General features: G+C 35.4%; 1 protein-coding gene across 3 annotated transcripts; it reads left to right on the forward strand.

Annotated features, from left to right (window-relative positions):
- The first annotated feature begins 232 nt into the window (after positions 1 to 232).
- LOC132555304 (6-phosphofructo-2-kinase/fructose-2,6-bisphosphatase-like) lies at positions 233 to 57,569 on the forward strand. Of its 3 annotated transcripts, XR_009554420.1 has the most exons (15): positions 18,904 to 19,499; positions 24,104 to 24,229; positions 27,353 to 27,449; positions 31,198 to 31,264; positions 31,637 to 31,771; positions 32,262 to 32,445; positions 33,084 to 33,157; positions 33,425 to 33,496; positions 33,705 to 33,851; positions 34,874 to 34,978; positions 35,892 to 35,933; positions 36,400 to 36,487; positions 44,374 to 44,467; positions 48,737 to 48,864; positions 53,564 to 57,569. XR_009554420.1 is itself a non-coding variant. In XM_060219661.1 (14 exons), the coding sequence occupies exons 2-14, from the start codon at positions 24,145 to 24,147 to the stop codon at positions 53,621 to 53,623; spliced, it is 1,284 nt and encodes a 427-aa protein (XP_060075644.1). In that variant the 5' UTR covers positions 233 to 268; positions 24,104 to 24,144; the 3' UTR covers positions 53,624 to 57,569. The 3 variants fall into 3 exon arrangements, 2 of the variants coding, with proteins under 2 accessions (XP_060075644.1, XP_060075643.1); XM_060219661.1 differs by lacking the exons at positions 18,904 to 19,499; positions 44,374 to 44,467 and adding an exon at positions 233 to 268; XM_060219660.1 differs by lacking the exon at positions 44,374 to 44,467 and having other exon boundaries at positions 18,921 to 19,499.
- Positions 57,570 to 72,089: the final 14,520 nt, after the last annotated feature.

Below are 72,089 nucleotides of genomic sequence, written 5' to 3' on the forward strand. Positions count from 1 at the left end.
GTAACGTAATCTGAATTATATGTTACAAATACGTCCGTTAAAAGTAGTCTATGAATTGATACTTTCACAGATCTGTATAGAATAATTTATTCGAACACTATGAAAAAGAAAAAAAATGCATCGTTCATTTTAAATGACCACAAACTCACGTTGATAAACGGCTTCAATCCTAATTCTTAAACCGGAAATGCCTACTACGTCACAGATCTATGTGCACATCCTAATGTCATCATGTCGAAAAAGCCGAGTGTTTCACATCCAAATAAAGGTAAGACTCTCTGTTTATATGTGATTTTAAAAAATGAATGTTGTTCAGGTATACCGATTTATGATGAATGATCCAATAAGATATCTGTAGTATCTAAAGGTCTTTCGTTTTATGTTAACGAAACACGTGGTTTTATGTCTCATGGTCAGTGGCGTACTCTGATGAATTCTATTTTCGTTTTGACCCTGTTACGCAAGTGTTACCAGTATCAGCAAAATGTTTACTGGATATATTATGATATGTGTAAATGTTGACCGTTCTCATGGTTGTATTTTAAAGTTTTTATTTCGATGGACACGTCATTAACATGCAATCAACAGGTACTGGATCACCGACAGATATGACTATATAGGCAGATTTGGTTCTATAGGGAAAACTGACTATACGTACATATTATAGGACAAATGTTAACATACGGGTGTTGTCACATTTCTGCCATGCAAATCGAAAACTGCTTGATGAATCATGTAAGTCAGTGAATGTTGATATTTTCTTGATGGCATATTTGTTCAATTTCAGGCATTTTTTAAAATTCCATTGTTACATATTTTCAATATATTCATGTACTCTTGGGATTTAGTAAAAAAAAATCTACAGTGAATCCATTTAATATGGTATCATTCACTCCTTGTGTTGTCTACAGATAAGCATCCCTTTGATGCAGATTCAGGTCCACAGCATGATGTTTCTGTGTATTGTGTGCTGGAAGCAATGTAGACAAATCTGCCTATATAGCCAGATTTGGTGGTACTAGAGTACCTGATCATTATACTGTAATCCTTTAATGAAATTATCTGCCTCAGCCAGTTGTAAATAACTCCATTGATCCCTTGATATCAATGAAATCCCTGATGTTAGATAAGCAACACACAAATTTAGAGAAGTTGTATTATATTGCTTTGCTATAACACTGCTGGTTTTATTTTGTGTTTTTATGACTTATACACAGTCAATTCTATTTGTATGCCAAAGGAAAATCTAAACATGACAAAAGAAGTAATTATGAAGTGTTCCAGTTTTATGATATATTCTGTATCATCATGCACGTATATGTACCCTAATCCAGACAGCTCCTCCTGGTATTTGCAATTTTATCTTTTCATTAGCTCATTTCATTTTCTTTTCAACTTTACCCAGTATAGCAAGTGCAAGATGTGTGGTTTGATCACAATAAAAATTGAATGAAGCGTTGCTTTCCAAAAACCAGAGATCAGATAGACCATATCCTATGCTTTTATGGTCAAGTACTTGTTCAAGAGGTTATATCTTGTTTGTTATAGGCTAGCATATGGAAGACCTCCAGCAAGGTGTTTGTTGAGGTGACCACCAGTTACTCCAATGAGACCCTGTCTAAAAATAACCCAGTTTATGTCCACTGTAGATTTTGTTGTCAGTTCATATGTAGAGCTATTAATCTAATATATTAAATGAATTATCACTATGAAATGACTCTTTACTGGATATGTAATGATCTGAAACCTGAGTTGACCAAACAAGAAATTACTTATTAAAACATGATATACATAACTGGAACAGATCAGTGTGGCTGTCTCCGAGTTGACGCAGTTGACAAAGCATGCTTTTCTCATTCTGTTGGTAGGTCCATAGTATTTACTGAAGATCTGAGTTTGATTACTGTGTTGATACTTGGGAAGAATATGTTTATCATCAGAGATAGGGGAAGTGAGGTGCCCTTGAAGTAACAGACAAACCTTGTTTTACTGTGTAGATAGGAAAAGAATTGTTGATCTGGGTTAACAATATTGATACCTATTATGATGATAAGAGATTTTGTTGAGGTGTATCACATGAACTTTTAACCTGCGTGACCTTGTATCTGGATGTTTTGATACTACAACAAGTATCACCCACGAAAAATGAAAAATTGTGATTATAATTATTTACCATAAAATGTTATGAGTTAGTTTCATTGAAATGCACTTTCTTAATACACATTTTTACATGTCAAGCATCCTTCCAGATATTGTAAAATAAAGCATTCATAGCTGTAGAATTTCAATTGAATAAGAATTGCCAATGAATAAAAGGAAAAACTAATTACACATACCTCCTTGCAATGACTTTCTGTCTAGAGAGTATAGTTCAAACATGCAGATCTTCTGCAGTGTATTGGAATATAACAGTTTTAAAATTAGTATTTTATATGACTGACTTCTACTTTGAGTTATATTAACTACAGTAAGAATGTAGGGATCAGTAGATGAACAAAGAAGGCTATGAATGTGTTTGAACAGTTTGTGCTACATGTACTATAAAAAAATAAAAACTAAGAAATGTCTTATTGAAGACAAAATAAGACCAAGCAATAAAAAGGAAAACTGTGAAATAGGTGTACAAACAGACACAAATGACCACCATTTTCTCAGCATGTTTTTATTTTGAAAATTGTCTTTCCCATTCTAATGACAGTACAGGTATGATCTGTGCACTTCTGGGTCATAACTAATCAACTGTCTCTGTGATTTAGTGACGATTACGAGAAAACAAGCATGGTTGGATTTCAGGTGAGCAAGATAGAAATTGTATCTTTGGAATTTTGGTATTTTAGGAAAAATTCTAATGTTTCACAGAACTCTACTGAAAAAATATTATAGTATGGACACATTTCAATACAATACATTGGTTGTAATTCATCAACATAGCAAAGCTATCAACATAAAAATCTAAAGGGGCCCAAAACTATGGCTCCAAGGAATGCATGAAATAAACAGATTTCAGGAAGTCGGGCCATTGTTTGATGATAAGTGTAGCTCTGAAATTTGCATAAAAGTTTACTATGTTAATATTCCCCCCCCCCCCTCTCAATGCAAATGCAAACACAAGCTACTATGAATTTCAGACAGGAAAAACACTGACATTTTAAACCTTTAAATCAACAAACATATTCATTATATGACATAAATGCAAATATAGAAACACAAGGGACGATGGAATACTTTTGACATGTGCTCTGTCCATGCCACAAACCCACAGCTGCAGAATGAAATAGTTACGAAATTGTACCTGTAGCTGCTTAATAACTAGGCCACAACATTCAAATGTATTAAGCCAAAAAGTTGTGTGTTGGTACTGCATGAAACCTTCAGATATCTTATAATGTGATGTACAGTATCCAGAAAATCTACAATTGAATCATCAAAATTTTATGGAGGTAATTTTTGGAAGGGTGACATTTTGTTGTAGCCCAAAAACAGGTAACTTTAAGCTGTAAGTTCAATTTAATTGCCATATCATTCTGAAAGTAATATATGGCACCACTTGGGAGTTTGTTGGTGATGCAATAACAACAAAATATTTCAAGGAACAGATGATGAAATGTTTTTAGCTCACCAGGCCAGCTTCGATGACGGTTGACAAAAGTTTGCAAAAAGAAATGACCTTGACTTATATTTAAGGTCACAGTGGTCGAATGTAAAAAAACCTTTAAAACAACTTCTTATCGCGAACTAAAAGGCCTAGAGGCATGGTATGTTCCAGGGATGAGCCTGATCAAGTTTGCGAAAATATATGACCTTGACATTTATTCAAGGTCATGGGTCAAATTTGTTAAAACATTGTAACAACTGCTTCTCATGAACTAAAATACCTTTAAGCATAGTATTTGGCTGTTATATTCCTTGGATGAATGTTGACAAAATTTTGCAAAAGGAAATGACCTTGACCTATTTTCAAGGTCACCGGGGTCAGATTTGTTAAAACCTTTAAACAACATCTTCTCATGAACTAAAAGTCCAAGAGGTCATGTCTTTCATGTCTCCTTGCATTAAAATAATGTTTATGTTAAATTTAGGAGTGAAAGCAAACATGCATTTACAAAGGTAATAAGAAATGACATGATTGACCATATATTTTTGTGCAAGCCTATTTGCCATGCTTAAGTATTGATAACAGAATGGTTGGTAAACTTCATCTAGAGACCTGCAAGGTGTAAATATTTTTTGAAGCAAGACATGAAGTGAAATGAATGACACCTTATTCATCTTTAATACATTTACTTCAGTTTTGGCCAGACATTCGATACTATGTGTTTCTTATAAAAAATTCAAAATGTTCACTAATAACAGAGTAGGTCCCAGATGATAGGACAAAAAAAAATTCCACGAAAAGTTTGAATACAAGCATATTAGTGAATATTTCTCCTTAATATTTAATGGGAGTAATCTGTTTATTATTAATGATATTGCAGAGATTGCATGAAATAGAACCTGTCACCTGCTACTTGTATACATACACACGTATATATGAATATTTATTATCTGACTAATGGTATATTGATGGCTTTACCAGGCTTAAGTCTTGTATATATACATGCACAATTAATATGATACAACATGTGTGTCAATGTATAGATAAGTATTCTACTCATCTCCATGAAAAACATATGTACTTTGGAAAGATCTTAGGATAGAGATTGGAAATGTTCAGTCCTCGTTTTCTTGCATTTACGTCTTGTTTATTGGATGTTTCTGAGCCAGTTGTAAGCCAGACAAAATAAAATCAAGCTGAAGATAAAATCGTTCAGATTGCTTTTGTTTATAACTTTACATAAACATATGCATCAAGGAAATATCAATTTAAAGATGGTTTTTCAGAACAGTCAAGCTACATATATGTACACATTGTTGCCATTAAAACCTCTGTGGTAGATTTAGAACATTTAATCTTTCACACTGTTCAGTAACGATAGGAAAAGCACTGTTGAAATATTGAAATAACCTTTAACAGTAGTTGGTCATGTCACCTTTTGAGCTACATTTGTAAGTATGTGTACAGTGATAATCCTGACAATCCTGACGCAGAAAATATTTAGGTCAAGTTCAATGGACACTCACTGTTTTGGATAAGCTCCAATTCTGCCATGCTGTTAGAGGCTATTTACATTGATATAGTATAAGTTTCCTGAAGTACATGTACAGGTGTACTTTGATTTAAAAGTGACTTTGGTATATAGGACATGTTGTTATTTATATAATCATTGAAGCATTGTCATTATTATGAAGGTTTATCAAGTCCTATTATATACCCAAAGGATGATATTTATCAATGTTTTATTGTTTTTATTTATCGTGAATACCCAGCACTTGACGGGGATAATTATAAATCTGTTTGAATTCACAAGAGTGGCCATGTTGCATATCCCTGTCACAATGATGTGTTTTATTTGAAACACTGCCTTAATTATATGTAAAATGATGTAATTAAAATTCATGGTTATTATAAGTAGGTAGTTGTTGACAAAATTTGTATTTTGAACATGTTATTAAAAATGTTGTGAGTAATGTTTTATCTCATACAGAACTGAATGCATGTAAATATTTGATAACAGACTGTTGCAGTCATTGGTAGATATTAACCATTCATACTTTACACATGAATAATAATGAATATTGTTATATGCATGTTTTACTATGTTTTTCAAATGAATATATTTTAAATTTACATATATGTGTATTGTGTTGCTCGTGTCACCTGGTGCATGTGCCTTGAATGGATATGATATTGGAGACCATGTGACGGCTGTATGGCAAAAGCCTGCCAGTTTCTTTGTAAGGACACCTTGAATAATTAGCCTTATAAGTCTGGTACCAATACCTATATATATATACACATGACAGTTGTATAACAGTCTTTATAACCAGTACTGTTGTAGCATTTTGCTTGTTTCTTGGACTAAATGGCTTGAGTACCTGTCCATCAGCAGGATATCTGATTTGAAGAAGTTTGGTCAAGGTAAACTTGTCATCTGGAACACCTGCATATCATAAACAGCTGCTGAAAATCTGTGTGTGCAGGCATACCTGGTCGATTCAAGGCCATGTAATTAATCTACGTTAGATAAAAGACAGAGATAGAGGATGATAATGGGAATTGCACATGGCTTTTCAGATGTCAACAAATTCATTGGTAGCTGCCATAACACTTAAATCAGTTGTGACCTGTTCCCAGGTGTTTGTAATTCTGGAATGACATTTTTGGATGATACTATTTGCGTCAGTGATTTTGTAATTTTCATTCAACAATAACTTGTGATTACACCAGAAATCATGTGGACTGGATTTGATATGAATGGAAACTGAACTGAAATAATTTCCTTATGACAATTATAAACAATTCACATTTTTATAAATTCAACTGACTCGGAATTATAATGTATACAACACATCCATGTTCATTGATGGTTGATTAAACAGGATTTTGCAGATTTGACTGCAGTGACTTTCATTGGCATTGGTTTGACTTTGGAATAATTTAGATACATGGACACATGACAAGCATACTATATTTAGATAGAATAAATAGCCTGACAGTCATTGACATCTTGTCTGTAACACAGTGCACTGTCAGTCTGCAGACAGCCGTTATACCTATAGTAAACCACCAAAGTAAGCTTGTTAAACGTCTAACTTGCTTCTGTTGCTGAAGCTTTTAAAGATTTTCTGCGAGACTGACTTTTTCCTGGTGATTTTATGTCTATGTCATTTGTATAAGCGTCCAGACAGAAATTGATTTGACAGCTTGGAAAATTTCCTTGAATCTTGTTTAACTGACATGAGCAGCATAATGATGCATAAACATCTCAACAGTTCAGAACGTTACAGGGTGTGATGAAATTGATACATGTAAATGCAAAACAATCCTTTTTTAATATTATTCTATTAAGCTTTACATCATCTTAATGACAACTGTTAAATGTAGGGAAAGTGAAAGTAAAACACGTGAATGAAGCAGTGTGGATTTTAAGTGGTATAAAGACTCTCAAGATCACTCAAAATATCAACAGTTTTAGATGATCAGTGATCATTATAAACTTGGAGTAAATGTAAACAAAATAACTTGAATTAATATGTAAATAAAGTGAAAGCATTCTTACCTTGGAGCTTGAAGAGGATATAGTATGACTGTAAATGGTGGAGTACATACTGACTGACCAGTGCTGTGTACATTACAGCAGCCACACATGTGCTGCATTATAAGAGGTGCTGACCATTGCTTAATTAACATTTTGATGGCTGCAGAACTGACCCATAAATACTGACCCTAATCTACACCAAGTGTATATATGTGTTGGTGTGTCTAAAGTAAGGATGCCTACCGGTGCTTTCTTCAATGCATTTGCAGCAGGTAAACAATTATATTATACCTTTCCATATCTATCTCAGTTTACATCCTTTTAATCAAGGGGAGATGATTGATGTGTTTAAATTGTTTATCAGTCAAATTGTTAAAAGAACCTAGGTAAAAGTTTTCTCAAACTTGGGTGGTAGGATGGCACAGTTTGTCAAATGTTGGTGGTAGGGTGCCATAGTTTGTCATACTTTGTTGGAAGGGTTGGTTGGCAGTATTTGTTTGGCTTGGATAGGATTATATGTGTCATTCTGGGTACTGACCAGGATCATATGACACTGACATGGGAATGTATGTGTCATTCTGGGTACTGACCAGGATCATATGACACTGACATGGGAATGTATGTGTCATTCTGGCAACTGACCAGGATCATATGACACTAACAAGGAAATGTATGTGTCATTCTGGCAACTGACCAGGATCATATGACACTGACATGGGAATGTATGTGTCATTCTGGCAACTGACCAGGATCATATGACACTGACATGGGAATGTATGTGTCATTCTGGCAACTGACCAGGATCATATGACACTGACATGGGAATGTATGTGTCATTCTGGCCACTGACCAGGATCATATGACACTGACAAGGGAATGTATGTGTCATTCTGGCAACTGACCAGGATCATATGACACTGACATGGGAATGTATGTGTCATTCTGGCAACTGACCAGGATCATATGACACTGACATGGGAATGTATGTGTCATTCTGGCCACTGACCAGGATCATATGACACTGACAAGGGAATGTATGTGTCATTCTGGCAACTGACCAGGATCATATGACACTGACAAGGGAATGTATGTGTCATTCTGGCAACTGACCAGGATCATATGACACTGACAAGGGAATGTATGTGTCATTCTGGCAACTGACCAGGATCATATGACACTGGCATGGGAATGTATGTCATTTTGGCCACTGACCAGGATCCTAAACAATTCCATTGGAGTGTATGTGTCATTCTGGCAACTGACCAGGATCATATGACACTAACAAGGAAATGTATGTGTCATTCTGGCCACTGACCAGGATGAAATGACACTGACAAGGAAATGTATGTGTCATTCTGGCCACTGACCAGGATCCTAAAACACTGACAAGGGAATGTATGCGTCATTCTGGGTACTGACCAGGATGAAATGACACTAACAAGGAAATGTATGTGTCATTCTGGCCACTGACCAAAATCAAATGACTCTGACAAGGAAATGTATGTGTCATTCTGGCCACTGACCAGGATCCTAAAACACTGACAAGGGAATGTATGCGTCATTCTGGGTACTGACCAGGATCATATGACACTAACAAGGAAATGTATGTGTCATTCTGGCCACTGACCAGGATGAAATGACACTGACATGGAAATGTATGTGTCATTCTGGGTACTGACCAGGATCATATGACACTGACAAGGAAAAGTATGTGTTATTCTGGCTACTGATCAGGATCAGATGACATTGACATGTGAATGTATGTGTCATTCTGGTTACTGACCAGGATGAAATGACACTGACAAGATCATGTATGTGTCATTCTGGCCATTGACCAGGATCAAATGACACTGAAAAAGACATATATGTGTCATTCTGGTTACTGACCAGGATCATATGACACTGACAAGTTAATGTATGTGTCATTCTGGCCACTGACCAGGATCCTAAACACTGACAAGGGAATGTATGCGTCATTCTGGGTACTGACCAGGATCATATGACACTGACATGGGAATGTTTGTCATTCTGGTTATTTACCAAGATCATAAGACACTGACATGGGAGTGAAGATGTCATTCTGGTCAGTCTGACAACACTCCTAATGATAAGTACATCAGCTGGAAGCAGCTGTATATTTTTTGAAGACTCCAATAGAATTTCTTTCATTCTTGCTTTATGTTTTAAAAACAGAAATTTAATCTTTGACACCTGTTTGCACTAGTGAAGATCTGGAGAAGTCGGGCGATCTTGTAAAAGGTTGTAAAGATCTAGAGAAGTCGGGGCAATCTTGTAAAAAGGTTGTAAAGATCTGGAGAAGTTGGTGCGATCTTGTAAAAAGGTTGTAAAGATCTGGAGAAGTCGGGACGATCTTGTAAAAAGGTTGTAAAGATCTGGAGAAGTTGGTGCGATCTTGTAAAAAGGTTGTAAAGATCTGGAGAAGTTGGGGCGATCTTGTAAAAAGGTTGTAAAGATCTGGAGAAGTCGGGACGATCTTGTAAAAGGTTTTAAAGATCTGGAGAAGTCAGGGCGATCTTGTAAAAGGTTTTAAAGATCTGGAGAAGTCGGGGCGATCTTGTAAAAGGTTGTAAAGATCTGGAGAAGTCAGGGCGATCTTGTAAAAGGTTTTAAAGATCTGGAGAAGTCGGGGCGATCTTGTAAAAGGTTTTAAAGATTTGGAGAAGTCAGGGCGATCTTGTAAAAGGTTTTAAAGATCTGGAGAAGTCGGGGCGATCTTGTAAAAGGTTTTAAAGATTTGGAGAAGTCGGGGTGATCTTGTAAAAGGTTTTAAAGATATGGAGAAGTCGGGGCGATCTTGTAAAAGGTTGTATAGATCTGGAGAAGTCAGGGCGATCTTGTAAAAGGTTTTAAAGATATGGAGAAGTTGGGGCGATCTTGTAAAAGGTTTTAAAGATCAGGAGAAGTCAGGGCGATCTTGTAAAAGGTTTTAAAGATATGGAGAAGTTGGGGCGATCTTGTAAAAGGTTTTAAAGATCAGGAGAAGTCAGGGCGATCTTGTAAAAAGGCTGTAAAGATCTGAAGATGTCAGGGTGATCTTGTAAAAGGTTGAAAATATCATTGAGAATATTGGTGAGAACTATATTATGTGTATAAGATATTTATCCCTCATGTCCTTCTAAGCTAGATACAAGGTAAGACAACAGGAAATTCTTATTTGAAAGGTATCAGAGTCTCATGTTGACCTTATAGGTTCCACATATAACACTGGCTGTGGCTCTTCACATATGTCACAACCATGAAGGTAAAAGACTTTTCTATGGTTTATTGATAAAAATTCCATTAACAATTAATACATTTACATATACCTGGTACATATGCCTTTTGAAATCTTTATATTTAAAGCAGTCTATTTTCTCATTATTGTTTGAAGCATATGTCATAAATGCTTGTCTCCTTAAATTACATATATTATGTACACCTGAAATTATATACCTGCTATCTTATGTAAGTTACAGATCTTTGTAAATGTATGCAATGTCTGTTTTGCTCCATGAAGAAATAAAGCTTAGTCATGTGTAATGTCGCAAGTGTAAACAAGAATGACAACATTAAAACCCTAAAGGTAAAGTTATCAATTTTTGTCCAGAAGTCACAAATAGGAATTGAATTACCGTTCGCTTTCAATATCTAACTCACTGTATATGTCATTTGTCACTTACGATAAAAATCTATACAATGAACATTCACCGGAAGATACTTGTGTAAGAAAAGTCTGTACATGTGGAGTTGTGAGAAAGATCTGTTGTCATCTGTTGCCAATATTGTCATGGAAAGTCAGTTTGTAGGATTCTACAGTCGTCTACCAGGTGAGATATTTCTTGTTCTATATTAGGATATACATACTGTAGAAACCCTTCAGCGCCAAAATCTTGTTATTTATCAAGAGTAATATTGAGTTCAGTGGTTTGTCAATCGAAATAAGGAGTGTACAGTAGCCTAGATTAAGGAATGGAAATACCTGTTGATAAAAAGAGGAATTCTGGAGCTTCAGATATATTTGTTATTTCTTCATACGATAAAAGCAGGGTAATATGTTAAAAAATAAAGATAAATTGATTGATAAAACTTCACACAAACTTGAGTGTATACACATTTCAACAATGCATGTCATTTTCATATTGATTTTATTTACTGTGGAAAATGTTGGATGAAAGGTGGGAAGAGAAAGGATGACTAGTATGATATTGACTGTGATGTATTAGAATAAAAGAATCAATTCATATTAAACAGGTTCAAAATTCCATCAGGATAAAGCTATCTATGATTACAGTAATTCTAGGGTTCAAGGGAGACTACTCTAGAACCTGTAGAGGAAGTTTTAGAATGCTGCTATGTAGTCTGATGGTACTCGTATAAAACACAGTTTGTTAAACAAGCATTTTCTAGAAGGAAACAAATTATTTAAATCAGATTAAAATATTACTATGATATTCAAATATTAAGATGGGAGTATTGTAGTGTATATAAAAGCAAGTCTTTGGTGTCAAAAAATATTTGTTTCATCTGGGACAACCATTTTTGAAAATTGAAAGCAAGGTGAAACACCATGATGTGGTAGATTTCACATTAAATGATGTTGCATCCCGACCGATAAAGGAGAAGATAGTTCTGTTTTGAATGATGGGAGAAAATACAGCTGTTTATGTAGAGTTCCTGATATAACAGGAGACCAGAATTGTTTCATTTGGGAATATATTTCCTTCTCAAGTATATTTTATTGTCAGATTCATGAAAAATTACTTTCTATTTAAATAAAGGATTGTCATGAATATATGTTACTTTCATGTTAAAAACCATCAAATAAGTAAAGAAGTTTTATTCACAAAGGTAATTAGTGGACGTTACATGACACCAATTTATTTTTTTGGGGACTAATAGATGAAGATGCATTTTTTCTACATTAAAACTGAATAAATTATATCTATAAAGATTTTCAGAGTGGTGTTTAAAGAATGTCATCTTTTGACAATGATTTTACTCACCAGTTGCAATTATGGTGTCCTGTGTTGCATCCAGTTAAGAATCCAAGTCCATGTTACATTCCAGACATATTTAAAAAAAAAAATAGATACACCTGTCATACACCAGAAAATTTTAATGTTAAAAGTAATGTCATGTATCATTGCTGTACATAGAGTGTTGTCTCTGCACATTTCATCGTCAAAGTAGTAAATCTATCGCAGAATGGAGAGACGTAACAAAGACACTAAATTGTGTTTGGTGTCCTGTGCGTCCAAGGAACAACTAGTGATATAATACACCACCTGCTTCTTATCCATCATTTGTTACATGTAAAAAGGTCTTACTTGTATATTTTGGGTTTTCTTGTGTTATATGAGGTTAAGAAGCAAACATTTGAGAATAATTTATCAGGATGTAACAATGGCTGTTTAACCGCATCAAAAAATTTAGCCAACCTTGGGTAAAATTGGTCATATTAAAGCATCAAAAAATAAAGCCAACCTTGGGTAAAATTGGTCATATTACAGCATCAAAAAATATAACCAACCTTGGGTAAAATTGGTCATATTACAGCACAATGTTTCATCGATGGTCAATCTTCAACTGTCATTGTGCGATAAAATAATAAAATATTCAATGATTTGTAATATTAGATTTGTTCCTAATAAATTCTGTCATTTCGAACAACATTTCCAATAGTTGGCCTACATATTCATCTAATGTCACGGACATAACATTGGACTAGCTCCTCTGCCAATTCAGTATATAGATCTTGGGACTGCAAACTCAAGTTAAACAGCTGGAAACCAATCTGTGATGCATGCCTTTAACATGATATCATAAAACATATATACCAGCGTAATAAGAGATAAATTGCTGTTGTTTCAGTGTCCAAGATATAACATTATGACACTATTTACACAAACGCTAAATGATTTAATTTCTTAAAACATGTTCAGGGGTATTTCCCTACTTTCGCTATTATCAGGATACCAACCACTTCCCCAAGGATATACACAACCACAAGGCAGAAATAATACACAAGTTAACATCATTCTCAGTATATCTCCGTAACATTTAGGACACGAAATGTTACATCCAAGTGCTAATGTTTTCAAAATGTTGTAAATATAAATTAATGTACATTTCTGAAAAGTATATACATTTCATTGATCTTTTCAATCTTCATCTATTCACCTTGTCTCATAATATTGAACAGAACTGATATGTTAGCTTTTATTTTTGCTTGTGAAAACACCTCCTCTTGACTATGGACACCAAAGAATGGTGAAGTGTCCATGCCAAATGAAGTTAGAAACTATGATTTGAATAATTCATAATATTACACAATGTTTTGGTAGTTATATCCTTGTTTGAGGAACTTTCAATTAATATAATTGATGTTTCATTCAGCAAACAAGATTTTGGTAAATATTCAAAAGGAGTGGACGTAACAAATATTTTATGACACCAAAGACTTCAAGCTCTTAGATGAGTATTAAAGATGAGAAAAATCATTTGAATATTTACATACACTCAGTATAGTAGATCTATAGTCATTTTAAAATTGAACCTGTTGAATCTGTGTGATTTATTCAAAATTATAATTTGCTTGTGAAAATAAATTCTATATATCACACTTTATAAATACCTCTATATAAACCTTAGAAGGCATTATTAAAGGGCTTGAGAGATCCCTTTCTGGGGCAGGTTTTCTCCAGATCTGATGGTTGAGTCCTAGTGGAAGACACTCAACCAAAATCGATGGGAAGACACTGTACCCAAATCACTCTACAGAGCATGCTGTAGGCCTACTACATAATGTTCAGAGAGAATCACCAGCTGAGGCAAAGGGGATCTTGCCTCAAACAGGCTGTTCACAGGGCAATAACCCCAAACAAACAGGTTGTTCACAGAACAATAACCCCAAACGAACAGGTTGTTCACAGGACAATAACCCTGGACAAACAGGTTGTTTATAGGCAATAACCCTAGACAAACAGGTTGTTTTCAGGGCAATAACCCTAGACAAACAAGCTATTTACAGGACAATAACCCTAGACATACTGACTGTTTTCAGGACAATAACCCAAGACAAACAAGCTATTTACAGGACAATAACCCTAGACATACTGACTGTTTTCAGGACAATAACCCTAGACAAACAAGCTATTTACAGGACAATAACCCTAGACAAACAAGCTATTTACAGGACAATAACCCTAGACATACTGACTGTTTTCAGGACAATAACCCTAGACAAACAAGCTATTTACAGGACAATAACCCTAGACATACTGACTGTTTTCAGGACAATAACCCTAGACAAACAAGCTATTTACAGGACAATAACCCTAGACAAACAAGCTATTTACAGGACAATAACCCTAGACAAACAAGCTATTTACAGGACAATAACCCTAGACATACTGACTGTTTTCAGGACAATAACCCTAGACAAACAAGCTATTTACAGGACAATAACCCTAGACATACTGACTGTTTTCAGGACAATAACCCTAGACAAACAAGCTATTTACAGGACAATAACCCTAGACAAACAAGCTATTTACAGGACAATAACCCTAGACATACTGACTGTTTTCAGGACAATAACCCAAGACAAACAAGCTATTTACAGGACAATAACCCTAGACATACTGACTGTTTTCAGGACAATAACCCTAGACAAACAAGCTATTTACAGGACAATAACCCTAGACAAACAAGCTATTTACAGGACAATAACCCTAGACATACTGACTGTTTTCAGGACAATAACCCTAGACAAACAAGCTATTTACAGGACAATAACCCTAGACATACTGACTGTTTTCAGGACAATAACCCTAGACAAACAAGCTATTTACAGGACAATAACCCTAGACAAACAAGCTATTTACAGGACAATAACCCTAGACAAACAAGCTATTTACAGGACAATAACCCTAGACATACTGACTGTTTTCAGGACAATAACCCTAGACAAACAAGCTATTTACAGGACAATAACCCTAGACATACTGACTGTTTTCAGGACAATAACCCTAGACAAACAAGCTATTTACAGGACAATAACCCTAGACAAACAAGCTATTTACAGGACAATAACCCTAGACATACTGACTGTTTTCAGGACAATAACCCAAGACAAACAAGCTATTTACAGGACAATAACCCTAGACATACTGACTGTTTTCAGGACAATAACCCTAGACAAACAAGCTATTTACAGGACAATAACCCTAGACAAACAAGCTATTTACAGGACAATAACCCTAGACATACTGACTGTTTTCAGGACAATAACCCTAGACAAACAAGCTATTTACAGGACAATAACCCTAGACATACTGACTGTTTTCAGGACAATAACCCTAGACAAACAAGCTATTTACAGGACAATAACCCTAGACAAACAAGCTATTTACAGGACAATAACCCTAGACAAACAAGCTATTTACAGGACAATAACCCTAGACATACTGACTGTTTTCAGGACAATAACCCTAGACAAACAAGCTATTTACAGGACAATAACCCTAGACATACTGACTGTTTTCAGGACAATAACCCTAGACAAACAAGCTATTTACAGGACAATAACCCTAGACAAACAAGCTATTTACAGGACAATAACCCTAGACATACTGACTGTTTTCAGGACAATAACCCTAGACAAACAAGCTGTTCACAGGGCAATAACCCTAGACATACTGACTGTTTACAGGGCAATAACCCTAGACATACTGACTGTTTACAGGGCAATAACCCTAGACATACTGACTGTTTACAGGGCAATAACCCTAGACAAACAGGTTGTTTTCAGGACAATAACCCTAGACAAACAGGTTGTTTTCAGGACAATAACCCTAGACAAACAGGCTATTTACAGGACAATAACCCTAGACAAACAAGCTATTTACAGGACAATAACCCTAGACAAACAAGCTGTTCACAGGGCAATAACCCTAGACATACTGACTGTTTACAGGGCAATAACCCTAGACATACTGACTGTTTACAGGGCAATAACCCTAGACAAACAGGTTGTTTTCAGGACAATAACCCTAGACAAACAGGTTGTTTTCATGACAATAACCCTAGACAAACAGGTTATTTACAGGACAATAACCCTAGACAAACAAGCTATTTACAGGACAATAACCCTAGACAAACAAGCTGTTCACAGGGCAATAACCCTAGACATACTGACTGTTTACAGGGCAATAACCCTAGACATACTGACTGTTTACAGGGCAATAACCCTAGACAAACAGGTTGTTTTCAGGACAATAACCCTAGACAAACAGGTTGTTTTCAGGACAATAACTCTAGACAAACTGACTATTTACAGGGCAATAACCCTAGACATACTGACTGTTTTCAGGACAATAACCCTAGACAAACAAGCTATTTACAGGACAATAATCCTAGACAAACAAGCTATTTACAGGACAATAACCCTAGACAAACAAGCTGTTTACAGGGCAATAACCCTAGACATACTGACTGTTTACAGGGCAATAATCCTAGACATACTGACTGTTTACAGGGCAATAACCCTAGACATACTGACTGTTTTCAGGACAATAACCCTAGACAAACAAGCTATTTACAGGACAATAATCCTAGACAAACAAGCTATTTACAGGACAATAACCCTAGACAAACAAGCTGTTTACAGGGCAATAACCCTAGACATACTGACTGTTTACAGGGCAATAATCCTAGACATACTGACTGTTTACAGGGCAATAACCCTAGACAAACAGGTTGTTTTCAGGACAATAACCCTAGACAAACAGGCTATTTACAGGGCAATAACCCTAGACAAACAGGTTGTTTTCAGGACAATAACCCTAGACAAACAGGTTGTTTTCAGGGCAATAACCCTAGACAAACAGGTTGTTTTCAGGACAATAACCCTAGACAAACAGGTTGTTTTCAGGACAATAACCCTAGACAAACAAGCTATTTACAGGACAATAACCCTAGACAAACAGGTTGTTTTCAGGGCAATAACCCTAGACAAACAGGTTGTTTTCAGGACAATAACCCTAGACAAACAGGTTGTTTTCAGGACAATAACCCTAGACAAACAAGCTATTTACAGGACAATAACCCTAGACAAACAGGTTGTTTTCAGGACAATAACCCTAGACAAACAAGCTATTTACAGGACAATAACCCTAGACATACTGACTGTTTACAGGGCAATAACCCTAGACAAACAGGTTGTTTTCAGGACAATAACCCTAGACAAACAAGCTATTTACAGGACAATAACCCTAGACATACTGACTGTTTTCAGGACAATAACCCAAGACAAACAAGCTATTTACAGGACAATAACCCTAGACATACTGACTGTTTACAGGGCAATAACCCTAGACAAACTGACTATTTACAGGACAATAACTCTAGACAAACTGACTGTTTACAGGGCAATAATCCTAGACAAACTGACTATTTACAGGGCAATAACCCTAGACATACTGACTGTTTTCAGGGCAATAACCCAAGACAAACAAGCTATTTACAGGACAATAACCCTAGACAAACAGGCTGTTTACAGGGCAATAACCCTAGACATACTGACTGTTTACAGGGCAATAACCCTAGACAAACTGACTATTTACAGGGCAATAACTCTAGATAAACAAGCTGTTCACAGGGCAATAATCCTAGACAAACAGGCTGTTTACAGGGCAATAACTCCAGCCAAACAGGCTGTTTACAGGGCAATTACTCCAGCCAAACAGGCTGTTCACAGGGCAATAACCCTAGACAAACAGGCTGTTTACAGGGCAATAACTCCAGCCAAACAGGCTGTTCACAGGGCAATAACCCTAGACAAACAGGCTGTTTACAGGGCAATAACCCTAGACAAACTGACTATTTACAAGGCAATAACTCTAGATAAACAAGCTGTTCACAGGGCAATAACCCTAGACAAACAGGCTGTTTACAGGGCAATAACTCCAGCCAAACAGGCTGTTTACAGGGCAATAACCCTAGACAAACAGGCTGTTCACAGGGCAATAACCCTAGACAAACAGGCTGTTTACAGGGCAATAACCCTACTCAAACAGGCTGTTTACAGGGCAATAACTCCAGCCAAACAGGCTGTTTACAGGGCAATTACTCCAGCCAAACAGGCTGTTTACAGGGCAATTACTCCAGCCAAACAGGCTGTTCACAGGGCAATAACCCTAGACATACTGACTGTTTACAGGGCAATAACTCCAGCCAAACAGGCTGTTTACAGGGCAATAACTCCAGCCAAACAGGCTGTTCTCAGGGCAATAACTCCAGCCAAATTGTCAAAATTGTTACATTTGTTCTAGATTAAGTCTACATTGATAATGTGTGTTTTTGTACCTATAGAAGGTTGATATAATATGGCTGCTATAAACAGACAGTGATAGTCCAAGGAATTTATCTGGCTACAGAGGTACACATATTGTTACATGTATAATAGTCTGTATACTGGGTTCATGTAAGAACACATCTGATTGCAGACACTCAAGGTGTGCATGAGAAGGTCAAGGTTACTCAGAAATTGACCTTGTAAACAGTTGTAATGTTATGGATAGTGATGGAACTAGATTTTGCCAAGTTAGTGTACATTTCTTCCTTTCTTTACTGGTTACCCATTCTCTCCTAGGAAGTAAGATTGATCTGGGCAATCATTTCCTAGTTGAAGTGTCAGGTGCTCACCGTCTGTACTCCCGTTTATAACATCGGTTGTAATTATTCAGATGATATTCTGACAACAAATTTGTATTACAGATATGAATATGACATTTTTATTTTCCTTGTGTGAAGAAGACATCTTTCTAGGTTTTTAAATGTAATTAGAATGTGTTTTCTGGTGAGGATAACATATTGTAGCAGGGGCTTTTCTTGGTGATATAAATAGAACTGCTTGTGTACTTCACAGCAAAAAATCTGAAGTTCTTCCTCCAATGCTTGCACACTCTGTGGGAGCAATCAGCTGATGTTGACAAGGATAGGTACATTTGTATAGCAACAAGGGAAAGTGTGCAGCCATCCATACTCGGGTCACTTTAGCCATGGTCGTTGAACACAGAATATATCTGTATCTACACTCGTTCAATATCCGGATTCACAGTGTAGTACACTGATATACACCAGGACTGTTAAGGTTTGGTAGAGGCTTCCTGTACTGGTGAAGATTTAGCATTTGAAATCGTACATGGAAGTGTGTGTAGTTAACGACTTCCTTGTAAACCACATTATTTGGGAATTTATTGCAGAGCATATATAAAATACGACCAGTGTTTGTTGGTGGTTCAATGTGTTCTTGCTTAAGTCACGATATCATTCTGCATGACCACATCTGGGGTACAGGTAAGTTTTATTATACATCCTATTCAAGTCACCATAATTTGATGTAGTTGATCAGTTACAGAGGTCAAATATATCATCAGTGGAATATTTTGATAGTTTAGAGGATATAGAGAGGTAATAAAGTACACAGGTCTACATGATGTATATCAAACTGATATAGATACTCTTTCTCGTTTTAAGTTTAAATGTTGTTTATCAATAAAGTTTATATACTTTCTGGTTCTCTTAATTCCTACAGGAGCAATGTTTAATTAGTTTTATGCTATGTGAGATTCTGTTTGGTAAAAGCTTGGAATTGGGCAGTGTCTGATTTAGACAGTATAGTTCTGTACATGTACACTGTTGTACATTTCTAAGAAACTTTATTCAATTTCTGTAAATGTTAGACAGAAGTAAAATGTCAGTATTTCTGTCTCTGACACAGTGATAATATTGTTATTTCAGGTGCGAGTAAAACTGTGTGGGAGTAACAATTTGTATAGGTCAGACAAAACATCTGTAATATTGGGTTTCAGGTGTCTAGGATGATATTTGGAGTAAAAAAACTACTTAGTTACTGGTAAAAATTTACATACAATAAAAGATCAAGCTAAAAATATACATACATAGTTAAAATAACACAGAAGATAAAAAAGAAAAGGTAAGACTTTTTAAGGATTACCTTAATAGATTCACAGGTAAAGATAGAAAAGTCAGCTAATACACACTATTTACAATCAGATTGCTGTGAAATTAAGCTTTTAGAATATCAGAAATATCAAACGGATCGTTGACTGAAGTCGGGCATTAAATATTAAAATTTTTGAAATATGAAAGACTGACATATGGTTTTTAAAATTTGGTTTCCTTCCATTTGTAATATGTTGACAAGGAAAGAGAGCTTTAGTGGCTACATCATGATTCAGGATAAAAGTAACAGCTTGTCAGCTAAAAACTTATATTGTTCTGCTCTGAAAAACACCGATGATTTTCTATCATTATATATTGATCTTCTGGGTATAGTTGGTGTCAGAGAAATACATATCGGTACATCTAATATTGCAACAAGCTTAGGCCTATTGGTGTTAAGATATTTGGTTCAAAGATAAGCTTGAATTCTGCATTTGGCTAAAAAGTTGTGATCGTTGTACTAATGTAGTGGAACAAATTGAGTGTAATTTTACTGTCAGTTTGTAACACTTGTGTATAGTAGAATGTGTGTCAAAGATACTGTACTTTTAATGTAATTATCATCAGTGATTTTCATAGAAATGACACTTAATGGGAAGAAGTTTTAATTTCATCATTTAATATTCTCAAAGGTTCTGTTTTGAAACTGGGGTGACAGTTTACCCCGAACAATGTATTGGTATAGGAAATCCTTGAAGCTCAGAGTTACAAATGTTGAATTTTACATTGAGGGGTGATGAATGTGGAACGCTGCATCACCCAGTCAACCTTTACTGCTGTCACCTATACGCACTTTTTAAACCACAAATATTCAGGGAGAAGCCTCTTACAGTTTTTCCTTTCTTAATTAATTTTGTTGTGTCATTATGATAGCATAATGAGTGTGTATTAATATATATATATATATATATATATATAAGTATTCACCAGTTGGTATAACTCTACTAGTCAACCTGTGTATAAATGATTATTAGTAATATTCATGGTAGTTTTAATGGTATTCACAGTCATTAAAAATAGCACAAAATCAAATACCCAGCAAATAATATTAGTGTGAATCAAGATTACAGAAAATATATATTATCTATTTATTAAGTTGGATGTACATGTATAGACATGCATGACATATAACATCAGTGAAATATTAGCCCCACGAAATTAAACATTTCATGGAGCTATACAACTTCTCAGAATTTATAATTATTAAGTGTTAAGCAGATGACTTCACCAGAAAGAATCATTTCCTCAACCCTATTTTTATACCAGAATAAGCAGAACATCAGAAAGCAAAAAGTTAAAATATGTCGTACATTTTTGTGTTATCAAACTATGCAATCATTTATTAACAAATTCTTTGAAGTGTAAAACCAGAGATCGCACACAAGACACTTTAAGTATATTTGGACAGAAATTAAACAGAAGCATCAAATATTAAGACCTTCTTAGACTCACAGTCACATTCCAAGGGACTAAATTGCTAATGTCTAAAAGATATGTTAGATCTGGTCAGAATTAATTTGAAATAACGGCTTGGGAGACACACTAATGAATCATTTGTTTGGGAAATTTTTGAAAAGATTATAATTTAGTCCTATATAAAACAAGCATTTTCATTGGCCAATGTTTCTTAATTATCACTCTATAACATCAGAAATTGACCTAATTTTGTAAGGCCCAGTTTGATTGGCCATTGTGGGGTTGTAGGACATGATCAAAGATGGGAGTTCATCAATAATGTCAAAAATACTGCTATATGGTGTACTTTATGGTTTACACTCCATTTTTTGTGTCGTGGCTCATTAACATAGAACTAATCAAAGTTGATCTTAAATAATTCCTACTAGGGTAATATATTTGGGTTTTCACCTTTACCAGACCCTGGAGCTATTTGTACGTACAGGTGAATTCCATAACAACGTTGTGAAGGAGTCTTTGTAATTGCCATGCTTGAAACTTGGCAAGCATTTTAACATATTATATGCAAAGCACTCTTCTTGAAATCTGATCAAGATTACACAAATTCTTGTGTGGTTCTAGTCAAGACTTGCATGTTGTTATCTTCTTGTTTTTGTACGATGCAGGTTTAGCATTTATTTTGAGCTGTTTTTGAGAAGTGTTGCTGAGTGCAGTGTTTTATTAATTGTGATACTGAGTTGAATGTTTTATGTACGGATGGATCAGGTAGTGTGCTGAGTGCAGTGTTTTATTAATTGTGATACTGAGTTGAATGTTTTATGTGCGGATGGATCAGGTAGTGTGCTGAGTGCAGTGTTTTATTAATTGTGATACTGAGTTGAATGTTTTGTGTGCGGATGGATCAGGTAGTGTGCTGATGGATCAGGTAGTGTGCGGATGGATCAGGTAGTGTGCTGATGGATCAGGTAGTGTGCGGATGGATCAGGTAGTGTGCTGAGTGTGGTTTTATTTGTATGTTTAGTGTGGTACTACATTAAATGTTTTGTGTAGTGATGAGTTGAATGTTTTGTGTGGTGATGAGTTGGATGTTTTGTGTGGTGATGAGTTAGATGTTTTGTGTGGTGATGAGTTAGATGTTTAGTGCTTGGGTTGGATGTTTAGTGCTTGGGTTGGATCAGATAATGTGCTGAGTAGACTTTGGGTTGATCAAAGTTGGCTTACCTTGGTACATTGACCTGTTAGCAGACCTTGCTTGACTGACCTCTGTTGGCTGACATTGGTCAACTGATCCTTGTTGGCTGACCTTGGTAGATTGATTTCAGTCGACTGACCTTGGTAGATTGACCTTGGTAGATCGACCTTGGTAGATCAACCTTGGTAGATTGACCTTGGTAGACTGACCTTGGTAGATCGGCCTTGGTAGATTGGCCTTGGTAGATTGACCTTGGTAAATTGACCTTGGTAGTTTGACCTTGGTAGATTGACCTTGGTAGATCGACCTTGGTACATTGACCTTGGTAGACTGACCTTGGTAGACTGACCTTGGTAGATCGACCTTGGCAGATTGACCTTGGTACATTGACCTTGGTAGATCGACCTTGTTTGGCTGACCAGATGTCTGGGTAACTATATGAAATTGTTACTGTATTGGCTGTGGCTTACTAACCATGGTACTGGTTTGATTGCTTATGTTAATAGACATTGTAAATTTTAGACTTTGTAGTTTGATGACTTTGGTAGGTAGCGATAGCAGTCTTGATTTTGACAACTCTAGCTTATCCAAACAATGATGGTAGTACTACTGTTACAAATGTATCCCTAAATTCTCTGGGTCTCAGTACCAAAATATAACATTGATTTAACTAGCCTACATTGTGAAGAGGTGTCTGGAAATCATCAGGGTTTATGAAATATTGTCGTATAAAAATGAAAACAGCTGATAACATGATCATAAAACGCCAATTAAGGTCTTTAGTGCATATAGGTTCTTTTCCTGTTTCCAGCTGTATAGTCTGAAAAGGCCATTTGAAGGTGTTAACAGAGTTAGGACATGTTGTAGCAATCATACGCTATGCTTGGCTCTCTATCAAATGTTATATAAACATGTTTTGGTATGATTGGTAGATCCGAATGGGTTGTTAAGGGCACATCATCATACTTTTAGTGATCTATCTAGCTGTCTGTTTTTCTATCAGTCTGTCCAGCTGTCTGTCAGTCTGTTAAGCTGTCTGTCTGTTTGTCTGTCCATCATCATACAATTGTTATATTATACAATATTCTTTAAGATCACTCTCCAAACATGTACAGATTTCTAAAATTAAGATAACAACATTGTTTTTTTTTTATTTTCTTCAACAATTTTTCTGTCAGAATTGATGTACCACCTATACAAACTTCATTATAAAGTCAGCAGTTCATTGAAAAGTTGTTAGTTGCATTTTATGGTATATAATTTCTGACTGATGTTAATATAATATGATAACAGGATTAATAAATGTGATCATTTTGTCTGCTTTCAGCATCATGTCCCCATGTGGTAAAAGCTCCGATCGTCATTGCGATGGTCGGACTTCCTGCACGAGGCAAGACGTATATGTCCAAAAAACTCACAAGATATCTCAACTGGATTGGGATCCGTACCAGAGGTAAAACACATTAACATATATTTGAACCACTGATTAATAAAAGGAATTGCAGGTGGAAGCAATTGTAATTTCTATCCTTTAGTTAATAGTATTATGTAGAAAACTATAATATCAAACTTTGATACAAACCGAGGTTTCTGCAAAAAGTCAGAACATGTTTAGGATCTCACATAAGGTTCTATTTGGTATTTGAGTTATGAAGTAAATCTTCAGAATTTTTCATCTAACAAGCCTTACAGGAGCTTAAATGGAAAATTAACATATTAATGAATATAATAATAATAATATATCATGTATTATAATAATACTATTGCATAACATAGCAATCCTGTGATGAAATTCAACATGCAGTGTACATATCAATATGAAATACTCTCTCTGTTTATTAGTTATGGTATGTACTCTGTATAAAGAGCATCTGTAATTAGCAGATGTATTAGACACATACTAACTCGATGACATTATGTGGTGCAATTGGCCCAGGTTTAGAATAAGCAAGCTCAGGGTTGGCATGTTTACAGAAAACAAGCATAAAAGACACTGACATAGGAGAATAATGGAATTAAGAGGTTATTAATTTACTGAAGAATGTTCCAGCTTTGATGCATGTATTGTATGTTAGTACAGAAACAGAGAACAAAGAGCCAACACTTCTAATGTCAAAAATATATTGATGTTCTAGGGTGGATCTTTAAGGGATTCACTAGATATCCTTATAAGAAACACAGAAAGAAAAATGATAGATTCCTCAGTATCTCTGAAAGTGCCTTGTATATATGATATGTCTATATATTTAGGTCCAGACAATGGCTACTATACAGCCAGAACATATAGATCCCTGGTGGATACCAAGCTGTTCCAGAGGTGTTGAGTCTCTTTTATGATGTCTTCTGAAATAAATGACCTTGACAGGCTTTCAAGGTCTCGGGGGCCAAATGATTTGAGATAGTAAAATTTCTATTTCAACAAGTAATACATGTCCACAGTCATGATATTTTTGTAGCTGTATGTGAAGAAAATGTTTTTATGATCAAAGTCTTCTTTTTTAAGCTGTGGATTAGTTGAGCAGTTTGGGCCTATAAGGCCTCTTTTATATGTAGGTCTTTATATATGACCGTTAAGGCCCATGGGTCTCTTGTTTTTCTTCATATATTGTATGTTTATACCTGTTGGTAACTATACTTAGTGTGCATCAATGTCACTTTTTGCTATGTGGTGGAGCTGAGTGGGGTTAGTGTGTATAAATGCCACTTTTAGCTATGTGGTGGAGCTGAGTGTAGTTAAGTATAGAAAGGACTTTTGGCATGTGTTGCTGTCAGTAAATCAGATAAACAGGTTTAATGATATGTAGAGATCTTACATCAGATGAGAGAGGTATGGGAGAAACAAAAGTCTATTGTAATGTGTTGTTATGCAGACTTCCTAAGGAGGGGGCTATGAGGGGAGAAGCTGGAAGAAGAGAGGGGAAAATGAAAAGGGCTATGAGGTGTTTTAATAAAGAGGGAAAAAAATCTTTGGGAGGGATTTGATTTTTGCGACAGTGATAGAAAGGTGATTGATTTGATGGAATGGAGATTGATATGTGTCAGCAAATTTTTATAGGTTTACGTCTTTTCGGTGTAGACAATAGTGAGATGTATTGAGTAACCTATAGCACACTCTACTGCTGATTAGATATAGAACAGTACTGACAGGTATATACATACTACTGTATTTAATACACTGTATTTATCAGACAATTAACCCGCGTCTGCTAATGAGACCACCTATTAATACATCAATGTTTAGAAGACCTGTTAATGTTATTTCATTGTCTTGTAAAGTTATTTGTTGATGTGACTGATTGGCAATATATCAACATCAAGGTAACTTTAGCTAGATGTAAAAGAAGTTGTTTTGGCAGCGATAAACAAATCTATTGTTCTATTTGAACTTGTTATACCTATGTTATATTCTTCTGATCTTTGTGAGACTTAGTAAGGGGTACAGGGAGGCATGTTTTCTCAAAGCCCTTGTGTTGGGTACTGAGAGTCTGTGTGAGGGGTACTGAGAGCCTGTGTGAGGGGTACTGAGAGTCTGTGTGAGGGTACTGAGAGCTTGTGTGAGGGTACTGAGAGCTTGTGTGAGGGTACTGAGAGTCTGTGTGAGGGTAGGTACTGAGAGTCTGTGTGAGGGGTAATGAGAGTCTGTGTGAGGGTACTGAGAGTCAGTGTGAGGGTACTGAGAGCCTGTGTGAGGGGTAGTGAGAGCCTGTGTGAGGGTAGGTACGGAGAGCCTGTGTGAGGGGTACTGAGAGTCTGTGTGAGGGTACTGTGAGTCTGTGAGAGGGGTACTGAGAGCATGTGTGAGGGTAGGTACTGAGAGTCTGTGTGAGGGTAGCGAGAGCCTGTGTGAGGGGTACTGAGAGCCTGTGTGAGGGTAGGTACGGAGAGCCTGTATGAGGGGTACTGAGAGTCTGTGTGAGGGTACTGTGAGTCTGTGTGAGGGGTACTGAGAGCATGTGTGAGGGTAGGTACGGAGAGTCTGTGTGAGGGTACCGAGAGCCTGTGTGAGGGGTACTGAGAGCATGTGTGAGGGTAGGTACGGAGATTCTGTGTGAGGGTACCGAGAGCCTGTGTGAGGGGTACTGAGAGCATGTGTGAGGGGTACTGAGAGCATGTGAGAGGGTAGGTACGGAGAGTCTGTGTGAGGGTACCGAGAGCCTGTGTGAGGGGTACTGAGAGCATGTGTGAGGGTACTGAGAGCCTGTGTGAGGGTACTGAGATCCTGTGTGAGGGTACTTAGAGCCTGTGTGAGGGGTAATGAGAGCCTGTGTGAGGGCACTGAGAGTCTGTGTGAGAGTACTGAGAGCCTGTGTGAGGGGTACTGAGAGCATGTGTGAGGGTACTGAGAGTCTGTGTGAGGGTACTGAGAGTCTGTGTGAGGGGTACTGAAAGCCTGTGTGAGTGGCCTGTGTGAGGAGCCTGTGTGAGGGGAACTGAGAGGTTGTGTGAGGGTACTGAGGGTCGGTGTGAGAGATACTGAGGGTCTGTGTGAGAGACACTGAAGGTCTGTTGGAGGAGTACTGTGATCTTGTGTGACGGATACTGCAAGATTTTTATTTCAGTTTTGTTTTATTTTCAGTATTTAACGTGGGCGAATACAGAAGAGCAGCTACAGATAAATACAGAAGTCATGATTTCTTTAGAGCAGACAACAAGGAAGCCCTAGAAATAAGACAGTAAGTTTGTTTTCCTGTTTGGTTTTATGATTGTAAGTATAAAAATCCAACACAGCAATGGCCTGTTAGTCCAGCATGATATTTGGTCAATAGGTTCCTAAGATGAAGCCCAACAATGTTTGCAAATAAACCAAAAAAAACCTAAACCCATATTAAAGGTCCAAGATCAGATCTTAAAATAAATTCTTCTGACGTATCAAATGGCACAGAAGCATGTTATTTGTCTGATGGGTCTCTGGGGTTAACCATCTCTGCAAAAAAAGGAATGATCTTGAACAGAATTCAAGGTCACAGCTGACAAATTGTCAAAACTTGTGAAAGACTTCTTGTGGTAAACCAAATGCCTGAGTAGTAGCTATTTGGTGGAAAAGTGTTTAGATCAAAGCTTTCAAATTTTGAGAATAAAAGAAGTGAAATTTACCTATAACAGGTTGGACATTGATTTAATTCAAGTCTCAGCATTCAAAATATTACAAAATAAAGTGTTTCAAACTTCATTAAATATTCCCAGATTTTAATTGAGTTGACTTGAAACTATTTTAATGGACTATGTAATTACCACAGGTACATGACTCATCTTTGTGTGTGTATCATATCATTCTACTGATCCATGTCATGTTTTACTTTATGACTGACTGGCAAATTATCTATCAGTCAGGTAAAATCAATAAACAGCCATTTTTTATTTAAAGTCATTCACATTTTCATTAAGTTAGTATTCATTGTGGTCTCTCTCTGTTTTTTTAAGGGAATCCCTGAAAATATATATATTTTTTAAGCGAACATTTATGGGAACAACTTGGAGGTAAATTCTCCCCATTGCCAACTACCTTGCACAATGAAAAAGAACATTTTCATTGAGAGAATTATAACTTTCTGTCAGATATGTGGGTTTGTAGTTCTGCAGCACATGTGCTTTATCAGTGTGTGATTACATAAAGATATACATTGTGTACATAATTGGAAGATTGATAAAGATAGAAATGTAGTGATTCAATGACTTCATTGTGTGATAGTGAGGTTATAATGTAAATACAGAAATACATTGTGTGATAGTGAGGTTATAATGTAAATACAGAAATACATTGTGTGATAGTGAGGTTATAATGTAAATACAGAAATACATTGTGTGATGGTGAGGTTACAATGTGTATAGATACTGAAATACATTGTGTGATAGTGAGATTACAATGTGTATAGATACTGAAATACATTGTGTGATAGTGAGGTTACAATGTGTATAGATACTGAAATACATTGTGTGATGGTGAGGTTATAATGTAAATACAGAAATACATTGTGTGATAGTGAGGTTACAATGTGTATAGATACTGAAATACATTGTGTGATAGTGAGGTTATAATGTAAATACAGAAATACATTGTGTGATGGTGAGGTTACAATGTAAATACAGAAATACATTGTGTGATGGTGAGGTTATAATGTAAATACAGAAATACATTGTGTGATAGTGAGGTTACAATGTGTATAGATACTGAAATACATTGTGTGATAGTGAGGTTACAATGTGTATAGATACTGAAATACATTGTGTGATGGTGAGGTTATAATGTAAATACAGAAATACATTGTGTGATAGTGAGGTTACAATGTGTATAGATACTGAAATACATTGTGTGATAGTGAGGTTACAATGTAAATACAGAAATACATTGTGTGATGGTGAGGTTATAATGTAAATACAGAAATACATTGTGTGATAGTGAGGTTATAATGTAAATACAGAAATACATTGTGTGATGGTGAGGTTATAATGTAAATACAGAAATACATTGTGTGATAGTGAGGTTACAATGTGTATAGATACTGAAATACATTGTGTGATAGTGAGGTTACAATGTGTATAGATACTGAAATACATTGTGTGATGGTGAGGTTACAATGTGTATAGATACTGAAATACATTGTGTGATAGTGAGGTTACAATGTGTATAGATACTGAAATAGATTGTGTGATAGTGAGGTTACAATGTAAATACAGAAATACATTGTGTGATGGTGAGGTTATAATGTAAATACAGAAATACATTGTGTGATAGTGAGGTTACAATGTGTATAGATACTGAAATACATTGTGTGATAGTGAGGTTACAATGTAAATACAGAAATACATTGTGTGATGGTGAGGTTATAATGTAAATACAGAAATACATTGTGTGATAGTGAGGTTATAATGTAAATACAGAAATACATTGTGTGATGGTGAGGTTATAATGTAAATACAGAAATACATTGTGTGATAGTGAGGTTACAATGTGTATAGATACTGAAATACATTGTGTGATAGTGAGGTTACAATGTGTATAGATACTGAAATACATTGTGTGATGGTGAGGTTACAATGTGTATAGATACTGAAATACATTGTGTGATAGTGAGGTTACAATGTGTATAGATACTGAAATACATTGTGTGATAGTGAGGTTATAATGTAAATACAGAAATACATTGTGTGATAGTGAGGTTATAATGTGTATAGATACTGAAATAGATTGTGTGATAGTGAGGTTATAATGTAAATACAGAAATACATTGTGTGATAGTGAGGTTACAATGTGTATAGATACTGAAATACATTGTGTGATGGTGAGGTTATAATGTAAATACTGAAATACATTGTGTGATAGTGAGGTTATAATGTGTATAGATACTGAAATAGATTGTGTGATAGTGAGGTTATAATGTGTATAGATACTGAAATACATTGTGTGATAGTGAGGTTATAATGTGTATAGATACTGAAATACATTGTGTGATAGTGAGGTTATAATGTGTATAGATACAGAAATACATTGTGTGATGGTGAGGTTATAATGTAAATACAGAAATACATTGTGTGATAGTGAGGTTATAATGTGTATAGATACTGAAATAGATTGTGTGATAGTGAGGTTACAATGTGTATAGATACTGAAATACATTGTGTGATGGTGAGGTTATAATGTAAATACAGAAATACATTGTGTGATAGTGAGGTTACAATGTGTATAGATACTGAAATACATTGTGTGATGGTGAGGTTATAATGTAAATACAGAAATACATTGTGTGATAGTGAGGTTACAATGTGTATAGATACTGAAATACATTGTGTGATGGTGAGGTTATAATGTAAATACAGAAATACATTGTGTGATAGTGAGGTTACAATGTGTATAGATACTGAAATACATTGTGTGATGGTGAGGTTATAATGTAAATACAGAAATACATTGTGTGATAGTGAGGTTACAATGTGTATAGATACTGAAATACATTGTGTGATGGTGAGGTTATAATGTAAATACAGAAATACATTGTGTGATGGTGAGGTTATAATGTAAATACAGAAATACATTGTGTGATAGTGAGGTTACAATGTGTATAGATACTGAAATACATTGTGTGATGGTGAGGTTATAATGTAAATACAGAAATACATTGTGTGATAGTGAGGTTATAATGTAAATACAGAAATACATTGTGTGATAGTGAGGTTATAATGTAAATACAGAAATACATTGTGTGATAGTGAGGTTACAATGTGTATAGATACTGAAATACATTGTATGATAGTGAGGTTACATTGTAGACAAAGATACATTGTATGATAGTGATGTTGCAATGTAGATTGATACAGAATTACTTGTCATATGAATTAGTTCTGGCTCATATTTGAAGGTGTATTAATCTTTATGTTTTTTAGAGTATTGATAATTTTTCAATATTTTTGTGTTATTTTTCACAGAAAATGTGCAATGATGGCTATAGATGATGCTACAAAATTCCTGAAGAGTGGCGGGGGAGAAGTGGCAGTATGTATGATAATGAATCATTCAATCCTATGAGCTACAACTTGAAAAATCCGATAACAAGATATGTTTCATTAGAGAAATACAAACACTAATTTATATGTACACTGAAACAGGTGCATGATCAAAAAGAGCCTGTTAAATTTTTTTGTGATGTGTCCATCAGACCAGTAGCCAGGTAAAAATTGTCAGAATCAGGAATGCACTAGTGAGTTTTATACATGTTCAGTTGTGAATAAATTGTTATCATTAGATGAACCACTTTACTGTATCAACAGTAAATCAATGACAGAGATCCTAATGTAAGAATTTGGAGATTCATTGATACTATGTAGTTATATATAAAACTGTGACACTATTAACTTGTGTTGCTAGGTTCTGGATGCCACGAATACAACGCGATGCAGACGGAAGCTATTGGTTGATATGATACATGTAGAAAACAAATTCAAACTTTTCTTTGTGGAATCTATCTGTGATGACCCTGGTATCATAGAGGCCAATATAGTAGTAAGTATAACCAGATAGTGAACTCAAAAGATTGTGCTTTTATGTGAAATTAAGGACATTTTTTGGCCCCTGTTTCTATATTGTATAAACAGTCAAACCTGTCTATAAATGCCACCTGAAGGGAGCAGAGAAAAGTGGCCTTTATACACAGGTAACCTTTATATAGAGGTTCAATCACTATGAATTACATTACATATGAAACCAAAATGGTGGCCTTTAAGACAGGTTTGTCTGTATATCTGTAAGCATTGTACCATTATATGTTCTGTTATTCAATGAAGTATTTGTAAAATTTAACTAAGATGTGCAGTGTACACAGCAAATAATATTAGAAAATGCTGTAGGTTGTTTACATTTTTGTTGGAGGAAGGAAGCATGATTGACAAAACAGCCCTGACATGGTAAAAGTCAATGTTTTTGAGAAGTAAATTGAGGAAAATTCTGTACTTAGCCTTTTTTTATTTGTGCAAAACTTGTGTTCTATTTACAGGAAGTGAAGGTTTGTAGCCCAGACTACAATGGTATGGATCAGACTGAGGCTATAGCAGATTTCTTACAGAGAATCCAACACTACAACGAGACTTATGAACCCCTCTGTCACAAACATGACAAGGATCTCTCCTTCATCCAGATTTTCAATCAAGGCGAGAGGTTTCATGTTAATAAACTAGCAGGTATGTTTCATGTAGACCACAGAAAGAATGATGGACCTTTCCTTCAAAGTGAATTATCAAATGATAGCAGGAATGTTCTATGTAGACCACAGAAATAATGATGGACCTTTTTTCCAAAAGGAATGAATGTTATGCAATTTCAAAGTTGTGTAAGATTAAAATTTTGTGTAGGATTTTAAAATTAAGTGTGATATTAACCATATGCTTTACCTATCTCTGCCTTGTCGTATTTGAGAGAAAACATTACTATGGAAGGGAGATAACTGCACTAGTAAAAACACATACCTAAGAAAATTCTATACCTCAGGTCCTTTAAATTGATCGAAATAGTCATAAAATGTTTATTAAAGTAAAGAAATATTGTGAAAGAGGTGACCAAATGATAGTAAAGAAACAAATTATAGCTGATGATAAAACAACATGTACTCAATTAGAAATTGTTCATTAATTTGTAACTGAATTTGTATTTATGTAGAAATATATAGTTATGTTTTGCAGCATTCAGATTTCATGGCATCAGGCACTGATGAAGTAGGACAACTTATAAAAATTCCATTCCAGTGAATACTTAAAGTGGCGATAGCACTTCAGATAATTGCTGCGATGTAGTATATATTTGTGTTTTCTTGTCTTTGTAGGGCATTTACAGAGTAGAGTTGTATATTATCTGATGAATATTCATGTGCTGCCCAGAACAATCTATTTGACACGGGTAAGTTTATATTGAATATTCTTATTCCAGATATCTCAGGATTGATTTAACAGTAAAAAATCTTATTCAGAAATGTTAACTCTAATGTTTGAAAAAAGGACTATCATTTCAAGGACATTTGTGTTAAATGTCAATAATTAAACAAAGGAGTAATTGTCTTTACAAGATCATCTTTTGTTGAAATTTCTGTCACTGAAATTTTTTTCTGTAAACAGACAAATTATGACGTGTATATTGGTTAAATTTATAAAAAAATGTCATTCCCAGCATGGAGAGAGTATGATGAATCTAAATGGAAGGATAGGAGGGGACAGTGACTTATCTGGCCGTGGTGATGAAGTAAGTTTGACACAAGTTTTAAGAGGAGACTTAGACACACACACAAAAACTGAGATATGTATGATATGAATTTCATGTGATACATATAAAGTAGAATTGTAATTTAATATTGTAATGTTTTAATTATACAGTCAATGCCTTTATAAATAACATCACTATCAATATCTATATTATACAGTACAGGAATGTCATTTTCTGTTGAATTCAGTATGCTGATGCTCTTGCCAAATATGTTGAGGAGGAAAAGATTCCCAACCTGAAGGTTTGGACAAGTGAACTGAAGCGTACTAAGCAGACCGGCAAATACCTAACAGCTCCCATTGAGCACTGGAAGGCTCTAAATGAAATTGATGCTGTAAGTTTAACATTACAGAGTTTGGTTTTCATTGTGTAGATCATAAGGTATTGACCAACTTTTTCAGTTGTATTGTAATCCTATGTACATAACGGTCGAAAATAGTGTGACAAGATGGTTAACGGATTATAGACAAAAAAATACACAAGATGGTAGCAGTGTACACTGTCGTCAATTTAGTTAGGCTTTGTTTTACACCTGGTCATAGATATGCAAGAGTCTGTGACCCCCCTCGTCCCTGTTAAGAGCTGGCCTGCTGTGGCATGTCCAGATGGCTTCCTTAACTAGCCACCTGACAAAGTTGTTTTCCCTGTTGACTATTTGTCTGTCAATGAAACGTTTTGCTGTGCAGAATTTGTATACAAAATCAGATACAAGAACTGGGACAAACTTATCAAAGAAACAGAAAGAAGATTCAACATCTGAAAAAATGAACATCAGAAAGATGGGGAATCCCCAAGAAGCAAAAAATACCCATTAAATCAGAGCAAAAAACATTCTCAGTCCCTGATCAGTAAATCTGCACTTACAGATTATTGAGTATGTCATTGTTAGTACAAATCACACTGGATATTTGGCTGATGAAGGTGACTGTGGAGTCATTGAAACATTACACTCTAATCTTCTAATAGTTGTGTAATAAGATTAACAACCTAAAGAAAACGATTTGAAATATTAGTTTTCCAATATTTTATTCACTTAAACCAAACTTTGTTTCAAATAATAAATAGCTTTATAAAAGCTAGTTGATATAGATGAAGGAATTGTAAGTTATCTCCCTTCCTCTATGGTTTTAAATATATTGCAAATGAATATTGACAAAAGAATTTGATGCATGTTTTCACAACTTATAACAGTTCTTTTCATCAAAGTTAATGAATATGTACAGTTACTTGATGGAAAATTTATACAAATTACAATGAATTATGAACAATTATAATAAAAGATTAAGTTTAAAAGACCATTTGAGATGTAACGTATCTCTTGCCTGTTTGTATGTGTTTCTGTCCCCTACTCATCAGGGTATTTGTGAAGGAATGACGTACGAAGAAATCCAGGAGAAGTATCCAGAGGAGTTCGCAATGCGAGACCAGGACAAATTCCATTATCGGTATCCAAGTGGAGAGGTAAGATCAATCATCCTGGGACTTCTGGAGTGTCTTGTAACGTTTTAGCATAAAAATGTGAAAGTTATAGTTTTAACTCTTATTGTTGTTAGATCTCTAGCTGAGGAGTCACCATCTTGACTTTTTGTACCCATTTTCTTTGCTGCATGGATACACGTAAACATCTGTTTGTTACCAAGAGACAGAGAGTAAAGGTCATGGTAAACACAGCCCTGATCGTTTGTGTTACTTGGAGAAACAGTACCTACCATCTACTTTTTTGTGAGATGACCTTTACTCTTTTTGATGCTCCTCAAAGGGAGAGCAGATAGTCGTGGCTTTGTCCATCCGTCCATCTGTTTGTCTGCCCGTCATAATTTTGTCTGGAGCATAACACAAATGTTATAAAAGATATCAACATAAACTTCTTAGGTAGATAAATCTCAACAAGAGAAGTGCATTGCACAAGAACCATCACTCTTTTTTGTATGAATTAGGAGTTATTGCCCTTTGTTATTTTTCATACTTCAATTTTGGCCCATTTTGAAGCATAACCTGTCTCTGACGGCCCTTGTTACAAGATGTTAAAGTATTGGTCATGTATCTGTTGAATATTTGCTTGCTGAAAATATATTGATGGAGGTGAAACTAAAACATTAGGTAGAGTCAGCAGTGTCCTTGCAATTTGAAAAGTAAAAAAGTATCTGTAAACCAACTGTCTTCATTGGTCAAAACAAGGTAGCAAAACTTAATTGTTTTGAAGTAAGACAGAAATCATGAACTAAGATTATAGTGTCGGATAGTTTAGTCTGTTTTACAAATTGTTGTGAAGCAAACATCATTAAAATTAATATCCAAGAAAGGTAGTTGTTTACAGAAAATTAATGAGAAAACATGATAATACTATGACATTATATTCTATTTCTACTTTCAGTCTTACCAAGATTTAGTGGCTAGACTGGAGCCAGTGATAATGGTAGGTATAAAGGTCGTAGTATGGTGAGATATTAGTCAATATTTAGAAAGTACTAAATTAGATACAAACAACATCAACTGCACAAAGTGCTGTTGCTGGCTGGCTATCTTCTAATTGGAGGTAAGAGAGAGATGTTACAAGATACATGGTTGTTACCTGTACGAGTATCAAGGACAAAAATCTGTTCTACAAAAATTCATCCTTTCTTTCTCGTGTTTAACGTTTTATATTGAAATACTTCCTGAACATATAGCACAGCCAAAGTGATTGATGCGTTAACTGCAGAATTGGACTTTGTTTTCAGCGTCTGACATGTTTGATAAAATTTTTAGTCTGACAGTAAGTGCTGCTTGAACTAATCTTACATTTAACCACATACAATATAAAGATTACAAGTTCTATATACCAAGCCAGTTTTGATCCAGCGACTGTTGATGATTCTGTCAGGGCATTTTTACCCTTACAGGAACTTGAGCGACAGGAGAATGTGTTGGTGATCTGTCATCAGGCTGTGGCGCGGTGTCTGCTGGCCTATTTCCAAGACAAAACCTCAGGTAGATCACTCTCTTTATTAAACAGAATATCTGTAATGCAGGTAGGTGCTATCACCTGTTATATTCACCTGTGTCACATTTTGACAAAACAGCACCATGTTACCACCTTTGTAAGCATTTTAGCATGAATCAGCTCTTTTCCATTAGTCTGAATTTTGGCTAATTTTTGTCTACAGAACCATGGTATTTTAAATTCCTGTACAATCACTTAATTTCAAAACTCCTTGTTGGTAATTCTTGAAATGAATTATAATATCTTGAGAGAAATTCACAACGTAGTGACGTAATTCAGAATTAGGAGTGTTGTGGTAGAAATAAAGTCAAATAGTGGTATGCTTTTTTTAAGGACAAGATGTGATAAAGAGGAAACTTTAAGATCAGGTTGTATTTTGTATCAGAATCCATTTTATTTATACCATTATGCCATTAGTATTCAGAATATTATTGAATAAATTCTTCAATAAGCTTGATCAGTAAACAGAAACTAACAGAAAAAAAACTTAAGTTTCTTGATTTATTTTACAGAAATTATCAAACCAAGCTTCTGGTTATGGTGTTGCCATATTTCATGTGTTTCCATTATAATTCTGACTAATTCAGGGACCTGTCTAAATTATGTAAAACCTAATGCTGGTAATTACTACTTACTACCACTCTCACAGTGATATATCTGCACTTTTAAAAGTTGGGACATATTCTACCAAAAATCAAGCAAATAACAGGACATTCCCTATTTATTGTATCTTAAATTTCCCAATTTTAATGGAAGAATTTAGAAGAGGTAATTGTAATTTGTCCCGGAACTGGTAGGTAGATTTATCACTGCTCTCTAACTATCTTCTGATACAACTACTATGTTATATAAAGCCTTATACAGGTATTCTACCCATCAATATTATATAGCAACAATATAACATTACTATGGGGAACTACTCCCCAACCATGACAGCATCCTCTAGGTTGAATGGCGCCATGTTATTGGCTGAATCTTGCCTGTTAAACTAACATGTTTACTGATATGTAAAGATTGAATTGTTAAACTTCATAAACTTTTACTTCCAAAGATATCTAGGGTTTTATTTCATTTGTCAAGAGCTTCACATCCTGTAACCTCATAGGTCAATCGTTTTGGCACTTTAATCTGGTGAACTTCACATAAATTTCAACAGAAATTACAGTATTTTGTATGCAAGTACCTTTTAGGACAGTTTTACACTATAAAGCAGGTCTCCAAACCTTCTATATTTAGAGTTATGGCCCTTTGGTTGCCATGCTTCAATTGTTCAGGGAGATCTCTAATGTTGTCACTTGTAATTATTAATTTTGGTTTGTCACCGTATGATAGCAATGCATTTTTCTGGAGGTGGGTTAATTGATTTCTGAAAACTTTTTGCCACTAAGATCTGTGTCATGAATTTTCTATAAAATGAGAAGTTTACATGAATAACAACAACAACAGACTGGAATTTTTGTTAATTTTTAGGTCATCTGATCCGAAGGGTCCGATGACCTATAGTCATCATGCTTCGTCCGTCGTCGTCCGCCGTGCGCCGTGCGCCGTCCGCCGTGCGCCGTCCGTAAACTTTTCATTCAAACGACTTCTTCTCAATAATTGGAAGGCCCAGGCAACTAATATTTGGCCTGTAGCTTGCTTTGATGAAGCCCTACCAAGTTTGTTAAAAAGAATGACCTTGACCTTCATTCAAGGTCACAGGGGTCAAATGTCTTAAAATCTTCAAACGACTTCTTCTCAATAACTGGAGGGCCCAGGCAACTAATATTTAGCCTGTAGCTTGCTTTGATGAAACCCTACCAAGTTTGTTCAAATGAATGACCTTGACCTTCATTCAAGGTCACAGGGGTCAAATGTCTTTAAATCTTCAAAGGACTTCTCAGTAATCAAAAGGCCCAGGCAACTAAAATAAGGCCTGTAGCATGCTGGGATGAAGGACTACCAAGTTTGTTCAAATGAATGACCTTGACCCACTTTAAAGGTCACAGGGGTCAAATATGTTAAAATCTTTAAACAACTTCTTCTCAATAACCAAAAGGCTCAGATTGCTGATATTGTGCCTGTGGCATGCTGGGATGAAGGGCTATCAAGTTTGTTTAAATGAATGACCTTGAACAACTTTCAAGGTCACAGGGGTCAAATATGTCAAAATCTTTAAATAACTTCTTCTCAAATACTAGAAGGCCTATGGGGCTAATACTTGGCCCATAGCATGCTGGCATGGAGCCCTACAAAGTTTGTTCAAATGAATGACCTTGGCCCACTTTCAAGGTCACAGGGGTCAAATATGTTAAAATATACAAAGGACTTCATCTCAATAAGCAAAAGTCTATGAGTGCCGATATTGGGTCTGTAGCATGCTGGGAGGAAAGGCTACCAAGTTTATTTAAATGAATGACCTTGAACAACTTTCAAGGTCGCAGGGGTCAAATATGTCAAAATCTTTAAATAACTTCTTCTCAAATACTAGAAGGCCTAGGGGGCTAATACTTGGCCCATAGCATGCTGGCATGGAGCCCTACAAAGTTTGTTCAAATGAATGACCTTGGCCCACTTTCAAGGTCACAGGGGTCAAATATGTTAAAATATACAAAGGACTTCATCTCAATAAGCAAAAGTCTATGAGTGCCGATATTGGGTCTGTAGCATGCTGGGAGGAAAGGCTACCAAGTTTATTCAAATGAATGACCTCAACCCACTTTCAAGGTCACAGGGGTCAAATATGTTAAAATATACAAACGACTTCTTCTCAACAAGCAAAAGTCCATGAGTGCTGATATTGGGCCTGTAAGATGCTTGGAGGAGAGGCTACCAAGTTTGTTCAAATGAATGACCTCAACCCACTTTCTAGGTTTGGCTTGCTTTTTGTCAGATGACCGTTAAGGCCCATGGGCCTCTTGTTTACTGTAAGTTATGATACCAATAACACAGTGGTTCAACAGAAAGAATTTGCATTTAGTCACATAAACATGCTGAAAAATTCCTGCATGAACTCTGTGTCACCTCAATAAGGTTGCTGACCCCACTGAGGATGATGTGAAGCAACTCTTTAAATGACTGGGTTATTCCACCTGAATAACAGTTTAAAAAACCTTGGCAGCAGATGTTCGATTGCTGTAAAATTACACTGAAAATTTTACTTTCAAAGAAGCAAAATTACAGTTCTTACATCCATTTTCTACAGCAGTAAAGATATGTTGTCACTGGGTGTATGGTGATTTGTCATTGAAGGCTATTTCATGTTACATATGTTTATTAACATTATTTTTATTTATGTGAAATGAAGGGGCATTATATCAAGGTTTTATCATACTGAATGAGGGGCATTATATCAAGGTTTTATCGTACTGAATGAGGGACATTATATCAAGGTTTTATCGTACTGAATGAGGGACATTATATCAAGGTTTTATCATACTGAACGAGGGACATTATATCAAGGTTTTATACTGAATGAGGGGCATTATATCAAGGTTTTATCATACTAAATGAGGGACATTATATCAAGGTTTCATCATACTGAACGAGGGACATTATATCAAGGTTTCATACTGAATGAGGGGCATTATATCAAGGTTTCATCATACTGAATGAGGGACATTATATCAAGGTTTTATCATACCGAATGAGGGACATTATATCAAGGTTTTATCACACTAAATGAGGGACATTATATCAAGGTTTTATCATACAAAATGAGGGACATTATATCAAGGTTTTATCATACTGAATGAGGGGCATTATATCAAGGTTTTATCATACTGAATGAAGGGCATTATATCAAGGTTTTATCATACTAAATGAGGGACATTATATCAAGGTTTTATCATACTAAATGAGGGACATTATATCATGGTTTTATCAAACTAAATGAGGGACATTATATCATGGTTTTATCATACTAAATGAGGGACATTATATCAAGGTTTTATCATACTGAATGAGGGGCATTATATCAAGGTTTCATCATACTAAATGAGGGACATTATATCAAGGTTTTATCATACTAAATGAGGGACATTATATCATGGTTTTATCATACTAAATGAGGGACATTATATCAAGGTTTTATCGTACTGAATGAGGGGCATTATATCAAGGTTTCATCATACTGAATTTCGGAATCATCACCTTATATCAAGGTTTTACTATATGTAAACCATGGACATCATATTGTGGTTTTATTGTGCTGTACACACAAAAAGGACTTCACTTTATGTTTACATGTATTAAAGTTTAACTGTGTGTAAACATTGGACAATGCATACAGGTTTTACTGTCTGATGATGCCAACTATTTTCTCTAGGTTTTTGCCTCAGTAACATTTTTGTTACTATCTGTCAAATCACCAGAGTAACTGAAACATCCCTTTTACACTGACAGCGCTCTGTTTCTGACTGTTATGTTACTATAGAAACAAACCTTACCCTTTGTGAACTCTGAACTCCTGTAAAGTTTGCGCCTTGCTTGCTTGTAGGCCAGTATGAGGCTGGTTTTATCATGAGCGTTGCTTTTTGATTTGTGCTTGTGTAGAGGCCAACATTTCCAGAGGTTATATATATTGCTTGCTCACTTTAGATTGTTTAGAAACAGAAACCTGAGGCGTATAGAAGTTTGTATTAGTTTAGTGTGTTTTGTTCTAAGTCTAAAAAGAAGTTTGTATTTTGGGAGTTTGTGTTCCATGTTTGTATTGTGGACTGTTTCAGAAGTGAGTGTCCTTGTCTTCTGTATTCTATATCTAATTTCTGTTGAGTAGAATTCACACTAATGCTGAATGTGAAGTTGTGATGTGCTCATTGAGTGTCAGCATGTAGCTAGACTTTTATTGCACTTGTAGTGTACAATCAGGCTCACATATATCAGTCACTATGACCTGTATTTGTAGATTCTACTTTTCTTAGTTAACTGTCACTTTTCCTCAAATTTCATTTCTCTATAATTAACTTCTTTCTTTATTTACCTCCCATCTTATACTAGAACTTGTCTTTAACAACTACTTGTCTATATCTACCACCTGTCTATAACTACCACCTGTCTATATCTAATATCTGTCTCTATCTACCTCCTGTCTATATTAATTATCTATATTTACTTTATGTGTCTTACTACCTTCTGACTGATTCTTGTCTCTACCTACCAGCTTTCTGTACCTTTCACCTGTCTATACCTACCACATTAAACCTACAACCTGTCTATATCTTCTACCTGTCTGTAACCACTTGATGTTATTACCTACCACCTATCTATATCTACCACCTGTCTAAAACTACTTCCTGTCTATAACTACCACCTGTCTATATCTAATATCTGTCTCTATCTACCTCCTGTCTATATTAATTATCTATATTTACTTTATGTGTCTTACTACCTTCTGTCTATAACTGATTCTTGTCTCTACCTACCAGCTGTCTGTACCTTTCACCTGTCTATACCTACCACCTGTCTATATCTATTACCTGTCTATAACTACTACCTGTCTATATCTACTACGTGTCTATAACTACCACTTGTCTATACCTACCACCTGTCTAAAACTACTACCTGTCTATAACTATCACCTGTCTATGTCTATCACCTGTCTTTGTCTACCACCTGTCTATAACTACCACCTGTCTAACTACCAACTGTCTATAACTACCACCTGTGCATAACTACCACCTGTCTATAAGTACCACCTGTCTATAACTACCACCTGTCTAACTACCAACTGTCTATAACTACCACCTGTGCATAACTACCACCTGTCTATAACTACCACTTGTCTAAATCTACCACCAGTATATAACTTCAACCTGTCTATATCTACCACCTGTCTATAACTACCACCTGTTATAACTATCACCTGTCTATAACTACCACCTGTCTAAATCTACCACCAGTATATAACTTCAACCTGTCTATATCTACCACCTGTCGATAACTACCACCTGTCTATAACTACCACCTGTCTATATCTACCACCTGTCTATAACTACCACCTGTGTATATCTACCACTTGTGTATAACTTCAACCTGTCTCTATCTACCACCTGTCTATAACTACCACCTGTCTATATCTACCACCTGTGTATATCTACCACTTGTGTATAAATACAACCTGTCTATAACTACCACCTGTGTATAACTACCACCTGTGTATAACTTCCACCTGTCTATAACTACCACCTGTCTATAACTACCACCTCTTGTTTCACACTTCCTGTCTATACCCACCTGTCCATATCAACCATCTTCATACCTACTAAATATTTTTCACTCTCTGTTTCATAATTTTGCAAGTGATTTTCGTATGACTTTTCAGTTGGTATGGTACCTGTAATTTTTCTTTCAAAATTTTTTTACTCAGAATAGTCAGATAAAGATGGACTCCGCCGAGGTGTACTATGTAGCCTGGCTGTCTTTGTGTGATGAAGTTGTGATTAATTTTTATGTGAGTTCCTTAAATAACCATGTAAATCTTTCTCTTTAGGTGAAACACAATTTTGAAATGAGGAATGATATGTTGAAACAACACTGGTTATTAAAATACTAAATGGATACAGATCAAATATATGTAGATATTATGAGTTAGATGACTGGCGATGATTTGACATTTTGATATATGCAAATATGCCAATTTCATGACAACAGATTCAAAATAAAAGACATGTTTTTCAAACTTCATGTACCCTTTAGGTTTGGATTGGTTAGAATAAGACTATAGGTTGTAAGCTACTACCTGGGTACAACAAATAAACTGAGGCTTGTCAAATTCCATCAAACAATTTGACGCCTCAAACAATGTAAGAAGGACACTTCATCACATGATGGTGTTGATGTGCCACGTTGTATATATCCCATAGCAAATGTATTCAGGGCACCTAAAGACTTTTTGACATTATTTGTTACTCAAAATCAGGGGTTGCTATTTACAAAACATTTAAAAACTGTTGGTTGGTTTATGATTCTCTAATGCTTAGACCTATTCTACCAAATATCAAATTTAGGGAGTGGGGTTTATGCAAGACAATAAAATATCATTGGTTCATAATTTTGGATACCCTGACATATTTGACCAAATATGGGTTTATTATGAGAGAAATACCAGTGAGGTCCTATTCAGTAGTGTAGAGATTATAGGATATATAAACACAGTACTACAATGAAAATATTGATAACATGTAAAATACGTGTATTCAAATCATACCACATTGAAATAAACAAAGAATCTAAGTTCTATAGAAGATTTGGATATAAACCAGATCTATTGATGAAGAAAACCAAAAGAACAAAATATTTAGTGGAAAGAGATTAAATTTGAATGGATTTGCAATAACAATTTCAATAAATATACTACATGAATTATGAAGGTATACCTCTATATTTATTGTCTTTTTGTTATCTGTCCTTTTTAGGCAACTGTTGATTTTTACCTCATTTGTTTGTGAGAGTCTCATTAAAAATTTGTGAGAGTAATGCCACAATTTTCTAATGATGTACCAATCAACACCTGCTCACAAGAGCAGATAACTCTGTATTACGAAAAAACTGACAGAATGAAACAAACATGTCACTACATGAGTAAGGACTCTACTGTTGCTTTACATTTCTTTAGTTACACTTTAAAACTTTATTTGTTGTTTTTATTTGTATATTTTGTTCTTTGTTTTGGTTCATATTAAATTCTCATGTTATGTACAGAGGTCTTCAGTTATGATATAAATGCCTTTGTTTACCTAAGGAGTTGATTTTAAGTTTTAGTGATCATTCATTGATGATGTCACAGCTTTTTGTGTTCTTTCATTGGTGATGTCACCTTTTTGTGTGGACATTCAATAATGATGTCATGGTTTACAACATAAATTAGGCATTTTCTTTCCTTGGGCCTTTGTAGAGGAAATCCCCTATGTTCCTGTCCCCCAAGAGGCTGTCGTGAAAATGCACATGACTGGACATGGCTGTGAATGTGAAAATAATCTGCTGCTAAGGTATTTTTTTGCTAAGCACACATCCATCTCCTAACCCAAACCACTTTCGTTTTTACTTTAATTTGTATTTTGTTTCCATCCAAATTGAGTAAAAAGAACTTTCCAAAGTCAATTGATAGGAAGGATTTTTGAATAATCAGATGGTTAGTGGATTCTAATCAATCTGTGTTAAATTATATGTTTTATTGCCATAAATCTGTAGTCTGTCTCTGTTTTGATATGGTTTTGAACAAAATGTTCACAGTTTTTAAAATTCTTCCAGTATTCTCCAACACTTGCCATTTAGATGGAAACTCTTAAATTGGTATATGAAAGGCACATTTAAGTAGAAGATCAAAATGAAATTACTGAAAGAGGAATTTTGTACTACTTTTATTAAGTGGGTCAAGGTTACATTTGCACTAATTTTCTTGTATTGTTTGACCTATCCTGAACTAAAGAGAGTCAGTATTCACAACCTCATATTGTTTGATCTCATGATGTGTGCTTAAGTCAGTAAATGTTTCACATAGCTTGTACTGTGTGTGACCTCACCTGCACTAAAGTGAGTCAGTTCACACCTATATCTTGTGATGTATGACCTTACCAAACTCAAGTGAATCATTGTCTTACATACTTTGTGTCAAACGTAAGTGAGTCAGTAGACACCTTTCTTGTCATGTGTGACCTTACTTGTATGGTAATGAGTCAATGTTTCACATGAAATCTAAAGAGACAAATGTTTCACATAACTTGTGTGACCTCATCTGAACAGAATTAAGTCAGTGGGTCACAATTTAATAAATGAAAAAGTATATGACACTTGTCATTTACAATCCAAAAGTCTGCTGTTTTTGTTATTCAAATTGCAAAAATCTATACTTTTTTTTCTTCATAAAACATACAACTACTAACCATGAAAAGAAAAACTTGATATTGTTATTGGTAAAGAGTGTAGCCACAGAGACTTTTTACTGTGTTTAATATTGATGTGGTAGAGAACATCATTATATAGTTTTATATGATGTTGCAGGGCATAAGAAGTTAGTATCTGATTTGTGTACAGTTGTCTCAATTTCATCTTGGTGATTGTTAATAAAAAGAATTCAGTTTATCAGATTAATTGGTAATGGTGATCCTTGAGGATCAGGAAATATTGGCTGTCAGAATGTGAAAATGTTCCAACACTCTATTCGATAGTGATGATTGCTGAGAATTTAAATCACATTGGCTGTCATTTACTCAGGATATCATTTCATTATGATGACTTAAGTTGTCATTTCAACCTGGCACATTCAGTTGCTTCAATATTTTTGGATTTTAATTAGGTTGGAGGTGAAATAAGGCAAGATTGATTGCTGTTTTCAGTACAATAATTCTAATAAAGAAAAATGGATTCTGATAATTTACCTGATCATCTTTTACGTGACAAAAATGAGTTTTAGGAGAATCATGAGAAGGAATACATGAGAAGGAATATATAAACCTTAAAATCACTTCTACTGGTAGAAAATGTGCCTGCTATTTTAGCTATGAATAATTTATTCATGGTTTTTGAATGACTTAAATCATCATAGGTATCAAACATGTTGATAGGAGATAGATTTATCTGCCCTAGTAGATATCTAACATGTTAAAAGAAGATAGATTTATCTGCCCTAGTAGATATCTAACATGTTAAAAGAAGATAAATTTATCTGCCCTAGTAGATATATAACATGTTAAAAGAAGATAGATTTATCTGCCCTAGTAGATATCTAACATGTTAAAAGAAGATAGATTTATCTGCCCTAGTAGATATCTAACATGTTACAAGAAGATAGATTTATCTGCCCTAGTAGATATCTAACATGTTAAAAGAAGATAGATTTATCTGCCCTAGTAGATATCTAACATGTTAAAAGAAGATAGATTTATCTGCCCTAGTAGATATCTAAAATGTTACAAGAAGATAGATTTATCTGCCCAAGTATATATCTAACATGTTAAAAGAAGATAGATTTATCTGCCCTAGTAGATATCTAACATGTTACAAGAAGATAGATTGATCTGCCCTAGTAGATATCTAACATGTTAAAAGAAGATAGATTTATCTGCCCTAGTAGATATCTAACATGTTAAAAGAAGATAGATTTATCTGACCTAGTAGATATCTAACATGTTAAAAGAAGATAGATTTATCTGCCCTAGTAGATATCTAACATGTTAAAAGAAGATAGATTTATCTGCCCTAGTAGATATCTAACATGTTAAAAGAAGATAGATTTATCTGCCCAAGTATATATCTAACATGTTAAAAGAAGATAGATTTATCTGCCCTAGTAGATATCTAACATGTTAAAAGAAGATAGATTTATCTGCCCTAGTAGATATCTAACATGTTAAAAGAAGATAGATTTATCTGCCCTAGTAGATATCTAAAATGTTACAAGAAGATAGATTTATCTGCCCAAGTATATATCTAACATGTTAAAAGAAGATAGATTTATCTGCCCTAGTAGATATCTAACATGTTACAAGAAGATAGATTTATCTGCCCAAGTATATATCTAACATGTTAAAAGAAGATAGATTTATCTGCCCTAGTAGATATCTAACATGTTAAAAGAAGATAGATTTATCTTCCCAACTAGACGTCCAACATGTTAAAATAATACATATTTATCTGCCCAAGTAGATATCTAACATGTTAAAAGAAGATAGATTTATCTGCCCAAGTAGATATCTAACATGTTAAAAGAAGATAGATTTATCTGCCCTAGTAGATATCTAACATGTTAAAAGAAGATAGATTTATCTGCCCTAGTAGATATCTAACATGTTAAAAGAAAATAGATTTATCTGCCCTAGTAGATATCTAACATGTTAAAAGAAGTTAGATTTATCTGCCCTAGTAGATATCTAACATGTTAAAAGAAGATAGATTTATCTGCCCTAGTAGATATCTAACATGTTAAAAGAAGATAGATTTATCTGCCCTAGTAGATATCTAAAATGTTAAAAGAAGATAGATTTATCTGCCCTAGTAGATATCTAACATGTTAAAAGAAGATAGATTTATCTTCCGAACTAGACGTCCAACATGTTAAAATAATACATATTTATCTGCCCAAGTAGATATCTTACATGTTACAGGGAGATAGATTTATCTGCCCAAGTAGATATCTTACATGTTACAGGGAGATAGATTTATCTGCCCTAGTAGATATCTAACATGTTAAAAGAAGATAGATTTATCTGCCCTAGTAGATATCTAACATGTTACAAGAAGATAGATTTATCTGCCCTAGTAGATATCTAACATGTTAAAAGAAGATAGATTTATCTGCCCTAGTAGATATCTAACATGTTACAAGAAGATAGATTTATCTGCCCTAGTAGATATCTAACATGTTAAAAGAAGATAGATTTATCTGCCCTAGTAGATATCTAACATGTTAAAAGAAGATAGATTTATCTTCCCGACTAGACGTCCAACATGTTAAAATAATACATATTTATCTGCCCTAGTAGATATCTTACATGTTACAGGGAGATAGATTTATCTGCCCAAGTAGATATCTTACATGTTACAGGGAGATAGATTTATCTGCCCTAGTAGATATCTAACATGTTAAAAGAAGATAGATTTATCTGCCCTAGTAGATATCTAACATGTTAAAAGAAGATAGATTTATCTGCCCTAGTAGATATCTAACATGTTAAAAGAAGATAGATTTATCTGCCCTAGTAGATATCTAACATGTTACAAGAAGATAGATTTATCTGCCCTAGTAGATATCTAACATGTTAAAAGAAGATAGATTTATCTGCCCAAGTAGATATCTAACATGTTACAAGAAGATAGATTTATCTGCCCTAGTAGATATCTAACATGTTACAAGAAGATAGATTTATCTGCCCTAGTAGATATCTAACATGTTAAAAGAAGATAGATTTATCTTCCCAACTAGACGTCCAACATGTTAAAATAATACATATTTATCTGCCCAAGTAGATATCTTACATGTTACAGGGAGATAGATTTATCTGCCCAAGTAGATATCTTACATGTTACAGGGAGATAGATTTATCTGCCCCTGACTTCATTTGCTTATTTAGTACATGTTTACTCCAGAGCATGTCACAAGTTAATTGCTTTAGTCGATTTTAGAATATTTTAAACATTACAACCATCCTTGTACATACCTCTATTAAGGTTACAATATTTTCTTTTTCCTGGGAACATTAGTATAGAGTTATGTGCCCTTGCCAGCCTTCAGTTTACCTGATACATTTTGTACTTTTTAGCCGACCTCGCGTACCTGAAGGTCCCACTCCACACAGTCATCAAACTAACACCGGTGGCTTATGGCTGTAAGATTGAGTTTGTTGCCCTGAATGTAGATGCAGTCAACACTCACAGGGAGCGTCCTCAGGTGAGTAATTTATGTGTGACCTTGCTTTACCTTCTTGCTCACCCTAACACTCATTCAATACTTCTTTTCACATCTGCATTTCAGATTCTACTTTGCTGACAGCTGAAACCTTTCTATCCTTTAGCTTCTTACAAATTAATCATTTGCATCTCCTTTCATATACTTCTGGCTTGTTATTTTACTCAGTTTTCACCGTCAGAGACTGCAGCAAGGTTTTGGTGGGCTTTTTCAAGTGATTTCAGAGATTTTTTTTGTTACTTTCACATAGTTGTTAACCAGCCTTGAAATCTTTTTTCCTCCCCCACAAAAGTTTCAAAACAAATTAAGATAAATTTCCAGTTTTCTGTGACAATCAGTTTCATGATTAATTCAAAACAAATAGTGGTTCATTTGCAAAAAAAAATAATGATTTATACTTAACATGTGAATGTATAACGGGAAAAAAGTCTTTTAGTTGTAAAAGACTGCTGCCTATGATATGTTGCATGCTGTAATTTAAAACAGATATCATATGATAGAGAAAATGGCTACTTTATATATATTTATATGATAACATTTTGGCTGCTGGATATGATTTTTTATCTATATTTTCTATATTCACTTTTGTATCTATATAAGCTTTTCTTCTTTTGCACTCTGACTTTCTGGCATGTGACCATCAATATGCACACCAGATTCCGTGAAGTTGTACTGCCCTGTATAGCAATCACTGTGGTCAGTTGTTTAATCCCAATCTATGCTTTCCTATTTCTTTCCTGTGATGTTGTCATGTTTCTGATAAATAACGTGTGAGAGATATGTGTATTGTGTGTTTGATCTAACATTGTGTGACTTGAAACCTGTATGACAAGCAGGACTCTGTTTTTCTTCTCTTACAAACTGATTTCTTTAACTTTTCCAGCACACCTATGGCACAAAGAATGGACCCATCGCAAATGCGATGTTTCCTTCCTGCACTTGTTCCTCCCGTGTTGGTACTTAGTCAGCTAGCCTGTGATTGGTGCATGAGTTAGACTCCCTAACCAATGGTAGTCCTTGGCCACATGTTGCTATGGCAACAATCAACAGGATGTCCCTAAGTCACTTGACTTTGTGCAATAATAAAATAATATGACTATTCCAGTGACCATCCACCAAGTAAAGACAACTGTTGTGCATTTTGTTATCGTGACAATGGTGGTTTCTAATGAATAGTTGTCATGGTGATACATTGGAAAATTGCTGTGATTAGGAAGAAACAGTTTTAAATGTCTTTCAGTTGTGAGGAGGTTATCATTTTGTGATCATTCCTGAAGTGAGAATTTTGATTATGAAACTGTAAACATGGATGAAGATACCACAAGTTATTGACTTTTGACCTGTGATCAAATGTGATGTTGTTTAGCCATTGATATTTCCAGACTGTGGTAAAGATGTGTATTTGTGTAGCATAACTGACCGTGACCTTAAAGTGTTCAGCTTCTGATGAATTCACCTTGCTTGTTTTGGTATATATAAGCAAAAAGTGATATAATTTGACTCTGTGTAACTGAAACTGGTGAAAACTGCACTGTATTACTACACTATAACAAGTTTCTATGATATATACTGCTATGCCTGTCTGAATTTTTAGCCCACCATCTAATAGATGGTGGGTTATTCAAATCGCCCTGCATCCGTGGTCCGTCGTCCGTCCGTAAACAATTCTTGTTACCGCTATTTCTGGAAAAGTACTGGATGGATCTTTCTCAAATTTCATATGCAGTTTCCCCTTGGTCCCTAGTTGTGCATTGTACCTTTTTTGGACTGATTCGAATTCAAGATGGCAGACAGGTGGCCATCTGGGATTTTGAATGTAAAAGTTTGTTACTGCTATTTCTTGGAAAGTACTGGATGGATCGTTCTCAAATTTCATATGCAGGTTCCCTTTGGTTCCAAGTTGTGCATTATACCTTTTTGGACTGATCCGAAATCAAGATGGCTGACAGGCAGCCATCTTGGATTTTGAGAGTAAAATCTTGTTACTGCTATATCTGAGGAAGAACTGGATGGATCCTTCTCATATTTCATAGATATTGGTTTCCCTTGGTCCCTAGTTGTGCATTGTACCTTTTTTGGACTGATTTGAAATCAAGGTGGTCCACAGGCAGCCATCTTGGATGTTAACAGTAATACAGCACAAGCATTGTCCATTATCCACCTGTAACTGACTGCTATCTAATAATACTTTGGGATCTTTTTCAAATGATATTTGCTAATAGGTGCTTAATAAAAATATCTTGTGCCATCATTGAGTACATTCAATGAAGACCAGTTCATGAACATTTACAACACCTGTAACAAACAAAAAATAATGAACAAATCTTCAAGAACTGAAAACAGATCCTCAAATGGTGGGCGCCAAGATCCCTCTGGGATCTCTTGTTCTGTAACATATAGTCTTACACCTGTCTGAACTTTTCTTTTATATATAATGCTACAGCTGTCTGATAGGGTCTTTGATATATAGTGCTACAGCTGTCTGATAGGGTCTTTAATATAAAGTGCTACACCTGTCTGAAAGTTTCTAAAATACATAGTGCTACAGCTGTTTGATAGGGTCTTTAATATATAGTGCTACAGCTGTCTGAAAGTTTCTTAAATATATAGTGCTACAGCTGTCTGAATGTTTCTAAAAATACATAGTGCTACAGCTGTCTGATGGGGTCTTTAATATAAAGTGCTACAGCTGTCTGAAAGTTTCTAAAATATATAGTGCTACAGCTGTTTGATAGGGTCTTTAATATATAGTGCTACAGCTGTCTGAAAGTTTCTATAATATGTAGTGCTACACCTGTCTGAAAGTTTCTAAAATATATAGTGCTATAGCTGTCTGAAAGTTTCTAAAATACATAGTGCTATAGCTGCCTAATAGGGTCTTTTATGTATAGTGCTACACCTGTCTGTTAGGGTCTTTAATATATAGTCTGAAATTAACTGAAATATATAGTCATATTTTTGTCTGACAGGGTTTTAACATATAGTACATCTGTCTGAATGTTTCTAAAATATGTAGTGCTACACCTGTCTGATATGGTCTTTAATATATAGTGCTACACCTGTCTGTTAGGGTCTTTGATATATTGTGCTACAGCTGTCTGTTAGGGTCTTTAATATATAGTGCTACACCTGTCTGTTAGGGTCTTTAAGATATAGTGCTACACCTGCTGTGAGGGTCTTTAATATATAGTGCTACACCTGTCTGTGAGGGTCTTTGATATATAGTGCTACACCTGTGTGAAAGTTTCTATAATACATATATAGTGCTACACCTGTCTGATAAGGTCTTTGATATATAGTGCTGAATATACACTTGTCTGAATTTTTTTTTCATCAATAAATAGTGCTTTTCCTGTAATTCTAGGTATTTCTGAAACATAATACATGCATGTAATGCTAATCGGTGCCATGCAACAAACCAGCTAGTAATCAGAATAATTTACCTGTGAAACATTTTACCCAGATATTGTTACAGATATCTTTATTTTTGATCTGAAGATGATGTAGTTTTTTAATCTTTTTAATGTTCTATGTTGTCCAAATATATTTATTATACAATAAGATCTGATTGAAAATATTTTATGTGAAGTATTAAATGTAACTTGTTTAGCTAAAGAATTTTTTATGTGTTCACATATTTAGTTTTATGGACCAAAGATTATCATGAAATAAATTGTGTTTTGATATATTAGTGGTGATGTTGTCTGTGTCTCTTAATGGGGCTGTTTTACGAGGGTTACACCTACCAGTATATATACCTGTATGACTTACTCTTACTTAATTTGGGGAAGGTTGTTAGAATTAGAATTCTGAAAGGCAGGATCAGACATCTTTCTGCAAGTAATTTCTCTGAAGAACTGGATATTATCAATATTTAATCAGAGACATTCTTGCAGTGGTTGGAATTACAAATTGAACAATGAAGGGGCTGAATTACCTTTGGTTTATGATTACTTTCATAGAGACAGAGATTCCTGACCAACATCAATAGATAGACAGATTTTTTGTTTTTACTGATGTATTACCCACTTAATGCTGGTGTAGTTTGTAGTTAACAAAGAATAGAACAATCAGCAGCAACTGTCCTTCAGTATATGTTTATTGACATGTGCTGTAACACATCAATCTTCTACTTTATTATGCCCCCAACATGACCAGGGTATAAAGTGTTGCCATATCTGGTTTCAGCTCCTTTACTCCGATGGCAGGAAATATTGAACATATACAGTAATTGTATCACAAGAAGATGTAGGTTAAGGTTTCCTTGGTTCGAGTCGACTGTTTTTTTTTCCCAGAGTTATCACCCTTGAACCTTCTAGAAAGTATCAGCTTCTGCTCTGTTACTGTTCATTTTCTCAGAAGAAGATTCAAACTGTAAAACTTTAACATCTAATTGTAAACTGAGGAGCTGTAGGACAAGTACATGCTTTGTCTTGATCACCTTTTCTCCAAAAATTATGGTCCTGAAAGTTAAAATTTAAAAGAAATACTGTCAAGTAATGCCAGTTTTCTCTGAACAGGATTGGGATTTTGAACCGATATTTTGTTAGATGGTGTATTGTTTGTACCAGACAGGTATAAATTAACTATGGTTATCTCCCTTGGTCAGCTAATAATGAAAGACTCTATTCCTCTCATTGATTGTCTTTTAATTCAATATGACATATATTTGTGTTTACAGTGTACACTGACCCAGAGGAGTAGGGATGAAGCCCTTCAGACCGTACCAGCTCACTACTGACTGCTACGGACTGCTACGGACTGCTGATGTGGTGTACCAGAGGGAAGGATCTCGCTTACCTGTTCCAAATTCTCTTATCATTCTGTGTTCATGATTACACCTCTTAACAATTCACTTTGTTTTCTTTTAACGGATTGTTAGATTATGTTCAGAATGTGTGGTATCGTATTGATGATAATTTTTTCTCTTAAATACATTAATAAATTGGTTCATAAATTGAACAGGATCTTGACTTTGCCAGACCTTTCAATTTTACTCTCCTTGTCTGGCCACACATGATATAAAGTGAATATTTAGAATATCTATCTTGGGTGTTTATGATGTTTTTTATACTAGAGGGTGTAAATAATAATTATCTGCATGCTTTTAGGTTTTATCTTTGTTATCATTATTAAATATGTTATCATAGTAAGAGGGTAAATTTTAGAAAGGTATTTAGCAAATTGACAGGGGAGATAACTCTTAAAATATAATGTTTAGAGCTAAAAATCCACCACCATATAATAGTAAATGCATTTGATCTCAATGATATTGTCTGTAGATATAATAATATAAATTTATTAACATTTCCTGCTGAACACCTGGTGCTTCTGTAGTTCTTGTCTGGATGTGTTTGATGAAATCCCTTATTTTGATATTTGGAAGAAATGAATCGAATTTAAATTACAGTTTTGAAGGCCTAGCTAACTAGGTCAATGTTTCTATCTATAAAAATTATAGCCCAATTTAGTTATTTAATACAAGGTACTATTATGGAAATTGAACTCTTTAGAGAAGATTGCAGGAAGTTGATTTTGTGGAGCTGTGGATGCATTTATTGATTGTTAAAGTTGAATCAGTTCTTTAATTCATTTAGAAATTCCAACAATTCCCAGGTGAATTGGCAAGGACATCTAATATTTATAACAAAGTGTAGTTAATTACTTATACAGATATTCAATATATGATCAGTTGTGAGAATTGTTTTTAATATGTTTTATTAATGTGTATGGGGTATCTGTGATACTTCATTTGTCTGGACTAAAGTACTACAGTTTGCTAAGTGTCAAAGTTCAGGCAGAGAGACAGGCTAAGTTTTACTATAGCTATAGTATAAACATATTTATACAAGGTCTTATATCATTTAAAACTATGTCTTTTATCCATGTAGAAAGGTTTTATATCCAGAATGTATGTTTTTGTTCATGAAGCCTTTACATTGAATTGTTTAAATAGCTCAAATCTATTTTTAACCAAAAGTTATGACATGTAATTGTTTTATAAATGTGTATAATGTTTGCTCTTCTGAAAGTAAACATTCTTTTTAGTTTAAGATAAGATTGTGAAAAGTGTTTGAATGGTCAGTTAAGATAGAGTATGAATAAGTTCCTGAGAGAGTGTATGTATAAGGCCAGGATATGATTGGGTTTCTGAGAGAGTGTATGGATAAGGCCAGGATATGATTGGGTTTCTGAGAGAGTGTATGGATAAGGCCAGGATATGATTGGGTTTCTGAGAGAGTGTATGGATAAGGCCAGGATATGATTGGGTTTCTGAGAGAGTGTATGGATAAGGCCAGGATATGATTGGGACTCTGAGAGAGTGTATGGATAAGGCCAGGATATGAATGAGTTTCTGAGAGAGTATATAGATAAGGACAGGATATGATGGGGTTTCTGAGAGAGTGTATAGATAAGGCCAGGATATGAATGAGTTTCTGAGAGAGTATATGTATAAGGACAGGATATGATTGTGTTTCTGAGAGAGTGTATGTATAAGGACAGGATATGTTAGGATTTCTGAGAGAGTATATAGATAAGGCCAGGATATGATTGTGTTTCTTAGAGAATATATAGATAAGGACAGGATATGATTGTGTTTCTTAGAGAATATATAGATAAGGACAAGATATGATTGGGTTTCTGAGAGAGTGTATGGATAAGGACAGGATATGATTGGGTTTCAGAGAGAGTATATGTATAAGGACAAGATATGATTGGGACTCTGAGAGAGTATATGTATAAGGACAGGATATGATTAGGTTTCTGAGAGAGTATATAGATAAGGACAAGATATGATTGGGACTCTGAGAGAGTATATGTATAAGGACAGGATATGATTAGGTTTCTGAGAGAGTATATAGATAAGGACAAGATATGATTGGGTTTCTGAGAGAGTATATGTATAAGGACAGGATATGATTTGGTTTCTGAGAGAGTGTATGTATAAGGACAGGATATGTTAGGGTTTCTGAGAGAGTGTATGTATAAGGACATGATATGATTGGGTTTCTTAGAGAGTATATAGATAAGGACAAGATATGATTGGGTTTCTGAGAGAGTGTATGTATAAGGACAGGATATGATTGGGACTCTGAGAGAGTGTATGGATAAGGCCAGGATATGATTGGGTTTCAGAGAGAGTATATGTATAAGGACAGGATATGATTGGGTTTCTGAGAGAGTGTATGGATAAGGCCAGGATATGATTGGGTTTCTGAGAGAGTGTATGGATAAGGCCAGGATATGATTGGGGTTCAGAGAGAGTATAGGTATAAGGCCAGGATATGATTGGGTTTCTGAGAGAGTGTATGGATAAGGCCAGGATATGATTGGGTTTCTGAGAGAGTGTATGGATAAGGCCAGGATATGATTGGGACTCTGAGAGAGTGTATGGATAAGGCCAGGATATGAATGAGTTTCTGAGAGAGTATATGTATAAGGACAGGATATGATGGGGTTTCTGAGAGAGTGTATGGATAAGGCCAGGGTATGATTGGGTTTCTGAGTGAGTATATAGATAAGGACAAGATATGATTCGGTTTCTGAGAGAGTGTATGTATAAGGACAGGATACGATTGGGTTTCTGAGAGAGTATATAGATAAGGACAGGATATGATTGGGACTCTGAGAGAGTATATGTATAAGGACAGGATATGATTGGGTTTCTGAGAGAGTGTATGTATAAGGACAGGATATGTTAGGGTTTCTGAGAGAGTATATAGATAAGGACAAGATATGATTGGGTTTCTTAGAGAATATATAGATAAGGACATGATATGATTGGGTTTCTGAGAGAGTGTATGTATAAGGACAGGATATGATTGGGTTTCTGAGAGAGTATATAGATAAGGACATGATATGATTGGGTTTCTGAGTGAGTATATGTATAAGGCCAGGATATGATTTGGTTTCTGAGAGAGTATATGTATAAGGCCAGGATATGATTGGGTTATTTACTGTTTTAGTGAATGTTGTGTGTGTTATTTATTTGCCATCCTATTATCCAGGTTTGCTGTAGCTATTTTATCTGTTGACAATGTGAAACATTCTAATTTTTAATTTTTTTTTATTATATAGTTGTGATATTATAATTTCTTGATGAGATATATTCCGTGATATGTTAGATGAATAGAAATATCCTGATTTTCTGTGTTTATAAATGAAAATGGTTACTGTCAGTGTATGAATTGAAGCCAAATGATGTACAGAATTTTATCTTGTTAAATGGAAACTGAGAGCAGCTATAATACAGAAATTTTATAAATTATTTTTCAATAATTGTACTAAGATTAAAATAAAAGAGTAGAATCATCTTGTGAATAATTATGAATCCTGCTAACATTAGCAGCCTACTAGCTACAAGTCTGTTTTTATGATATGACAATGGTGCCATAATGTTGTGATGTCACTGCTGATACAGTTGTAACTGCCACTGCCAGACTGGCTGGGAGTAATTAAACATGTGTTGACAACACATGTATTTCCACTTACTACAGAGTTAGTGTATGATATATTTCTAATGATACAGAATCGGTACAATTATGTGATATATATAACTAATGATACAGAATCGGTACAATTATGTGATATATATAACTAATGATACAGAATCGGTACAATTATGTGATATATATAACTAATGGTTATAGATTTGTTGAAAATAAAAAATCAGATTCCTTTTAAAATTGTTCATCTTGTTTATCAGGTCAAGAGTCTCAATCGATTTTGCTTTGCTGATAAGTTAAAGTTGTTTTTTTTAGTAAAGGTAATTTCACTTTCAAAAGATTAAGTCTTAGAGTTGGTGCACACATCTAGATTTTTACATATAGAAAAAAATTGCTTTTCCTCTGTGTCACCCTGAACTTCAAGATTCATGTTCTTGGTAGCATTGGTATTCCTTGAAGCACAAAACTGCTGTGTATGATGCAGTTTAATTCATTATTTGGGTTTCATCTATAAAATTCTAAATTTGTTTTTAAGTGTCTTCTGTACAATCTTCTGAACATTTTTAATCAAATCTATATTGGCAGTTTCATTTTAAAAAGAAGGAACTCACAATGCCCCAAAATCATATTGACATTGAATACAAAACTTCTGTTGATTGAGCTCAGAACTATTGTTAAACTCTCCCTCTGGTTATCAATGCTGAGATAACATCTAGCAAATACAGGCAGTTTTAACTGCTTTTGGAGCCACATGTGTTTTACTTAATCTCCAAAACACTGTCAACATTGAGTATCATAGATATGTAATTTAGTTGTTAAAAAGTGGCGAAATATTCATAGAATTTCCAAACACATACATTATCATACCCGTACACCATTCTGTAGAATGGCTTCTTTCTGGTATCAATATTTATGATGCAGGAAAACCATAGATTTTGACTATTCTGGAATATATTTTTTGGATACGATCATAGCTATTACTTTTGAAGATATGAATTCTTGATGCTGATTGTGGTTATCTTTCTAAGATTCGTCATTGATGTTGAAAGGGATCAAAAGTGAGCAACTGCAAAACGCTAGAACTGCGCATGACCGACTAAATAATATAACTACAAATCACCTATCAGCACCGACTGCCACCTGGGTGGCTGACTAAATAATACAGCCACACATCACCTATCAACACCGACTGTAGCCTGGGTGGCTGACTAAATAATACAGCCACACATCACCTATCAGCACCGACTGCCGCCTAGGTGGCTGACTAAATAATACAGCCACACATCACCTATCAGCACCGACTGCCGCCTGGGTGGCTGACTAAATAATACAGCCACACATCACCTATCAACACCGACTGTAGCCTGGGTGGCTGACTAAATAATACAGCCACACATCACCTATCAGCACCGACTGTCACCTGGGTGGCTGACTAAATAATACAGCCACACATTACCTATCAACACCGACTGCCGCCTTGGTGGCTGACTAAATAATACAGCCACACATCACCTATCAGCACCGACTGTCACCTGGGTGGCTGACTAAATAATACAGCCACACATCACCTATCAACACCGACTGTAGCCTGGGTGGCTGACTAAATAGTACAGCCACACATCACCTATCAGCACCGACTGTCACCTGGGTGGCTGACTGAATAATACAGCCACACATCACCTATCAGCACCGACTGCCGCCTGGGTGGCTGACTAAATAATACAGCCACACATCACCTATCAGCACCGACTGTCACCTGGGTGGCTGACTAAATAATACAGCCACACATCACCTATCAACACCGACTGTAGCCTGGGTGGCTGACTAAATAGTACAGCCACACATCACCTATCAGCACCGACTGTCACCTGGGTGGCTGACTGAATAATACAGCCACACATCACCTATCAGCACCGACTGCCGCCTGGGTGGCTGACTAAATAATACAGCCACACATCACCTATCAGCACCGACTGTCACCTGGGTGGCTGACTAAATAATACAGCCACACATCACCTATCAGCACCGACTGCCGCCTGGGTGGCTGACTAATAATACAGCCACACATCACCTATCAACACTGACTGCCGCCTGGGTGGCTGACTAAATAATACAGCCACACATCACCTATCAATACCGACTGCCGCCTGGGTGGCTGACTAAATAATACAGCCACACATCACCTATCAGCACCGACTATCGCCTGGGTGGCTGACTAAAGATACAGCCACACATCACCTATCAGCAGCGACTGCCGCCTGGGTGGCTGACTAAATAATACAGCCACACATCACCTATCAGCACCGACTGCCGCCTGGGTGGCTGACTAAATAATACAGCCACACATCACCTATCAACACCGACTGTAGCCTGGGTGGCTGACTAAACAATACAGCCACACATTACCTATCAACACCGACTGTCACCTGGGTGGCTGACTAAATAATACAGCCACACATTACCTATCAATGCCGACTGCCGCCTTGGTGGCAAGCATCCATGGAGTCATTATATTTTCCTTACAACTTAACTCGTAGACCCATTTTCTGGCGAGGCGGCCAATATCTAAATCTTAACTAATAAGATGCCGCCATTGTGTTTCCATGGTAACAGTTTACACAGGCTTTAACATTTTGAATAAGTTTTAATAAAACCGATCGGAAGGCTCGTGAGTTATCGCCCCTTTCAAAAACCCGTGTATGGTGAGCAGGTAACTATAGCAACCGCAATTTTGTGAATAAAGTTGCATGCACAAATGGTCCCTCATAAATCCTTACAGTATAGATCGCATTTGCTTCACAACTTTAAGGAGTTGTCTGGACTCCTCATAACACAGGCCGCCTTCATTTGGTTACAATGGCAATCGATAGTTTCGGAAATGTTCCAATTTTTTGTCATCCCACGAAATCCTTTTTATCGATTGTCAGTTTCATCTTTTAATCGATCTTATTGGAAACACCTCACATGTCCAAGCATATGTCATGCTTAGGTAATTACAACAATTAAATAAAAACAATAAAGGGATTGGAGAATTATGGTCTTATGTATGAAAACCTGTGCATCATGACCTTATTACCATGGCAACCAAAACAAAAATGTTCCTTGTACATATACATATGCTAATGCATATTTGAAAACGGCAGAAGTCACAGTGCGATTCCAGTATACACAATTGTCACTGAAGGTACAATTAAATGTTTCATCATGGTTTCATCGGGAAAGTTTCAATTTCATTGTGTATTACTTTTGATATGGTTGTCTCAGTTCCTCGAAATTTGATCGAAGGTGGTCTAGATGGGAAATAGATCTAGATGTGTTTGGTGTCGAATTTTTTCGTTATAGTTTTTAAAATACTAGATTGCTTCGTAAATATATTGACACGTCGCTAAAGCGAACTCTTTTCATCAACTTTTTCGTCATATTGACAAACCGTCCTTATTGGTCCCTCCATCAACACAACAGATACTTATTTTAGTTCAATCCTGAAATAACTTAAAATGCTTTGTTTTAGTTCAACATCTATTTGGTTTATCATTAAATTATATCAGTCTAACAAATGCAGTTGTTTGATCTATTCATTTAAACTGGTTTGATACAATAAAGCTGATGTCCAACATTGGTTTGTTTTGTAGGTTCAGAATGAATGAGTTGATCGTTACGGACATGGACAAGACATTATATAGTGTATACATTTCTGATCTGTCATGTTTGTTACGTTCGACTTCCTGGCTTTATGCCTACCACAGTCACGTTCGTATACCTGTCCAGAAGTAAGGGAACCGGGACCAAAATAACCATATCAAAATACGATGCCTATATTTGATTGTTGAACAATTCACATTCAACAATTAGATTGTCCAAGCTACAGCCAGTCTAGAAGATTCTATAATAATGATCTTTATTTATTTTGCAACAATTGCGAAACAAGTTTTTCCAACTTTTATTAATCACCCTTGTTGGCGCGGATGAAAGCGTGCGAGGGGTCTTATTGTAGGAGTACCCGGGGAAAATCCACGTGGTAGGGCAAGTGACCTTTTCACATCCATTCCGGAAATCGAACCCCTGATGGCATGGTGACAGGCTAGTGCGTTGCTACTGCGCCATCCGACCACCCTCTAGAAGATTCTCTTGCTAATGAGTGATCAGACACTTTTAACTTTGTAATAACATCGAGATAGAAATCTTTCTTATTGTAAAAGGACCCGTCTTTAATATTCATATTCCAGTAATGCACCAGATTATTTGCGAAACATAAAAAATACTATTTCAATCAAATATCGAAGTATCTTTAAATTACCAAGAACCATTGTCATCATCAGGAACCATTGTCAGCATCATGAACCATTGTCATCATCAGGAACCATTGTCATCATCAGGAACCATTGTCATCATCAGGAACCATTGTCATTACCAAGAACCATTGTCATCATCAGGAACCATTGTCATTATCAGGAACCATTGTCAGCATCAGGAACCATTGTCATCATCAGGAACCATTGTCATCATCAGGAACCATTGTCATTATCAGGGACAACTGTCATTATCAGGAACAACTGTCATTATCAGGAACCATTGTCATCATCAGGAACCATTGTCATCATCAGGAACCATTGTCATCATCAGGAACCATTGTCATCATCAGGAACCATTGTCAGCATCAGGAACCATTGTCATTATCAGGAACCATTGTCATCATCAGGAACAACTGTCATCATCAGGAACCATTGTCAGCATCAGGAACCATTGTCATTATCAGGAACCATTGTCAGCATCAGGAACCATTGTCATTACCAAGAACCATTGTCATTATCAGGAACCATTGTCATTATCAGGAACCATTGTCATTATCTGGAACAACTGTCATTATCAGGAACAACTGTCATTATCAGGAACAACTGTCATTATCAGGAACCATTATCATCATTAGGAACCATTGTCATTATCAGGAACCATTGTCATTATCTGGAACAACTGTCATTATCAGGAACCATTGTCATTATCAGGAACCATTGTCATTATCAAGAACCATTGTCATTATCAGGGACAACTGTCATTATCAGGGACAACTGTCATTATCAGGAACAACTGTCATTATCAGGAACAGCTGTCATTATCAGGAACAACTGTCATGAACCATTGTCATTATCTGGAACAACTGTCATTATCAGGAACCATTGTCATTATCAGGGACAACTGTCATTATCAGGAACAACTGTCATTATCAGTAACAGCTGTCATTATCAGGAACAACTGTCATGAACCATTGTCATTATCTGGAACAACTGTCATTATCAGGATCCATTGTCATTATCAGGAACCATTGTCATTATCAGGATCCATTGTCATTATCAGGGACTACTGTCATTATCAGGAACAACTGTCATGAACCATTGTCATTATCTGGAACAACTGTCATTATCAGGATCCATTGTCATTATCAGGAACCATTGTCATTATCAGGATCCATTGTCATTATCAGGAACAGCTGTCATTATCAGGAACAACTGTCATGAACAACTGTCATTATCAGGGACAACTGTCATTATCAGGGACAACTGTCATTATCAGGAACAACTGTCATTATCAGGAACAGCTGTCATTATCAGGAACAACTGTCATGAACAACTGTCATTATCAGGAACAACTGTCATTATCAGGAACAACTGTCATTATCAGGAACAGCTGTCATTATCAGGAACAACTGTCATGAACAACTGTCATTATCAGGGACAACTGTCATTATCAGGGACAACTGTCATTATCAGGAACAACTGTCATTATCAGGAACAACTGTTTTGCTTCAATGTTTTCCCATAAATTTGTCCTTTTATTTCATCAAAACTCAACACAATTTCTGAAACCAAATTGTTCTCTACATACAAAAGTGGAAAACAATAACTGTATATGCTGCATCTAGAAGTTGGATTAGAAGCGTTCGCACGATTAAAACAACAACAAAAAAACGTGTATATTTTTCGTTGACTCTAATTTTCATGGATAAGACGTACTCATGGATGGATATACAAGGGTTTTTAATGATTTGATATGTGCATGGACTGCATCGAGATAAGTGCTTTGTCGATAGTTCTTTTGTTCCAAAATATTACATGTATTCCAAACGCGCTATCACTGTCATTCAAAAGGCTTGGTGTTCAACACTTGTGCTCCAACATAGTTTTCCTTTAAACACGTGTTTTTCCTTTAATAATTTATTGAAATATTGCCACAGGAATTTAATAATGAAATGACAGTAAAATGAAGACACGCTGTAATTTTAGGATTAAGGATAGACTTAGATTGCGTACATGTTTGCTTGTATTTTCGGACTATTTACATCCTACATACATGTTAGACATGGAATGCAATGAACATTTATCCCTCTAGATCATATTCCGTTTTAGAGAGACGGAGTAATTCTCCAGTGTTTTATTGTATCTTTTATGTTTACTTTAGGGGCTTGTCTTAGTATTTGTTCTTGATAAGGGCGATATTCCAAAAATATAAACATAAAGCATCGGGTACAAATTATAACACGTTTGTATTTGAAGATCTCCATTTCAATACAGTTAAATGGCAACGTTGAGAGTATCATACGTGTCATTAGATTTAGATGTATACGCTTAAATTTCTAAACAACTTAAGTATTTCCAATAAATCTCTCTCTCTCTCTCTCTCTCTCTCTCTCTCTCTCTCTCTCTCTCTCTCTCTCTCTCTCTCTCTCTCTCTCTCTCTCTCTCTCTCTCTCTCTCTCTCTCTCTCTCCCCCTCCCTCCCCCTCTCTCTCTTTCTCCTACTCTCCCCCCTTCTCTCTCTGTCTCTCTCTCTGTCTCTCTCTCTGTCTCTCTCTCTCTCTCTCTCTCAGATTATTTCAAACAAGGCAAATCTACAAGAAAATGCCGTTGTGTTTTCAAATATGCCAATACGTTGTATGCTAAATTAGTTTAATATAAAAAAATCTTTGACTCGTGTACGAAATGGTTCTCATCTGTCGGAACAAAGAAATGTAAAAAGGTTTTAAAAAAACAATTAACCTTAAAAAATGATGACAAAATACAACAATAATGAATTGTTTCCTGTTGTCATAGTAGGTATATTTGTATGTCAACAAGGATTAACATAAACAAATAACTTATTTGTACATAATACTTATAATTACACAAAGTGCGATTGTTTTTAACACCGACGAGAAATAATTGCATCTTCACTCACCAAACTATTGCAGACTGTATGTAGTCTTCTCCAATCATATTTTTGTATGTCACAAAATAATTTATATTAAAACCAATTTCTGTCAAACATACATTTGTAAATTTCGGATCCATAGTTATAGATATTACGATACAGGTACTCACAACACAAACAGAGTACAAGAACTGTTGATCAGTACTATACAATTTGTGGAAGTCTCGTGTATAATATATTATAACAGATAAAATGTAGATATAGGCTTGTACCAATAAGTATCTGTCAAACACGCGAAAATTTTCGCGACTAGAATGTCCAATTATTAATCACATTTCAGCATTCTTCTTTTTATTCCCTGGTGCTGTCGGGAAGGAATTTTTCTTGTCCACTACAGGCCCATCATCCGCCTTAGTTCCTCCCTTAGCCCCTCCTTTGGCCCCTCCTTTAGCCCCTCCCTTGGCCCCTCCTTTAGCTCCCTTCTTTTGCTTATCATCAGCTTCATTTGGATTGTTGTCCTGTGCATCATTTGTGGGTAAGTTTTTCTTTTCTATCATTGCCAGACCTATTTGTTCCTCGTCGTCCTCTTCATCATCGTCATCCTTTAAAAATAAGGACCAGTATTGATATAGCAATTAAAAACTGTCATTAATTGAATGTCTCAAAGAAGTTTAGAAACAGGGTAATTAATAATGAAGATGATGAAGACGACATGTTGTTAATAACTACCGATGATGACGACGACGACGACGAATGCAATGGGCGAGGAAACGATGATGGCGAAGGTGATGGTTGCTAATCATTATTTTGGTGGTGGAGATAGACAACAACGACGATGATGATGGATAACGATGATGATGATGATGACTATACTTACATCTGGCCCAGTACAGCATTTTTTACAACATCTGCAGCAGCAGCAGCAGCAGTAAGCACAGTTGCAGCATTGTTTTTTAGGATATACATGATTCCCGCCAAAACCTACCACAGGGCCTGAATAACACCTTGTGAAAGAGATAAGAAATAGATTAGATACTGTTAAGGTTGTTTTTTTTAGATAAAATCGTTTATCACATGATTTTATTAATTCATTATCAACAGAAACGAATTCCCAATTTAACTTTATTCTAAAATTTGGCTAAATTAGACTTAATTTAAGGATGGTTTTACGTTTAGATTGACAGATACCCGAGAAGATGAAGACAGCACAACAGGAGACCGACGAGGAAGGACAGCCCAGCCATACCAGCAGATCCAGCCATGATGTACAACAGCCATTGTGGGACTGTGACAACAAACAGCGCATTTACAAATTCAATTTGTGTTTAAATTTTAAAAGTAATACATGTATGTACACTCTGTAATACATGTATATGAATTACTAGAAGTCCGTAAAATGAAAGGAAATAGTTATAAGCATGAAAACGTCTGGCATAGAACAATGGTTTCTAGCATTTGCCATCATGTATCTCATGCAAAAATTTTGAACAATATTTAGCTTCATTAACGTTTGCTATCAACGAAGAAGTTTCAATGTCCAGATATACCGGTAACATTATCAGGATTCATGACCCCTATAAGGTTCATCAACACGTCCCACATTTACCGGTAACATTATCAGGATTCATGACCCCTATAAGGTTCATCAACACGTCCCACATTTACCGGTAACATTATCAGGATTCATGACCCCTATAAGGTTCATCAACACGTCCCACATTTACCGGTAACATTATCAGGATTCATGACCCCTATAAGGTTCATCAACACGTCCCACATTTACCGGTAACATTATCAGGATTCATGACCCCTATAAGGTTCATCAACACGTCCCACATTTACCGGTAACATTATCAGGATTCATGACCCCTATAAGGTTCATCAACACGTCCCACATTTACCGGTAACATTATCAGGATTCATGACCCCTATAAGGTTCATCAACACGTCCCACATTTACCGGTAACATCATCAGGATCTATGACCCCTATAAGGTTCATCAACACGTCCCACATTTACCGGTAACATTATCAGGATTCATGTTGCCTACAGACTTCATCAACACGTCCCACATTTACCGGTAACATTATCAGGATTCATGATCCCTATAAAGTTCATCAATATTGATTTACGTACAATCGATTTCTGACAATTGTTGATTGATATTCCAAAGACTAATTGTCTCCATTGGTCAAATATATTATATATCATAACTCAAATACAACAAAGAAAATAGCGACATGTAATCAGAATCCGAATTTAAACTGAAACAAAATGAATCGATGGCAGAAAGGGAACATGGATATCCCTAAAATAGTGCGAGAAGAAAAAGGTGATCCGGAAGGCTAAGCGTTTTCTGCTTCACTGAATAAACCTGCCATGTAACTTTTAGTTAGTAAGTAAGTAATGTCACGTTCCTAACTTAGAACAAGGATAACAGAAACGAAACCAAAGACACACAAACCAGCAACAAATGCGTCCAGTTTCATTTCAAAGAAGCAAATAAAATATTTATCAATGATATTAGTTTGACGCCCATGAAAGTTAATATAGGTAATGCTACTAGTATTTTTGCATTAAATCAGATGATTTGTTTAGTTGATTTATTTTAGCTCATTGTGTTAACTAACCAACATTAAAGTTATTTCATTAAACTGGTTCTCATTTTGAGTACTTGACATTAATTTAATAATCCGGCTAATTTTGGTGTGTGTCGTCTACGGAGCCTAAGACGACACCTAAAGAAGATCGATTCTACCACTGTTTTTTCTGGACAGTCGGTATTTTCACTTTTTTCCGGAACTATTTCTTCCAAGCTCAATAGTTTATTTCAGGTTAACATACCTTTCTGTGACCCAAAAGCTATATCATATTTTTATATATTTTTTGTAACCAACACCGAATCTTTTACTTAGCGTTTTTATATGAAGTCTTATTCACTCATTTCTGACACGATATGATATTGAGTGTATGATTGAATGTTAAGTAATGGATTAACAATTACTTTAATTTTCAATGAACTTATTTTTTGACGTCTGATTAGTTTACCCATTACTTAACGTATGATGATTTGACACCATCTTATGTAATTTTACTTACTCTCTGATGGTTCAATAGTTTCGTAAACATTAATGATATTGCTGACGTCGTGGTTTTCATACACGATCAGACATTGCGGCAGGGTGGTCTGCCATGCACCACCAGTACAATACACGTCCCGATCCCCCTGCATAGAGTACCCCGATATGCAGAAGTAACGGACAGTCGTGGCATTCAGCAAGGACGCGCTGGCGGCAGCTACACTGGGATAGGCTGGGCAAGTCATAGTCAGCTGGTTCTATATCTCTTGGTCAACCAATTGATTAGCAAGTACCTGAAGGAAAATACCAACATGTCAACATCATCCTAATCAAAACTCAAATTCAATAAAACTAGGGCAAATTATGAACAAATGGAATAATTGTACGGAGAGTCTTAAAAAAGTTCAAGAATTAAGGCCAGATGTTCCGGAAGAGTAAGCGTCTTCTGCTTCATTAACGACATCCATCATGTAAATATTGCACAATCCAAGTAGGTAATGTCGATAAAGGTAAAGTAAATTTTCAAATGAAATAAAAGTACAAGGGAAAGAATCAAGATTTTGAAAATGTGAAAAGAACGTTTCCTAAGAATAATATTATCTTTTGTGCAACCCACGGCACAAAAGAGAGAGAGAGCAAAAAAAAAAGACAAAAAAAAAAAAAAAAAATAGCTGTTTAATCCTTCATGTTAAGAATTATTTTTGTGTTCGAAGTAATTATACAGGTGAAAGTGGGGCAGATTATTTCTTCGAGTAGTTAAACAGTTTTTTTGTAAATTTTTGTACAAAAACTACCTCATCCTCTTGGAAACACGTTATAATCTCCTCAGTCGTCTCCTCGATTTAAGTAATTTTAGTCCTAAACATCACTGACGAGTCCTAGAATGATTAAACAGCTGTATGACGAAGTTTACTTAATCATTAGACCTAAGCATCACTGAAGAGTCCTAGAATGATTAAACAGCTGTATGAAACAGTATACTTAATTATCATACCTAAACATCACTGACGAGTCCTAGAATGACTAAACAGCTGTATGACGAAGTTTACTTAATTATTAGACCTAAACATCACTGACGAGTCCTAGAATGACTAAACAGCTGTATGACGAAGTTTACTTAATTATTAGACCTAAACATCACTGAAGAGTCCTAGAATGACTAAACAGCTGTATGACGAAGTTTACTTAATTATTAGACCTAAACATCACTGACGAGTCCTAGAATGACTAAACAGCTGTATGACGAAGTTTACTTAATTATTAGACCTAAACATCACTGACGAGTCCTAGAATGACTAAACAGCTGTATGACGAAGTTTACTTAATTATTAGACCTAAACATCACTGATGAGTCCTAGAATGACTAAACAGCTGTATGACGAAGTTTACTTAATTATTAGACCTAAACATCACTGACGAGTCCTAGAATGACTAAACAGCTGTATGACGAAGTTTACTTAATTATTAGACCTAAACATCACTGACGAGTCCTAGAATGACTAAACAGCTGTATGACGAAGTTTACTTAATTATTAGACCTAAACATCACTGACGAGTCCTAGAATGATTAAACAGCTGTATGATGAAGTTTACTTAATTATTAGACCTAAGCATCACTGAAGAGTCCTAGAATGATTAAACAGCTGTATGATGAAGTTTATTAGACCTAAACATCACTGAAGAGTCCTAGAATGACTAAACAGCTGTATGACGAAGTTTACTTAATTATTAGACCTAAACATCACTGAAGAGTCCTAGAATGACTAAACAGCTGTATGACGAAGTTTACTTAATTATCATACCTAAACATCACTGACGAGTCCTAGAATGACTAAACAGCTGTATGACGAAGTTTACTTAATTATTAGACCTAAACATCACTGAAGAGTCCTAGAATGACTAAACAGCTGTATGACGAAGTTTACTTAATTATTAGACCTAAACATCACTGATGAGTCCTAGAATGACTAAACAGCTGTATGACGAAGTTTACTTAATTATTAGACCTAAACATCACTGACGAGTCCTAGAATGACTAAACAGCTGTATGACGAAGTTACTTAATTATCATACCTAAACATCACTGACGAGTCCTGACTAAACAATGACTAAACAGCTGTATGATGAAGTTTACTTAATTATTAGACCTAAACATCACTGACGAGTCCTAGAATGACTAAACAGCTGTATGACGAAGTTTACTTAATTATTAGACCTAAACATCACTGACGAGTCCTAGAATGACTAAACAGCTGTATGACGAAGTTTACTTAATTATTAGACCTAAACATCACTGAAGAGTCCTAGAATGACTAAACAGCTGTATGACGAAGTTTACTTAATTATTAGACCTAAACATCACTGAAGAGTCCTAGAATGACTAAACAGCTGTATGATGAAGTTTACTTAATTATTAGACCTAAGCATCACTGACGAGTCCTAGAATGACTAAACAGCTGTATGACGAAGTTTACTTAATTATTAGACCTAAACATCACTGAAGAGTCCTAGAATGACTAAACAGCTGTATGACGAAGTCGAGTCCTAGAAACAGCTTTACTTAATTATTAGATTTACTTAATTATTAGACCTAAACATCACTGAAGAGTCCTAGAATGACTAAACAGCTGTATGACGAAGTTTACTTAATTATTAGACCTAAACATCACTGAAGAGTCCTAGAATGACTAAACAGCTGTATGACGAAGTTTACTTAATTATTAGACCTAAACATCACTGAAGAGTCCTAGAATGACTAAACAGCTGTATGACGAAGTTTACTTAATTATTAGACCTAAGACCTAAACATCACTGAAGAGTCCTAGAATGACTAAACAGCTGTATGACGAAGTTTACTTAATTATCATACCTAAATATCACTGACGAGTCCTAGAATGACTAAACAGCTGTATGACGAAGTTTACTTAATTATCATACCTAAACATCACTGAAGAGTCCTAGAATGACTAAACAGCTGTATGATACAGGTTACTTAATTATCATACCTAAACATCACTGACGAGTCCTAGAATGACTAAACAGCTGTATGACGAAGTTTACTTAATTATTAGACCTAAACATCACTGACGAGTCCTAGAATGACTAAACAGCTGTATGACGAAGTTTACTTAATTATTAGACCTAAACATCACTGACGAGTCCTAGAATGACTAAACAGCTGTATGACGAAGTTTACTTAATTATTAGACCTAAACATCACTGAAGAGTCCTAGAATGACTAAACAGCTGTATGACGAAGTTTACTTAATTATTAGACCTAAACATCACTGAAGAGTCCTAGAATGACTAAACAGCTGTATGACGAAGTTTACTTAATTATTAGACCTAAACATCACTGAAGAGTCCTAGAATGACTAAACAGCTACCTAAACATCACTGAAGAGTCCTAGAATGACTAAACAGCTGTATGACGAAGTTTACTTAATTATTAGACCTAAGCATCACTGACGAGTCCTAGAATGACTAAACAGCTGTATGACGAAGTTTACTTAATTATTAGACCTAAGCATCACTGAAGAGTCCTAGAATGACTAAACAGCTGTATGAAACAGTATACTTAATTATTAGACCTAAGCATCACTGACGAGTCCTAGAATGACTAAACAGCTGTATGACGAAGTTTACTTAATTATTAGACCTAAACATCACTCCTAGAATGACTAAACAGCTGTATGACGAAGTTTACTTAATTATTAGACCTAAACATCACTATCCTAGAATGACTAAACAGCTGTATGACGAAGTTTACTTAATTATTAGACCTAAGCATCACTGAAGAGTCCTAGAATGACTAAACAGCTGTATGACGAAGTTTACTTAATTATTAGATCGAAACATCACTGACGAGTCCTAGAATGATTAAACAGCTGTATGAAACAGTATACTTAATTATCATACCTAAACATCACTGACGAGTCCTAGAATGACTAAACAGCTGTATGACGAAGTTTACTTAATTATTAGACCTAAACATCACTGACGAGTCCTAGAATGACTAAACAGCTGTATGACGAAGTTTACTTAATTATTAGACCTAAACATCACTGAAGAGTCCTAGAATGACTAAACAGCTGTATGACGAAGTTTACTTAATTATTAGACCTAAACATCACTGAAGAGTCCTAGAATGACTAAACAGCTGTATGACGAAGTTTACTTAATTATTAGACCTAAACATCACTGAAGAGTCCTAGAATGACTAAACAGCTGTATGACGAAGTTTACTTAATTATTAGACCTAAACATCACTGAAGAGTCCTAGAATGACTAAACAGCTGTATGACGAAGTTTACTTAATTATTAGACCTAAACATCACTGACGAGTCCTAGAATGACTAAACAGCTGTATGACGAAGTTTACTTAATTATTAGACCTAAACATCAACATCACTGACGAGTAGACCTAAACATCAAAGAGTCCTAGAATGACTAAACAGCTGTATGACGAAGTTTACTTAATTATTAGACCTAAACATCAC

This window comes from Ylistrum balloti, unplaced genomic scaffold (genome assembly GCF_031769215.1).
Source record: "Ylistrum balloti isolate Yb309-2 unplaced genomic scaffold, AGI_CSIRO_Ybal_v1 Utg370470, whole genome shotgun sequence".
NCBI lineage: Eukaryota > Metazoa > Mollusca > Bivalvia > Pectinida > Pectinidae > Ylistrum > Ylistrum balloti.

Bases quoted from the DNA above. Each gene is read 5' to 3' on its own strand.
- LOC132555304 (XM_060219660.1), top strand. From the start codon at position 19,445: ATGTGTTCTTGCTTAAGTCACGATATCATTCTGCATGACCACATCTGG. The intron at 19,500-24,103 runs GTAAGTTTTATT...GTCTGCTTTCAG, and splicing joins TGACCACATCTGGGGTACAG to CATCATGTCCCCATGTGGTA. The intron at 33,497-33,704 runs GTAAGTTTGACA...TGTTGAATTCAG, and splicing joins TATCTGGCCGTGGTGATGAA to TATGCTGATGCTCTTGCCAA.